The sequence below is a fragment of the Lichenostomus cassidix genome, chromosome 1Aa, assembly GCF_008360975.1.
Source record: "Lichenostomus cassidix isolate B80296 chromosome 1Aa, HeHo_3.0, whole genome shotgun sequence".
In the NCBI taxonomy this organism is placed as follows: domain Eukaryota; kingdom Metazoa; phylum Chordata; class Aves; order Passeriformes; family Meliphagidae; genus Lichenostomus; species Lichenostomus cassidix.
The window spans coordinates 38960636-39031968 of NC_139480.1; the positions used below are offsets into that span (position 1 = coordinate 38960636).

Below are 71333 nucleotides of genomic sequence, written 5' to 3' on the forward strand. Positions count from 1 at the left end.
CATAACAGCATAGCAGCAGCACAGCATTTGTATGGGTTGACCTTGGGGCACTGACTTGTCTCACAGTTGGGTCAATATTTGCCAAGACTCCACTTAGTAATTGCAATTCCTCTGGAGACTCTCTACAAGCATTTCCCAGGAACAAGGAGCACAGAATACGCATCTATAGATTACAAAATTACAAAGCCTGACCTTGTGGTACTTGTGCCTTCACTAACTAGAGCTGACTATGTGGATATTTGTCAAATCTCTAACTAGGTCTCATTTGACTTTGTTTTTCCTTCCCACACAGTTCTGTAGGAAAGGCTCTATACAAAGTTGCTCTGAGATACATCAACAGAGGAGCAGACAATGACAAATGTGACCATCACTACAGCTGGCAGATAGGGGTCCTGGTCTGAAACTGCGTCCAAGGCCCGGAAAAGCAGATTAGGCAGATTATCAAATCCCAGCATCTCACAGTGCTCCATTAACAATCCCTATATGTGTATGTAATGGATGTCAACAACCTGCTTTTGGCCTTTCACTCCCAGTTCTGTCTGCAAGGTCACTGGCCCTGCAGAAGTAGCTCCTGCAGCAGAACCACTGCAGGGGGATTCAGGCACATCCCCTGTGACATTTCAGATTGGCCCCCTGAAGCAAGGGCTCACAGGGCTAAACGTATTTGAGCTGCCTGTGACACTGGGGCCACCAGAATGCTCAGCCACAGCTGGCTGCACCTGCAGGAGAAAGCTGAGCCCAGGGAAGCTGTGGAATTGTGATTAGTTTCTGTTGCAAGAGTTGTTCACTGATAATATTACTGGGACAGCAAGTGAGAAATGAAGGATTGCGGCCAAGACTATTACTTAGGATTGGATAAGAGTATAATAAAGTAGAAAACAAGGTGCTGTGCAATGCACAACAGCTCATAGAACAGTTAGCCTTGCTCAGCTTCCATGCCCCTATTTAGAGACAAATGTTGATGAACCTGCAATTAGGTCTCAGAAGAGTCAAAAAATTACTAAAGCAGACTCTGTACTGCAAGACTTCAGAATTCCTTCTCAGTAGCTTCGGAAGGATAAATGCATATGCAACTGTTACAATGTTGTTTGTGTAAGTGGCAGGATATGGCCAAAACTGTAAGTGAGCAGCATAAAATTAAAAGTAGGGGATACATCTGAGCAATTCACAAAAGTTTTCCATTGATTCTTTAATGCAGAAATAATTCTAAATTATAATCAGGATGTTTTAAGGAAGATATGTACAATTTCAAATAGCAAGCAAGTCTTAAAGACTTCATTAAACAGGGCTGCTGGGTTTTGTTTTAATGTCCGCTCCTTTTTTTATATTTGTTACAAATTACTTTTTCCTGATGAAATTTAGCTCCATGCCTCCACCCAGTGGGCTTTTCTTAACCAAGCACAAAAAGAGCCCTTGAAAAGTGCACACATACACATACACACACACACACACACACACACACACAGACACACACACACAGTACCAGTGGAAGCATTGGTGTTGTGAATTACTTCTTTCCACCTTTTCTGTGGAGTTTCTCAGCTGAAATGTAGACGGTTATTTGATATTACCTTCTGCAGCTAGATAACCACAAAGGTGTGATCTTTAAAAATGTTTTAATGTTGCTTCCATAATATGTTTGCTGTTGCTATAGAAATGGTAATAGGGAAACATCCAGATCCAATTGGCACCAGACAAAAACTTAAATTTCATTGTGACTTTTTCTTAAATCTAAAAATCTGAAATTAATTTTTATTGTTAAAATAAATGCTAAACAGATTACAACACTGGGTTGTGATTATAAATAACCCTTTACTTTGTAGTAATTATTTTCCATACTTAAACTAAGGAATTTCTACCTTTATTTTCCTTTCCAATTGAGATTATTTATTGACTTGCAATGGCATCCCAGCTTTAAACTAGAAGAACTATCCTGGACATATACCCTAAAGAGCTTATAACAAAATTAATTCTGTAGATGTCAACTTCTCTGTTAAATTACATAAGGTATTTCAGATCTGTGCACCAGTTTTGTAAAACAGTGGTTCATATATGCTGAATATGGTGTACATTAAGAAACACATGGTTGTTACCAGTTCTCCAACTGTCTGCGCTTTCCATTCCTTTTATTTTCTGTCAGGCCCCCAACTTTACTGTGGTGTGTCACTATACACTAAGAAATATAAGCCTATGAGGAAGTGCACGTTTAATATATCAAAGAAGAAAACACAGTTTAGGGGAACACTTCTGAGCCAAGCCAGGAAGGAGAACAAGATCCCTTCCTCCATTCCAGAATGAGAAATAAAAAATACACTTTTCTGATCCCCCACCACTTTAATGATGACATCTTTCTTATATCTAATACCAAAATCACTCCAGAATAAACCTCTTTCACATAAAATAGCTCTGCTACTCCCTGCAAAGGTCTGGTTTAAGATTTATTATTACCATAGAACTGAAACGAAAAGACAATGAAATTAAAGGATAATGAAAAGCTTTTCAGCCTGTAATTAATTGGCAACTGTTAACAGATGCAAAAGTCTGCAGTCTTCAGTACAAATTAGATTTTGGTGGAGTTGGAATAATAGCCCAAGCATATTAGATAATAATTCATACTGCAAACAAGTCATACACTAATCTTCTGTTCTTACCTTATACCGCAGGTCTAAGAATCATTTCTCTATCAAGTTCATAATTTTCTAGGAGACTGCACTGTTTTGAGACATACCTAATACAAACTGACAGACAGAGATGCTTCTAGCTATTCCTGCTTTTTGGGTGGAGGGAGTTGTTGTTTTTTTGTTTCATAGTGCTGTGGCTTTTTTACAGCTGATAAAGGTCTGAGATAGCTTAATTTCATACTTGCCAAATGACATTCTAGGGAAATGACAAAGGGTCTTACCTACACGTTACAGTTTCAGGTTAAGATCACTTCAGATTTAGTTTTTCTCCCTTTTTTTGGTTTTTCAGTTACAAGTTTTCCTTCAATAGTAAATATCCAAACTTCACCATACCAGTGTTTTTGGTTTGTGAATCCAAGTCTAAGGAAGGTGATTACCTATTTTAAAAGAGTTTACAATACAACCCAAGAATCTTCAGAAAATTAAAAATACTAAAAAATTAGGGTCTTACTGTGAAAGTTGTGACTATATATTTCTTTTGTAGAATATCTGTACCTTCCATAATCAAGGAATTTGGCAAAAAATATTAATTTATATAATAGAGTATTAAATATAGGTCCATCTTCTTATCAAAATCCTTGTGATTTCTTCAGTTGTGGATGTCGAAAATATGAAAAATATCCAGAATTTACTTGGAATTTAAAGCCCACTCCTAGGTGTGCTTCTTCCAGAGATAGGAGGGGAGGACGTGGGCTGGAAGAGCTGCCCTGCCCTCACTCATGCAGCTGAAAATTGCATAACTCTCTCCAATACAAAGTATAATGCAGAAGTGAAAGGTGTTCCTGTGTATGGTGTAACTGTGTTTTGTCCCCTTTCTTTACTCCCAAAGAAAGTATTTGTTAAATACAAAATGTTTGTAAGTTTTGGCATGATTTATTGCTCCTAGTACAAAGGCAATTTATCAGCATACCTCCACTACCTTTGGAGCAGAGTACTGTAAGGATCGAAGAGCAGCAGCTCATACACTTGCAGGTTCAGAACCTGAAATTACCACAAAATGATATATATAATTGGTTTTAAAATAACATTGACAACAGTAATCACTACCACCTGGACAGAAAGACATTGTTTTAAATGAAAAAGTGACCATCTTAAGAAACTGCCTGAAAATCAGACCAGTGTTTACAGGTACCTATGGGTGTGCAAACTATATCCCTTTTGTTTTAATCTTGAGAACAGTGCATATTGGCTAGTTCTGTGTTTTAAGACCTGCACTGCAATTCAACATATCGACACCTATACAATAATTGCAAAAAACACACCCCAAATAAATTGATATTTTAATGTGTATTGGTTTATCAACCACTAAATGTATTTTAATGCATACTGGATTACTTTAAAAGGAGCCCTGTCTACCTCATTAAACACTATTTTCCTGAAGCTAACTGAACACTGAAGCTAACAGCTTTATTTATATAAGGAAAAAATATAAAATCCCACCAAAATTTAATAAGTTGGAGAAAAAAATCATGGATATCAGTAAAAATTTTGACATAGAATTAATTCATGCTTTATATAGCTGTAATTTTTACAGAACAGACCCTTTGGAGAAATCAAAAAGCATTTAAAAAAGCTTCAATTGCATTATCTTTGGACAATTAAATGTATGTGCTGTATCCACAAGCAAATATTTCAATATATTTCTCTGAGATGACAAAATCTCACATTAATGATTACAGTTGAATACAACATATCATGTATTATATCTTTATAGTGTGAGGACACACTCTGCCTCCAGCAGATTTATGCTCCGTGATTGTAAGTGCAGGATGCTGGAGGATTTTTAATTATCATCAGGAAGTAAGATGCAAACTGAAAAGGGACAATGAAGCAAAGGGAACTATTCTCATGAAAAATAAGGTTGGCTTTAATTTATTAATGAATTGGGTTATTAAATATTCGGTGTTAGTGGACTTTTAGTATCCAATGACATTGTCTGATGAAGTTTGATGACTGAATGTTTTCATGTAACTGTTGAATACCCAGTACTGTAGATGCAAACTTGGGTGTCATGTTGCCAACACGCAGGGATGCTGAGAAAGCTAATTTTGTTCCATGTATGTAAACATGCTGTAAAATTTCTAGAAGCTTCAAATGCTCAGTATCTGCGCAGATCAGCTGCAAAGCTTCTTGCCATAAATCTTTACATTCAGACCACTTTTGGACCTTTGGCAAGTTTATTTTTTTCTAGAAAATGATAAATAACACCATTCAAGTATTGTCTATGTGCTTTGTTTTCAGGTGCCAAACCTATCCAAGAGCACACAAAACATGCTCCTAGAATTGGCAGCTCCTGAGATATCAAATATGTCACATGCATCATTTCAGTCCTGCCAAGTAAGTAGAATTTTAGTAGTCACAATTGCAGGAAGTATTAGATTCATGTTCAGACGGTGCTACAGCCTACTATTTTGAATTCAGGATGTTTTACAGCTAATAGGATTTAAGTTTAGAAGTACAGACCATTTATTTTTAAGGCACCAGATCCCTTTCACTCTCAGCATAGAATATGTATTTTCAAGATAACTATACCATTACTGGACTGATGAGATAAATCAAGACAATAACAATTGTTAAGTAATATGGAAGCAAAAAGACAGTATTTATTAATATTAATTTAATAAAATGTCCGCAGGTAACTCAAATATATGCAGGGGTCATGTATTTTGCTGTATTTTCTGAAGAAGAAATTCTACTTGTAAATTTAGATTTGGCTGTCCTTTCTTTGTCTTCTTACTCAGTATTTTATAAGCTTCCATCTTCTTTTGCTTGTACAAACGTTGAGCTTCTTCTCTTTGTTGTTTTCTTTTTTCTGCTTCCTGAAATTAAATAAATATATAAGATTGTGAAAAGATTACAAACCTTCTGACTGTGAAGCTAACTATAAGCAATGAAATTTATTTTTTTTAGAGATACTGGCAATCAGATATTGTACTGACACTAGGAACACCATTTCTCTAAAGCTGAATCAGGATGCTCTTTCAGCACATACTGCAATCAAAACACATTATACAATCTCAAGCTTCACGAGAAGAGCCGAGTTTTCTTCAGTAGAACATCCTACAATAAGGTTTGTTGCTGCAGTGTACACTACTTCTGTGAAAATGTGCTCGACTATTCTCCTTAAATGACAAACTAGCAAAAAATTCCCCACTTTGTCCTCCTGAGTGCAAGAAAGAAAAAGGTGATGCAGCAGCTGCTATGGAAATATCTTGCCAATCCAGATCTGCTAGGATAGTGGACACCTCCGCACAGGATAGGCAGATAGAATATAGGACATATCTGGACCATGAGTCGGGCAGGTTTGTGGTATTAGGACAGCATTATCTGGGCAAAATGAATCCAGACCAAACTACAAGTGACCATTCCTCTTTGAAGCAACACAGAATGCTGTCTTTACTTTTAAGAGAGAGGGGGAAAAACCACAAACCCTAATAAAATTTTCACTCATAAAACCTTCCATGAAGCACACATGCAACCAAACCACTAACAGAATGTTAACAATATATGGATGGAGTGTTAACACTATATAGATAATCACCACAATATTATGTTCACATTTTATCAAACATCTCACACCCCCTTCTCTAGTGTTGCAATTTTACTCAGTAATTTGGGCAAACATCTACAACAAAAAAGACAACCAGCTTACTTCACTTCACGTCCTACCAAAATGTGCAAGACATCACGAATCAGACTGAGACTGCTTCAGTTAATTTGGATAATTTCTCCTCATAAAAGTTTATTCTTTGAAATGCAGTGCTATGCTGACCAAATAAGGAAGCATTTCTGCAGAATGACTGAAAAGATGATAATTTATCAATCATATTTTTGTTTTCCACTGCATAGATAGCTTCAGTGATGTACAAAAATTAGTAAGAATTTCTCTCTGACATGTAACATAAAATTATCCAGGTATAACTCAAAAGATTTCTAAACAGAAATCTAAGAGGCCTCAGAAAAAAAAATCAATTAAATAAACAAATACTTGTGAAAATATGCACAGATAATCCCTCTTCACTCAGAATCCCTGACTTATTTTACCATAATGACTAATGTAATATATTCCCCCTTTTTTAAAAAAATGGAGTAGCATCAGCTCTAACTTACCTGTAATTCACTTCTTAATAATTTTTTTGCTGTTGAGCACTCTTGTAAACAACATCCAGTTAAGCTACCAACCAAATGCTTACTTCAAAGCAAGAACATTCACCTTATTTAAACAGTTGCTACTTACATTCATATTTTTTCTGATCATTACTAAATCTTAGCTTTTTCAGGCCAAAAAAGGCCTTTGTGGAGGCCAAAATAGTGTCTTTAGGCTTATTTCTCTTCCCAAGATAAGTAACAGCAAATGCAGTGTTTCCTAACACGAGGGCAAAGTACATCCTCTATTTTTTCATCATGCCAGTACTCCGCTTAAATGATTACCATTATTGAGGCACTGAGCTACTGTTTTGCCTAATTATCTTGCATAAAACTAAAAATGCCAACACCTTCACTCAGGCAACTCCTATGTGCTGCTCAAAGAAAGCTTCCTGCAGTCTTGCTGGGATTTTGCTTGTTCCCATTTTGTCTAAATAAGCTGGTCATAAGATTAATTTCTTTTGACATGATCTGTAGCTAATATGCAAAAAAGCAGCCATCAGCTGAATAACCATGCAACTCACCCAGAATCACAGATCAGCTTGCATAAAACTAAATACAGCTAAACTGAAGAGATAGTGTGTTTTTCACAGCTATATATTTATGTAATATTTATACAGTAGCTACTGAAATTTAGTACGTCAGCAGAAAGTTACACAACTTCTACAGTGTTACACTGTCTGCCATTTTACAGTACAACAATGCCCTGGGAGAGAAAAAAACTAGTTAAATACGGATCTCTCAAATTAATAATTCAAGTGAGCCATCCAACAATGATAATATGAAGATATGTCCTGTAAAAATAATTCCAATTAAATTCAAATGAAGGGAATTACTAAAGATTTTGGCTGATGGATACTATTACATTTAATTGTTTCACTGTTGGTCAAAGTACATAAAAAGGTAAAATGAAGACTCCATTATGATAATGGCATAAGAAATAGGATGGGTATTTCATTTTTTGTCACAAGATTATGGTATTATTTCCCATTCCACAATATTTAAGAGCTCTACTATAACCCACTGGGGTATGCAGATCAATCTCTAAGCTTTTCTTGATGTACCAATGGACATAATGAAATCCTGCTAGCAACAACTGCAAGACAAAAATTGTAAAAACAAAGAGAATGATTCTTTGATCGTCCGTGTGCCTGAATACTACTGTCAAGTTGAAAAAGACTGAAAGAGTACCAATACTTCCTATGGTTCTCTCTGGGTTCAGATAGAAGACAGAAAGGTAGAAATTATCAATTAGTATTAATCTAGTTTTTGTCTAGCAAAGTCAAGAAAGAACGCTGTTTAAGATTTACCTCTTTCCTTCTAGCACGCTCAGCCTTTATTTTTTCATACTCTTCTTTTGCCTTCTGATTGGACGTTTTATTTTTGAACTTCCCTTGAGTCACAACTGACCTAGAAGAAAAAGTACATATTCTTCAGACACTGATTATCATCAAGCAGATATAACCACAGATACCACAGCCACTGCAGAATCACAGCATAGTCTTCCACTGCTTTATGCATATTCAGGGAAGTTAATTACAAATACAGGTTTCAGAAGACTCATCCTTCTACACTGAATGGATTGTTTGTACCACTCTTACATGATACCCAACACCATTCCAGGTCATGCATGAGCATGAAAACACAACAAACTAAACTCCTTCAGTACCAAATGTACTAAAGACAGGACAGCACACAAATTTTAGTAAGACATACATCTTATCCACTGTATGTTCACATGGATGATGTTTCATGAAGCTTAAAGAGTTCCTACAAGAATTTTTCCCATCGTGCAAGCTCTTCAGAGCTACAAAACCTGAATGTACTAGCTTAGAGCTGCATTACCTCTTTCCAGTTCCAACACATGGAAGCAACTTCAGAGAGATGAGGACAGCCAGCTGTTAGCAAACTGCCTGCCAGAGAAGCCAGGGTGACAGATCAAGGTGACAAAGCACAGTAGTGACAATGCCTTTCTAAAAGCTTCTTCTTGAATGAAATGGCATATCAATGTTCTGAAATTAGGTACTGAATAGGTACACTATTGTCTTTAATGGTGTGAAATAAGGAACTGAAATTATGTTCCTTCCACATTGCAATATAAGACACTGCCCATGTATCTTTTACCAAAGAAAACAGAAGAAGAAAACCATTTATCTGGCATTTACTGTCACACTACTTTGAATGGACTGTTCTCATTACTTCTAATTTTTTTTCTGATTTATAATAATGATGTTACATAAACAGTGTGCTAACAAAGACATTTCACACTTTAAAAATATAACCCTTGTAAGTTTTTGGTTACTCTATCACTCACACAATAAAAGGTCAAAAGTTGTCATCAGCATCAAGGAGATTTCAGACAGACAATCAAAAACAAAGAGAAGGTGTTTGCTCATAATTTCATTTAGAAATACCACTCTCTTCTGGAGGAAAAATGAAAAATTTTTGCTTTATTCTCATCTCCATCTGGTGGCAATACTGTGCAATGACACCTCATTGTGTCAAGGACAAAACCAGTTACATTGCCATTTATTTGTCTAACAACCAGGAAAAAATATTTAAAACATAATGGCATTTTCAGTAAAGCAAATCACCACAATGACGTCGATGTGAACTGCTAGGATCTAAAATATTTCTTAAGGGATGTAAATAATTACTTTTTTTTAAAGACATACTTTAAAAACTTACTCTGCTGCTTCTTTAAGCTTTTCTTCTGATGGCACTGAATCATCTGGAGTCCTGCGCCGCTTCTTAAGCTTTTCTTCCTCTGCGAGGTAAAGATGTTTCAAGTGCTCTGGATAGGTGTCAGTAAACTGATCATCCTGCTGTGAATGCACATGTCTTCTCTTTTTCAATAATTTCCTGTACTGTCGTTCAATCTTTTGTTTCCTCCGAAATGCAAATCCTCGTCCTGAAAACATAAAAAAAAGGGTGTTAAATACACCTGCACTAAACTAGTACCACACCAAATTCAATTGTTGTCAGGACCCTTTCAACCTGTTTTCTTTCCAAACTGGAAAAAAACATTAGGTGTAGCAATTTTAATAAGGACCAGTTGTAAGTTCAAGGAAAAAACCACTATTATTAATGTGTTCCCTACTGCAGCATTGTAGCTTGTATAGATTTACTGAAAATTATTGCCTAAACCCCTGAGAGAACATTGCAAACATTGCTACTTAATGCCCACCCAACATTCCCCACCTTTGCCAATGCTTTATGAATCCAGTGAAAAGACGTGTTAACATTTCACTTCACTCCTACTTTTGACAGCTTCATAAGCAACATCAAATGATATTCCAAAATAAGCTCCCAAAGGCAGCCTCAAGATGGCACTGATAAGAAAACTGGCAGCAGCACCAGAAGCCTGCAGCTACTGAGACACTGAGAAAAAAGTCATTAAATCACAGTATCACTCTATATTAATGACCCATTATATCTTTTCACTTAAATAGTATTTCATTGATACTACTTTCTTTCTACACATGTCCAGGAAGATCTTTTCTACAGCAATGTCATAGAATCATTTATGCTTAAAGGAAAGCATAGATATTGGCTGTTTCAGTCTCGCCCATTATAGAAAACTTATGAAAGTTGAAGCTAAACATACTTTTCTCCTACTATATTACTTTTATAGTACTAGTCTTAAAGCCTACTGACTTTCACAATATTCACTAAGAAACAGTTTCTAAAGGGAAATCAAATTAATTCCAACCTTTTCTTTTATTCTTTTTCCAAAGCTGCAACTTCAGCGAAGCGCTGCTGAAGCCGATGCTCTTTTACCTATTCATTTTTACATCTGCATTACTACCTGTCAATAGTCTGAACCTTTTTTCAACCATGCTTCCTTTCTAAGGAGAAACCTAGAGGCGAGTCCTAAACCCGAGAGCCATGGCTGCGCGGCCCAGGGGCTGCAATGCCCTGCGAGCCCCGGCAGCTCCAGCTCCCACGGGCCGCCCCAGCAGCGCTGCAGCCCCGGCGCCGAGCCCCGGCCATGAGCACCCCCCGGGCGGCGGGCGAGGCGGGGCTGCGCGCTCCGCCGCACCAAACGCCTCGCTGAGCTGGCAGGGCTGGCCGCAGCCGGGACGCGCGGGCAGAGCCAGCTCCAAGCTGGGCCAGGCAGTCGGGCCTCCTTCGGCGCCAACTCAGACCCGACTCACCCTCCTGGATGCTGCCGACGACACCGCGCAGCAGGACGGGCCTCCACCGCCGCTTTCGGCCGGGCCCGCCAGCCGCCTTGGCCGCCGCCGGCCCGGACCCGCCGCTCCGCGCCGCCATCGCGCTCCCGCCGCCGCGCACAGGGACTACGTCACCGAGCCGCGCCGCGGTGCGACGGGCCGCGCGCTGGGCCATGTCGCGGGCGCCCCGCGCGCTCCCGCCCCAGCTGCCCCCGGCGGAGGCCGCGCGGGCCCTGCGGCGCGCGGCGCGGTTCGTGCGGCGCGCGCTGCCGCTGTGCCGCGCGCACACGGTGGAGTTCTTCACGCGCGGGCTCTGGCAGCGGCTCGTGGCGCCCAGCCCCGCCGCCGTGCTCCAGGCGCTGCGCGCGGCCGGGCCGCTCGCGCGCCCCCTGCTGGCGGGCTCGGGCGCCGCGGCGCCGTGCGGTGAGTGGGGCGGGGCGGCGGCGGGAGCGGGGCGGGAGCGGGGCGGCGGCGGGAGCGGCTGCGGGAGCGGGGCGGCTGCGGGAGCGGCTGCGGGAGCGGGGCGGCTGCGGGAGCGGCTGCGGGAGCGGGGAGGCGGCGCTCGGCTCTGCCGGGGAACCGGGAGGCGTTCGGAGCTCGGGGCGACCCGGGCCGGCCTGGGAATTGAGATGTCGGGTCTCGCGGTAGTGGCGGCTGTGACAGTGGTCTCATTGCGTTAATTTCATCCTGTTCGTATGGAAACGAAATGAAACTCCAAACTGTCAGACTCCTTCACTCTGATTTCTGAAAAACACAACTAAAACGAAAGAAAGACCCAAACACAAACCTAACAGACAAAACCCCTCCACGAGTGGAAAGATGTAACAGTTAAAGTACTCCGAGTGTTAAAACTGGAGATGCGGAGCACAGCTGGGAAAGGCTTGAGCACAGCTTTCCGGTGTATCTGTAATAGTCAGTGTGTCTGGCAAAGGAAGACAGCTGTTTTATTTCTGACAAGATCTATTTAAGGAGCACTTCATATTTTAAGTAATTGTCACATAACTGAAGAGGAAGCCAGCTGGGAAAGCGTGTTCCTGAATGTGCTGCAGTCCAAGTAGGAGGGGAACAGCAGTAAGGCTCCTTCAGGCAGGGCATTTTCCTTCAGAAATGAAGATAAAGCATCTGAAAGCTGTGGTACTTGGGGGGACTGAGCCCGAGCAAAGAGATCATTTTCAAACCCAAGGTAAAATCTCTGACAAAGCACTTAGCTGAGAAAAGCCTGCATCGTGCCAAAGCATATGGAGTGTAGATAGCTGTCACATTGCGTTAGCTCTGAAATCCTCTGGTAAATGGCAAGTGAGGCAGGAAAGCATGTGGGATGTAGGAGAAGCTCCACAGAAAGTGGTGTGTGGAGCTGTGCACTTTTTGGCATAGAAGACAAGCTAAGATAATGATTTGGACTCAGAAAGAGATTGAAGAACTGTGAATTGCTACATCATTAGCAACGTTTCTCTGTTGGATCCAAAGACCTCTCAAAATATTAACTGTAAGACTCATTTTTAAAGGGTTGAGTTATTTGGGAAAAATCCCTCAAAGTTTATTTGTGCATGGAAGAGATAGTGGATTATGAATAAAGTTCAAGAGCCAGATGGAAACAAGACAGTGGTCTGGTCAGCAAGCAAAAGTGTTGGGAAGCAGCAAGGACAGGCTTAATGTTCTTGACAGGTAGTGTCGAAGTCAACACTGATTCAGAGCAACGGGACATAAAATTGAATGTAAATAGAGGCTGGAACAAAACTAATTATTAGATGAAATCATCATAAAGAAAACTTTAAAGGCAAATTACTCTGATCTAACCTGTTTCTATGGGAAGGCCCACTGAATGATTTAAACACTGAAGTGCTGGAAGTGTGTAGAATTTGACTGTATGGTGTCTGTCCATCCAGTCATATGATGACAATACTCTGTAGTAGAATATGAGTTTTTCAGTGAAGATACCTGCAAACATCTACTTATATTTGCAAATTAATGCACTGCTAGCCTGTGTTAAAATTAGGAGAGAAAAATGTAGTATCATAGCTTACTTGAGTGCAACTCAATAACATTAAGGATCAGAAACTAATTATTAGAGATCTTGAAACCCAATATAATGAGAAATTGCTCTTCCTTGTTGAAAATCGTTTCATTGCAATGACCATATGAAGAATGGAACCCTTGTTTCCACTTGTACCCTGCAGAAAAATTTAAGATCCATTCTTAGATTCAGAAACTGGTTTATATACATCAAAAAGCTGACACTTGCCATATTGCGTTTGGTTTATCACATAATTGCTGTAAACGGGATACAGGCACAGACAAATCTGTGTTTAAGTATTTTCATATTTTACTGTAAATTACTGTTTGTACTATGTTTCAGACTGTGGGGCGTATGTTTCTTTCCCCTGAAGATTTGTTTGCAAATGTATAGACTGATTGGTTAAAAGACATATTAGATTTTCTCTTGTGAGCATCCAGAGTAGAAACATCATAAGAAAACAAACATTTTTAATATTCATAAATAATGCATAGTTCATCAACTACCATTCCGTAGCTTGAAGTTAGGCTTCAGATGCCTTCATTGAATTGGTTCCTTTCTTTTAGTTTAGGACAAGAATTTAATTTTGGTGGGAATGTTATTGCAGGTGATCCACTGGCAATCTTGTATAAGATCCTGCTATTTCTATCATGTTCTTCCACCAGACAACCAAGTTCAGGGATGTTATGGGTATTGCTGAATTTAATTTCAATTAAGTCAGATTTATAAGAACAGTAAATATATTTTATGTCAGCTGCTGAAAAAGTGAAAGCACATCTAACTTATTATCTTTCTGTAATAAATCTTACAGGAGAAACATTGGAAAGCAAAGTTGCCCCTTCTCCCTAAAAGCTGCTGTCTTTATTTCTGGTCTCAAATATCATGTTACAATCTTATCCTTCATGAAGGATACACTAACTAAAATTTGCTAGATGTTCATACAAAAAAGTTTTTTATAGAGAAAGGTGGCTTTCTTTTTTTATTTTGTAGCGGAGAGGAGTAAGAACTGCAGTGCAGACACTGAAACGTTAATTCTGGTCATAGCTGAGACAGTATTTATTTTTTCTTAGATGGAAAATTTATTTGCTACACTCATGCCTTTGTAGTGTCATATCATGAAAATTAACATGTTGACATGGTTGGGACTTTTTTCAGTGGATTGTTATATATATGTGTGACCTTGAATTGTGGTCATGCAAGAAAATTAAGAGCATTAGAGCTGAAGTCAATAAAAACAGCTTCATCCATTGTCATGCCAGACTTAGGAAAACTACTGGGCTAGGTATGCACTTACTCAAAATCTACCCGTGACACAAAAGACAAGCCAGGAGACTTTTTCCAAATCTTTGTAACAGTATATTTTCTGGACTGTTTACCTTTTATATATTTAAAAGAATTACAAATATGTAAAAATTTTAAGCAAAATTTCGTAGAATTCACAAATACTTTTAGCTAAAATAGGTGGTTTTTGTTGTTACAAAAGAATCTCAGAATTAATAAGTTATTCATACTAATATGTTTCACTTAACAATAAATGCATATTTTTGAAACTCAATATGAAGAAATAACAGATTATGTATTTCATCGTGAATCTAACAAAATATTCTTTGGAACCTAACTTTGTCCTACATCTGATTGGAAATCGAAGTTAATTCAATTCTCCCAGTATTCGCCAGTTACAAAGCAGCTTGGAAAGTACATGAATCGAGTGATTGTGAATCAAAACATTTCATATAGTGAGCAGCTGCATTCCTTAACACAAATGTAGTAGTGCACATATATTGGCAGATGGGTCTGACATATATAATGAGCAAGTATAACGAGCAAGTTTGTAAACACAAGAGAAGTGATAACGTTGACTGAACTAGCTTGTCAATTATACTAAAGCAGGTCTGCTGAAACAGATTTACACAAGTTCAGCTAAGAGCAAAATTTGACCTTGGTTCTGAAGGGGGAATACAGCTGAAGAAATATAATGAGTTTTCCAACTTAGTGAAGTAAGATAAATGACCAGTTGTGTCTGATACTAAGTATTTATTGCCAGTAGTTCTCTGTCAGCGCTATTAGAGAGCTTGTAAGCACTGTTTACAAATACCTTTTCCTTTTATGTGCAGATGATGACCTCTTTTCCAGTGCGTTTTGTGAAAACTCTGAGAAGCTTGTCAATGTACATTTGTTTGCCCTGGCTGCTAAGTATTATTCTTTGTCCAACCTTGGAGTGTGTACCCCATTAGAAGATGTGCTTGAAGCACTGAAAGGAGACAAGGAAGGAGCAACAGGTATATCTGCATTTGTATTTAAATGTTTACTTATTCACCATAGGATTATAAGAGAGTTTTGGTTTTGGAGGGTGGTTTGTTATTTGGGGTTTTTTCCCTGCATGATCCTCACTTCCATTTTCATTTGTTCCTAGATGGTTTCTTCATTGTCTTTGTTTACAAAATGTATTTTCATTCTAAAATTTGAGCATTTGGTATCTATCGAGCCATCATGGGATTCAATTTTAAAAGGGGTGGTGTTGCTGTTGAGCCGCTAGCAGAGAAAAAGACCCGGATTCTCAGTGTGGCATAAAAAAGAGCCCTTTTATTATTTGATTCCAACTTATATAGATTTTTCAGAGGTCACCCGGATTGGTCAGTCAGAAACCTCCCCCTAGGCCTGATTGGCCAGGCCTGAACTGTCCAAATCTCGAGACACTGTTTTTAATAACATCCAAACTTTATCTTTGTTTATAAAACACAGGAAAAAATTCTCATGGGAAACACCTGTGCTAGCCACAGGGTGGGACAGAGAAGCAGGTACATCACTGTTCGAGATACATTGTTAATTCTCTTTGTTTTTCTTGCTCCCCGAGTGGTAAGAATCATAGTTACTACACATGCTTTTCTTGGAAGTATCACTTTCTAATATCATAAATGTTTGATGTCTTAGACAAAAAAGATTTTATTAATTCTGTATTTTTGGGACTAATACTAATTATATGCTATAAAACTACAGTAATTCAGTTTTTTGTAGTTAAAGAAATACAAGTAAAATGCTCTTAAGTTGGCATAAAGTTGGACACTGGGAGTCTTACCCCAGTTCTGTTTTTTAAATCAGATGATAAACTGACATTTATCCTTACTTGGACTGCTGTAATTTTCACTGCAAATATGCTGTTCGTGGAGTCCTCAGCCTCTTGAGATTTGTTACTGTCTTCAAGATTTCTCATTAGTTTTTAAGAAACAGAGTGAGCAGCTCTCTGTCTTTGCCTTCTAGTGCCTTTTATCTCTAGGATACATTAAAATTCCTGATGTTTCTTATCCTAAGTGATAGCACTGTTATATAAATGTTGTGCATCTCTCCCATTTTCTCTTTTCAATTTTGCCATTTTTCATCGTTGGCTCCCCAGGTTTTTTTAGAAGTACTAGAATGCCATTTCTAAGATTTTGTTAATGATTTGTTGTGCATTCCTCTTACTTTCTGGCTTCTTTCCTTATGCTCTTAGTTCATCGGAAGCCCTTTCTTCTTGACAATTGTATGCTGCTTTTCTTTTCCACTTGCTTTTTAGCAATTTTCATTTTTATTCTATCTCATTCCCCATGTTCCTCTTAATTTTCTGTAATTCTCTAGTTCTACCTTGCTATACTTGTACTTGAGTTCATACCTGGATTAACTTTCTTAGACAAAACTTTGAGGATTCTTTCATCTTCTTGTCATGCAGAATGGAGCATCAGTGTCCTAGGTTGCAATATTGATGTAGTTAAGTATTCTATTACCACCAGCTGTGGGCCATTAGCTGCTATCACCCACTCCGGATGACAGGCAATGGGCCATCCGTTAGCTATTATCACTTGCTAATGACCCACCCCGAATGACAGGCAATGGGCCATCAGGGACCCACCGTGTGACTCATGGACTTATCTCATCCCACTGTGAGATGCTCTGCCGAGGAGGGAGGAGCCAGGTGTTCCCACCTGGATATAACCTGGCCTTGGAACTGCCTGAGCTAGCCCTGTCTACTGGGTTCCCAGAGGACCAGAGCTACTACTGAATCTTCAGCTGGAGACTAGACCTTCACAGGATCACCGCTTCAACTGGACTACTTCAGTTGGACTGCTACTACCACCCTAACAGGGTGCTAGGTTGTATCTGACTTTGTCAGTGCTTTTCCTTGTATTATTTCACTTATTTTTAATTTCAATCTTGACTTGTGATCTCCCATTGGTTTGTTTTCAAACCAAGACAATCAGGAATAAGGCAATTGCTGAATGTTTTTTTCTCTATGTGGCAGGAGTGGTGCTTGGTTGGGTAACTGAGGCCTGGGTTTGTGTTTTTGTAGTACTTCTAAGTTGTTCTTGGGAAAAATAAAATGTGTTCCAAATGTATACAATAGAATTATAATTCAAAACCTTTGTGCTGAATTGGCAGTAAATATCAGTTAAATTAACTTAATTGAAGTTCCTGGTAATCATTTGGCAGAGGCAAAATACCAGCTTATGGATTCATAATGTGCAAGTTGCCAAATGAAAGCTGTGATCTTTAAACTATTTTAGCTATTTTGGACTTATTTATGTGTTTCAGAAGATATGTTTGTTCCCTGCCATGCTAAAGCTTGCAAGTCAAGAGAAATGTAAGTCTGAGAAAACTGGCAACTTTGTGATGGTGTTGATTATATTCTGAAAAATATGCATCAGCATAATTTCATTTAGGTTTCAGATGTTTTTAATACAATTTCTTCTTCTAAGACAAACAGACTTTTGAGCCTATTCCCACAGTTTGTGTACTCACATAGTTCTTAGCTTCTTTGCAAACTTAATGTCGATATATTGGTGTCCTTCCTGGGAATAATTGGTAAGCACAAACATTTGAAGCATGTTGTGGACACAGCTACTCAGAATGGAGTTCCAAATCTAAAGGGTGTTCTGCTTTGCCTCCTAACCACCCAGAAGTGAGGGTTGGATTAAGAGTAGTCTACCTTTGCAGTGTGTTTATGGCCAAGGTAATAACCATGCCAATCAGTGACTATTAATGAATCCATCTTTAAATTCCATATGCTAGAATATCACTCTGCCTCAGAGGAGTTTTTTTGAGTGTATGGTTATTCCAGTTCCTCACTCTGGATCATGGAGTTAAATCACAGTAGTAAACTTCTATATCAATGGTGTTGTATGGTGTGAACTATGAATTTCTTCTTTTTTATCTGGTGTATCTGAATTTCCATGGGCAGCTGGGGTATAAAACCCCTGCACCCTACCACAGGAGATCTTAAAAGCATCTGTGTCAGCCCTATGTAAAAATCAGTCTCTCCTCAATTTGTTCAGCTTCACAACTAAACATGTAGCTGTAAATGGCACTAAAGAGTTAAGGCAGTTCTTCAAATGGAATATGGGTATCCATGCTAGGAATTCACAATGGAAATGAGCAACATTTCAGTACCAACTAAAACTAGTAACATTAAGCTTTTTGTTACTCTATCACATCCGAGCCGCTTCTGTTAAGTATTTGAATCACAATTTTTTTTTCATCACAAAGGGAGATGGTTCTCTAAATTTCGGATGGTTTTTGAAATCAGTATTTGTGCTGCCTGCATCAGTTGTTCACATAATAAGGAAATGTAGATGTGTAATTATTTGTTTCAAGAAAGTAATTTTGTGGTAGAAAGAATTTACACTAAGAATTTAATGTGTCAAACTAGTATAATTTTTTTTAGTTCAAATTTTTAGTTGTCTGGGCGCTATAAACCAGTCCCCTGATACGTTTGTTTTTAATTAGTTTGCCATTTGCATTAGTTTCTAATACGTCTACTTGTTTTTCAGAATAATGTAAAAAAACCATCAGAATTTTGCATAACATGCAGGAAAAATAATATTTATTTTAAAAACCCATCATTTTCTCCAAAAAGTATCATTTTCCCTGAGCTGAAATATAAGCAATGTGTTATGCTGCAGAAAGCAGGAAAAGAAGTCAAAAAATACTTAAGAGACTTGTAGCTAAGGTGACAAGTCAGTTATATATGTAGATGTAAACAAATTGTGCTTTTTCTGTCTGGATCCTCAGCTTTTTTAAGTAGGTAACTGTTCTGGATTTCTACTGTGTTTGAAATACTTGATTTGGATTAAGTATTCTCTGACATAGTATTTCACCTAGCCTTACCCCATTCATTCTTTTGAGTTCATAATATAGAAGAGAGTAAAGGTGCAGTATGTGGTCATCATCCAAAGTGACAGTGCTGCCTTGGAGAAAAAACAACTTTTATTTCTGTCAAGAAGTTAAATGTCTGTTTCTTCTTCTTCCAAATCTGCCTCTTCTTCTAATGAGCCTATGCAGACCCAAAAATGTTCAAATATAAACAAAAAGAGAGATCTTTTTTCTTTCTAAATTTTTTTCCTGTCTGTTTTTCTTTAATTTGATATGCTTACAAATGAGGAACCTTTTAGGATGCTGTGTAGATCTTTACAATTTTAAAATTAAGGAGATTCTTCAATGAAATGACAAACACTTGTTTCTGCTATTTGTATTACTTAAGTCTTTTAGTCGGTTTTTTCTTTGTCAGTTCATAGAATCTATATTAGATTTTAAGCATTGTCATAACAGTTTATTATAAAAACCCCAGATGTTTAAGAAATAGACAGACCCCTTGGGGTTTGGGAAAAACAGAGAAAACACTGGGTTTCTTGTGAGCTCAGTTTGATTCCCTACTCTCTTTTAAAGAAGGAGCACACTTGGCTGTGCTCCCAGCATGATCTGATCAAGAAATGAACATAGTTTTTGTCTAATGATCAGTTTTGGGACAGATGAACACATACGGAGCATAAAGCAGAAAATGGGAAAGTATATTAATCTGGCTAGTCATGTAGAAAAGTCCTGTTTTCTAGGACCATGCTCATCAGTAATGATCCAGTTTCTTCTGCCATCACTCAGACTTACCATCAATTTGACTAGATCCAAGTGTACTGCAGCATTGGACCCCGAAGAGAAATATGTGGGTTTCTCCAAAGGGAGTGACTTATGATCTCCTGCTTTGGATGGGTGGCATAGGGATTTGCGAGTGGATGCTTGGTGTTCTCTGCAAGCAGTAAACCCATGGTGGAGGCTGACTCCATCTCATTAACACATTCTCCAACAACACTGAAATTAGTGATCTTCTACCATAAAGGTGTTCTATAACCAATCCATATGGTAAATAAAGTTCATTTTTCTTTGCATTTTCCCAGTATTGCTCATAACTTTTATTAGAGATATCTCCCTCTTGATACTGTCAGCAAATTTGCAGCATTAACAAGCTGTACAATGTGGTTATTAATTGTCCTCACCCTTACATTTCATTTATGGGAAGGTAAACTTGATAAATAAGACAAAAATAAATACTTTTCAATGAACAGTAATGAAGAAATAGTACAGTTTTATAGTAGTAGCTGTTGTCTAATATCTGATCAGTGTTAGATTTGCTATGTCTTAAGAAACCTGAGTTTTAGTGTGTTGAATGTTGCTAATTCATCCATAATTCGAAAGTTTAATCTTGTAATAATTTAGTGAGCTTTTAATTAAAAATTACTCTCTTGAAAATATATAAACACTGTAGCATATATTAGCTATTTTTTTTCTGATTGATCACAAATCCTTGTTATTACAGGTTGTGTTAATGTGTATTTATTTTCCTAATGTGATACAGGTATCAAACCAGATGAGTTTATGAATAATAAGAAATCACATGAAGTGCAGGTGATGTCAGAGCTGGTAGACAACATAGCAAATTATTGTGGGATAAAGCAGGTAAGAAAGCATTTCTTACTGTATGTTACCAGTTACCTCCCAAGTTGTTCTCCTTATTGTGTGCAAATACATCACTTTGATATTCTGTGACTGCTGTTCTAATTTTTCCTGCACATAATTGGAGCTAAGGAAGAGCTGTTGGGCCCAAGCTGAAGGACAGTTTTGTTTACAAATGTATTGTTCCAAAGGAGCTGCCTTTCAGTGACTCATAATCACTCATGAGTAATTTTAAGAAGTTATAATCATCCTCTATATGTTGGGCAGCTGAAAACTCTGCTGCTTTTTGGACAGGTACTGCCTTGTTTGTCACTATTATATTGCTGGCAGTTTTGCATATGTGTCAGTAGAAGAGCTGCCTTCTGTTATGCACAGAAGAGTGTTACATAAAGACCAAAGCAGAATATCTTGAGAAATTGTGGAAACTCATTCTGGCACAAGATTTAAATTATTTCCTATTGTTTAGTACTGTTTGCCTTTATTTAATATGGATTGAGATCTATAAATTAGGAATTTAGTTATGATGTTTTTAGTTTGAAGAGAGACCAAATTAAGCAGAGATTTATGTAAGAGTGTGTATGAAAATCATTTGGTAGAACATGTGTGGGGCCTGGACACCCAACACCATTATCACCTAGCAATTACTGCATGAGTTGGCTGTTTCATATATCAGATGGTGGGTTTGTGCTTGGATGGTGAAGAATTGCAAGATTCTTTTCTCAAACTTGATTGTAACTTAAACATTTTTTATATATACATGTAATTATGACTGCACAGTGCACTAGACCACTGTTTCATTAAAACCTTGTAGAGGTTTATTTATGGATATGTTGGCAAAACACAGGCACCCCAGCAATACCTGACTTTTTTGTGTAGTGTGTTTCACATCCTATTAGACAAAATGCACCAATACCATTTCCTCAGTTTACATACATATACTTTTTCTGTAAGCTTTTTCAATGTTGAACTTTCTGTTAGATTCCACATCTTAGGCCTGTGTTGTGCACAGTAAGGCTAAATTTTTCAGTATCTGGGTGAGCTGAGTTTGTTTATTCATTTTAATCTCTCTAATGCTGGTAACTGGCCAGTGTAGCTTCATCCTTGCTTTAAACTAAAGGTGACTAGTGGCTCTCAACACTACATTTGATTCTGTTACATTTGAGCTGCTCTTGCTTTTTTTGGAACGGGCTGTAACTGTAAATGGAGACTTGTTTACTCAAGGCTAATATTCATTCCCACAAAGATTTGTGGAGATCAAACTATATTTGTTTAAAACCAAAAATTAATAAGGTATCTGCATAGATTTTATGATGAGAATATTTTCTCTGAGCGTTCGTTTTTGTAAGTAAAAATGTATGAGTACAGTTTAAAATTAATGTACCTGCAGCATCCCAAATTGTTGTTGCTACCACTGTAAGGAAGGCCTCAAAACTTGGATTCAGCTTTTACTTGCTGAAGCTGAACTTTGGTTAGGAGGTTATTTGGCTCAGATGGAGTTTAATTTAGATAAGTAAGTGATGCAGTGCTCTTGATAGGTTTGGGTCAGGCCTGTGGCATCTTTGGAAAACAGAGATCAAAATTCCCAATCATGACCATCTGTTTTGTGAGAAACAGCTGGCGAGGACAAAGTTTTAGGCAGTGTTCTTATGACTGGGATTGTCTAGTAAATAGAGAGCTTTAATTAAGGCCAAATATTACTGGATGGGACATAATCAGTTTGTGAGCATCTGCAATTGCTTACAGCAATGGAAGGTGATCTCTCCACATCCCTTTAAGAGCCAGCCATGGTGACAAGCGTGGGTGCCCTCCACAGCCCTAAAGTGGGTGTGCTCTGTGGAGAACAGAAATACACTGACAGCACGTTTGTGAAAGTCTTTTATTCTGTCATGAGCATGTTTTTTGCCTTGCTTACCTTTCATTTCAGGCAAGTATTAGTTGTTCAAGTGTTGAAGACTTTCATGTACTGAAAAAGCTGTAGGAGAGTATAGTTTGCTTACAATGCAGTAGTAAGTGGTCCCTGCATTTGCTGGAAAGTGGTGTTTCATATAACATTTTCATTTAGATTTAAATAGTTCCTGTGAGATTCGGGAATGAATGGAAAGCACAACTCCTGCTTAGAAAGTAAAAAAGTAAAGCCATCTTAATAACTTAACCAAAGTTTCAATGTCGCTGGATACTAGTAAAATCTCAAACCAATCATTATTATGCATCTGTCAATATGCTGCAATTTCATCCAGTGATTACGTGCTTTTATCAGATAGCTTGGAGTATCTTTATACTTAGGATTATTTTCTGTTTACTTTAAAAAAAATTATAACATTTAATGAAAAATATTATTGCAGTATATAACTGAATGTGAAATGCCAACTGCTCTATATTGACTTTTTTCCATTTTAGTCATACACTATAACAATATTTATTTGTGCAAAGTTACAAATCCCTAATATATGAAAAGAGCTTTCCTGTTCTTTTGGAAAATAAAAAAGAAGAAAGCCTCCTTCTCAGTCTTTTAAAAGCAACTCCTTTTGTTTTCTTTAAATGTAAAAAAAAGTAGCAATTACAATGTTTTAGGAATTTTTCCTTACTGATTTTTTTCCGTCCTTCTTGCAGAACAAAATATATGTGGCATTTAATTAAAAAATCTAGAGCCATGAAAACACAGCACATGTTTTACGACAGCACATGTCCTCAGGGTGTTTCTTTCAGATATTACAGATCACTGACAGCTTGAAGAATGCCCTCCATTTCACCTCCATACCCACGTTGTTTAACGGGTGATCGAGGATATTACTCTCTGTTGGTATTTTATAATGTACTATAATAAACAGTAAAATAAGAATAAAAGCAAAAACTTTATTAGCAGTATAATCACTTCTAGGTTAATGATTTGAATTTAAACATTAAAGCAAAATAACTAAAGGGCTTCTTTTTTCAGTTGTTTGCTGCCCCTTTTAAGCACTGCTCCTATCATACATGTGGAATGTGATTTTTTAAAGTTCTTGATTAAACTCTGAAAAGAAGCCAGTGTTGATTCCTCTTTGCTTAAGTGCACATTTGTTTTATTTAGAGTATTGTCAAAGTTTTCCTTGGAAATTGCAGCATGTGCAGCAAGACTTGCAGTGTGTAATGTAAGGATGATATAATTCTGCATTCAGCATCCATTACATTTGTGATTTGGTGCTGGGAGATGTTGGAATGCTTGATTGTGCTGTGCCAGAAACTGTGTTTAAACATAGGACCCAGCTCACTGTGGACAAGACCTTTAGAGTTTATTATATCATAGAAATTTCATTTTAAAAGTTCATGCTTGACAGATATGCTGTGGATTGCTGATTACCTTTCCCTATATAATCAGGGGAAGGTAAAGCAGGGAATAATTTAATGCAGTTTATTTGTTTAGTACAAGATCATTGCCTGCTATTTTTAGTCAATTTTTCCTTTCATTTTTAAACTGTTCTCCCAGTGCTAATTTAACAATGTATTTACTGTTTTTTAACCCGAGACTTTCCCCAAGCTGCAGCTAGTCTCTACAGCCACTAGGGGTCACACTTAGGAATAATTCACTACCCCTCTCTAATGTCCAAATGCTGCTTTTTACTGAAATAATTAAAAACTTGAAGTGGAGGTGTGCATATTCTACATAATTACAATATTTGTTAAGTCAAAGAGTGGGTAAAATTATGCCTTCAATACCTTCCTTTCCTTTCAAATGACAGAACCACAGAATGGGTCAGGTTGGAAGGGACCACAGTGGGTCATCTGGTCCAACCTCCCTGCTCAAGCAGGGACATCCCAGAGCACATGGCACAGGATTGCATCCAGATTCTTCTTTAATATCTCCTGCAAGGAAGACTCCACAACCTTTCTGGGCAATCTGTTCCAGTGCTCAGTCACCTGCACAGTAAAGAAGTTCTTCCTCATATTCAGGTGGAACTTTCTGTGCATCAGTTTCTGCCCATTGCCTCCTGTCCTGTTGCTTGGCACCACCAAGAAGTGCCTGAACACATCCTCTGACACTCTCCCTTCACATACTTGTACTCTCAGTCATCCCCTTTTGAGGCTGAACAGGCCCAGCTCCCTCAGCCTTTCCTCATAAGAGAGATGTTCCAGTCCCTTCATGATCTTCGTTGCCCTCTGCTTGATTTGCTTCAGGAGCTCCATGTCTCTCCTGTGCTGAGGTGCATAGAACAGGGCATAGCCCTCCAGATGTGGCCTCACTAGGGCTCAGTAGAGGAGAATATTAGTGATAAACGTGACAAATAAATGACATTTTCAAAAGTGCTTAAGTTATGTAAATTCCATTTAACTAAATTCACTCCTGTATGGATTTATTTCAAAAAATGTTATGGTTGTTGCATGTCTAGGTTGCAAATACACATCAATATTTATTGAAAGCTGTGTGCTACCTGGGTAAACAATTTTTACCTAATATTATGTACACTCCGCTGTTCTGCATAGTCTTTAGTGAAGTTGGCTCAAATTTTTCTTTGTAATTCCATGGCTGCCCAAATCTTTTTTATTAGAATAAGGAATAAATATTTCTTTCTCATTGAGTAAGAATATTGCTGTATTGAATTCTTACCTGGTAAAATACTATGCAGTTGGGTTTAAGATGGACCAATGTGGTGTATGCTGCAATTTGGATTTAGCAGTATCAGTGTAAGCTTTCTTATGAATGTGTGACAGCCCAAGAACAAAACACTGATGTTCTTTAATCAAACACTTTCAGGAGCTTCTACAAAGAAGTCATTATATCTAGTCAATATTATTTTTGGTAGATACTTGGACAGAAGTGAACATTATAATTTTCTTTTCTTAGAGAAATGTCACTGCCAATTCTCAAAAATATGTTATATATTTATTACATATTAAAACATACATTATATAAAACTTAAATGCCGTGGTTATAAAGCTTATATTCAGTGGTTATGTACTGAAAGGTCTCAGGTTACTCTTGTTTCTGCTAATACTTTGTATGGAGTTTTCCTTCCTGTGTGACATCAATCACAGACCTAGCACATGGTATCAGCTGTGAGACAAACTAAACTGTCACCCATCTCTCCTTCCTCCAGAACGGGCAGTGGAAAGTACATGCAGCTTATGAACACCTTTGTTTTATTAGAAAAGCATCCTCATGTTAAACAAAGCTGTATGGGTTGTTTTCACAGAATGGGGAAGCATAATAAACAAGCATTCTGACATTAAAGGGTGTCAGTATAACCCATCTTTAGGTCACATCTGAAGGGATTAAATTAGGCACTGAATCTGAAGATGCTTTTTGCTGTATACCCAGTGGTAGTAGGATCCTCAATATGGGAATTAGGTGCCTAAAGCTGAATACTGTGAGCTGTTTATTTGCTAACTCTGACCCACTTTAGCAAGGGCAGGTGGAGTTGCTGGTGGTTTATGGTTATTTTCTTTAGCAGAAGAAAGGTCTGTGTCAAAAAATATACTGAATATCTTGATGAGAAGAGGCAGGGCATGTGCATTGCATAAACATTGCAGTGTCTGTTTTCTGGAGCACATGAGTTAAGACTTATTTCTGTATCTTAAAGTCAGAAGGTGGAGCAACAAAGCAAATGAACTAAGTGCATTGAGAAGGATGATACTGCTAAGGTAGCTATTCAATCCATGCTTAAATTTTTAGGGAATAATTTTGCATTTGAAGTGTGCCGTGTTGCTCATTAATACAGCAAATTTTCCTTTTTTTTCTCCATTATCTAGGTGATTGACATAGGTTCTGGAAAAGGCTACCTGAGTTCATTTTTGTCCATGCAATATAACTTAAAAGTTTATGGCATTGACTCCTCAAGTTCCAACACAAATGGTGCTCATGAAAGAAATAGAAAATTGAAGAAACACTGGAGAGCATATCAGAGTCGAGGAAGAAAAAACCTGAAAAGCCAGAGTTTGGAAAAGGCAAATGACAGGCCAGTGGAAAGTGAAATTGAATGTAAAACAACCAATGGAGGGCTCTCAAATAACGTCAACAGTCTTCAAAATCAGGACCAAGTAATTATCCAAGATTTAGTTCCTTGTGATTTCACAGAAATGGCTACGCCTGAAACCAGCACAGAAACTGAAGCTGATTTATTGACTGGGACACAATCTCATGAGACCAAACTTTCTGAAGAGGTTCTTGCTATTCTAAATGTCCTTCCTGCTGATGCTGTAGAAGACTTTTCTTCATCTCATTATAACAGTGGGGAACTCTGTGAAGAGGAAAAAAGGCAAAGAAAAATGACATCTCTCAAGACTAAAGCAAGAAAGTCAAGCGAATCGAACCTCTATTTTCCATTGACCTCTTGCATCACTGCAGAAACAGAACTCAGTGACATCATAACAGATCTGGAGGTTATTTTACTCTAAATATTTACTATATTTAGATCGTCCGTTGTCTTTATATTGCCATTTTGATATGAACATGTTTGCTGTGTGTACATAGGATGCTATCTCTGGTATAAACAAATATTCTGGCCCAATAATGGTTTTTAACCAGGTAGCAGAAGCATGTCTACCAGATAAAGATTTTTTTTCTATTTTAATGTATATGTTGGTATTATTTTGAATAAGTCTTTAGAATTTATGAAGTAGATAATAATCAGCTGTCAGAGTTAACAGCATACATATTAGCACATTCAGTAATTTTGCAACTGTCATTATAGATAAAATCTAATTATTATGGATTTATTATTATTTACCAGGTAGATGCATGTATTAAGCAGTGGAGTTTCAATTTTCCTGAAAGTTCTTATTTTTGAAGTTATGTATTTTTGTAATTTCAATCATACTAGGGAGGCATAGGAGATTTTATTGTGTATAGTACTCAAGATGAAGGGTTTGTAAAGAATAATTTTGTTTTGACTTTACAGAATTACTGTAAGTCCATTTAGTAATTTACTAGCTGTCAGGGTTTGTGTCTACGCAAACAAGCCTAAGTTCAGCTGGCCAGTAATGGTGACACAAGTCTAGGAACTGCATGGTTGAGTAGATGCATTCAGTCTTTTATGGAATGATAAAAACTTCTCTGTGTTCAGTAGTAACCAAACTATTTTATTCCAGGGTGTAATTAATCTCTGATTCAAGACCATAGGTTTGTGCTGATGGCCCTATAACTTGGGCTATAAATGCAGCTGAGTATCTGAGAACATGAGGAGCAAGCTCATGTCTGTCTGCAGAGGACACCCTGAGCAGCAGGGTTTGTTGATGAAGCATGTGCCTTTATATTTGCACAGCTGGATTTTGTGTCCTCTTAGTGTGTGACTTGTATGATGTTAAAGGTGGAAGAAATCCTGTATCACTGCTTTTCTTGATATAAATAAATATTGTCAGAGAAGATGAAAGAGGAAAGCAGAGGTTTTACTGTTTGGCACACGCATGCACTGTGTAATACAGATAGGTGAGAAAATCAGATAAACTCTGAATTATTATAGAAAGGTATCCCAATTGAATGACTCTGGCCTAATTTCTTGTTGATAACCTGGAGAGGTGAAGGCTTTGGGGAGACTTTACAGCACCTTCCAGTACCTAAACAGGACCTTACAAGAACTCTGGAGAGAGAATTTTTAAAAGAGCATGTAATGATAGGACAAGGGCGAATGGCTTTAAGATGAAAGAGGGTAGATTTAGATTAGATAGTTATTAAAAATAAATTCTTTACTGTGGAGGTGATGAGACATTGGAACAAATTGCCCAAAGAAGTTTTGGATGTCCCATCCCTGGAAGTGTTCAAGGGCAGGTTGGATGGATGGGGCATCCAACCTCGTCTAGTGGGGCAGGGGGGTTTGGAACAGGATGATCTTTGAGGTCCTTTCCAACCCAAACAATTCCATGACTTTTTTATTCTGTGATTAATAAATATGTCTGGAATTCAAAGCAACACCGTGTTTGTCATGTGGATCACAGCTAATAATGTCAGAGGGGAAATATCTGGTTACAAATGGTGACAAGTGAGAGAATTTTAATGGAGAAATGGAGGGAAAGGGAAGTTGACAAAAAATGAAAGTAGGAAATAGAATAGACAGAAGAACAGACCATCTGAAACTAAAGTTCTTACTTTGTGCTGTGAAGGAAAATGCCCCTTTGTTGTTGAATAGTAGCGGGCATACTGCGAAACTGGCAGTACTGCTGTTTGGGAAATAACAAAGCCTGCTCTTCAGCTTGCACCTGTATTTAGGAAATTGTTTTGATTTCAGCAACTTAAACTAGCAGCAATGCCATACATAGGTCAAGCCAGATTTACAGCAAGAAATCTTTAGTAAGAAAAGGAAGTAGCAGTGATACTAATAATAAGAAAAGTAAACCTAGGAAGGACAGAGAAAATGGCCTGTGTCCAGTAAACATGTAGATGTTCCCTTCCATGCTGCTGTTGCTCGTAGTCTTGAACTTCTGCTTCATGGCTGGTTTTCACCATATTTTCTTAACACTGAAGACCTTTGATTAGGATTGAAAAATTCTAGAACAGACCAGTGGGAATTCTCATGGAGTTGGATATTTCTGCCTTACAGCTCACTATCTGCATCATGTTTGGGTTTTGGCGTTTGTTATTATTTGTGCTCTTCCAGTTGAGGAAAGAGATGATTTATTGTTGCCTTTTTTTTCTTTTTCTTCTTAGGACTGTATGATGGTGGGTCTGCATACGTGTGGAGATCTGGCTGCAAATACACTACGAATTTTTACTGCCAAGCCTGAAATCAAAGCCATTTGCAGTGTGGGCTGCTGCTACCATCTGTTGTCAGAACAGTTTGAAAACCAAGAAGGTAATTCTTCTGTGCTTAACTTGTGCCTGCCAGTTTGCATATTGAGAGTATTATATCTTTTAATTAATAACTTCCTTGTGTTTGTTTCCTTCCAATGGCTTATTTAATACTGGTTTTAATTACATTATATGGGTTGTTCACTCCCAGATGCCTTGTTGCTTTTCTGTTATGCCAGTATTCCTAATATTCTTACTGAGATTAGGGACATTATTGCATAATCTTTTTATGTGGTTATGAATACAGCTGGTTTTATTCCATTAATTCACTTATAAATGTATAGGCTCTTTTAGTTCAGTATGCTGCCATTCTTTTGAAATATTTTGTACCAGATTTTGTCCTTGGCTGTCTGCATGCAACATCCAATTATGTTGAATTGTACATATACAACAATGAGCGGAATTAAGTTTCTGTAATATAAGGTAATACTAAAAAAACCACTCCTCTGGGTGCTGTGCTGGTCATTGCCTATTCAGACCATCATGGAACAAACAGTACATATATAATAGCTTCTCTTGGGGAGACAACCTGAAAATTTTTTGGGGATTCAGAATATAGGAAAATTTTTCTACAAATCTGGGGGGGGTTTCATTTTTGAGAGAAAGTTCGTATTTTTACTTGAAATTCTGCATAATGAAAAACATTTAACCATCTGGCTTTCCTGAGACAAGTGGTACATAGCTGAGCTGTCTAAATGACCAGCTGCCAAAGTCCTAGGACCTGACCATCATATCAATCGAATCTGAGAGAAGGGTGGCATGCAAGGTTTGCTTCAGCTCTTTCTGGGAACTTTGCAGACACAAAGGCAGGTGGGACCCAGGTATTGCTCTTTAACAGTTAGCTGCTTAGGCAGCTATGGCACAGCTCCAGACTGACCATGACACGTGCTAGCTCTTGCTTGCTTTAATAAGCTTTTCATGCTGCTTTTAATTGGCTCTGCTACTATTTTAAGAGTTTTTTCAGTGTATTAGTAATTTCAAAGCACTTCAGATCACTCCAAGAACAAAGAAAAAGAAAATACAATCAAAATTTCTAAGTTACAGAAATGCAATTAGACAAAAAACATAAAATTACTTTTACATCAGGGTTTTAAGAAGTTAAGAACTTTTCAGGTACTTGTCATTAAGTCTGAATGCCTGAAACATTTGGTTGTTTCTTATTATTGCAAAGAGGACACAACTTCCTCTTGTAGCTATAGGATAACTTTTTCCAGACATAAACTCAGTGCATAAAGTCAGACACCACTAACGAATTAGGTGTGATCAAAAAAAAGTTTTCAAAAAAGGTTTTCAAAGTTCAAACAAACAGATACACATGCACAGTAATAAGAGATACTGCACTTCATAGCTGTATGGAAATGAAGTCAAATTGCATGTTGGAATTTCTAGCTGTTTGATTTTTGTCTACTTGAAGGATAAAAATTATTCTCAAAGAAGAACATTTGGACAGAAGAAAAGGAAATTACAGTATTCTTTTCTTGGGAAAGAACACATAGATTGTCCCAGTAATGCTCAAAAAATTATTATTTTTTTACTGTTACTATGAGGGTGCATATTCTAAAATATATAATGCTGTTGTATTCCCCTACCAAGTCATCTACTGTATGGCTTGTTCTTAAATGTGCAGTGGAGGGCTAAGAGAACAAGGACTGACAGTATCTAAGATTTGTTCAGAGGGAAAATGAGAAAGAATTAGGACTGTATCTTGTATCTGCACTTCCTGTGCATGGACTTCAAACTGACAAAGCATTCTAGAAGATGGTAAAGAACTCTGTAACTAATCAGATTATATTGCTCCAACAATTCACTGGTACAAGCAGTAAATTAATTCCCCTTGCAGATGTCAGAAGCAAGTGAATTTTAATACTGCTTCCAAAATGGACCAAGTCATAGCATTTAACTAGCAAGTAGCTTCTGGAGGTCATCTGAAGCACATCATGGCACAAGGCAGGGCCAGCTTAGATCATGTTGTTCAGGGCCTTGTCCATTCATGTTTTGAATATCTCCAAGGGCAACGATTCAGCAGCCCAATTCAATGTTTGTCCTCACCATGAAGTTTTCCTCCTATCTATTCAGAATTTGCAGCTAGTGTGCATTATCTACTGTCTTTCTCATTTTACACTGCTGAGAATAGTCCAGCTTAGTCTTTTTTGTTTCCATTCCTTCAGGTAGTTGAAAGCAGCAGCTAGATCCCTTCTTGACCTTTTCTGCAGCCCTTTAGTCCTCTTGCCACTAATAAATTTGTTTCAGTCAGTGTGGTGGGCTGAAGAACCCAAAGAAGTACTCCAGATACTCTCACAAGTGCTAAATCGGGGAGATAATCACATCCCTTAATCTGCAGGCTTCACTGTCAAGATTCAGATTACTGTCAATTTTCTACCTGTTTCAGAGTCCACCTGTCTGAGTAATACCTTTTCATTTTGTCTTTAAATTACTAAGGAAACCTTGCTGAAAGACTTTGTAAAATCAAGGTAAACTATGACTCTGCTGTCCCCTAGTCCATGGAGCCAGTCACTGCATCACAGAAGGCAGAAGTTTGTCAGTGCCTGATGCATTCCTGCCAGCTGTTCTCAACCTCCTTCTTGTTCTTTGTGGCCTGGGCATGGTTTCCAGAAAAAATTGCTCCATAAACTTGTTGAGACTAACTGAGCATATTGAGGTGAAGGTGAGTGTGGTGTTTGCCTTATTCCTGTCGTCAGGAACTTCCCTTGACAGATATGACCTGTCAAAGATGACACAGTATGGTCTTCATGTGACTCCAGTCAGTTGTCACATCCTGAAACACATCCCATCTGGCCACGTACAGTTGTGTATTTCCAGTTTGCTTGTGGGGTACTGGAGCCAATGTGATCTCTGCTGTAGGTAATCCCTCGCTTGCCCAGGCTCTAACACTTAGCTCAGGAAAGCTACTGGCATCAATCAGAGATTGCAGAGACATGGAGAAGCTTTATGTGGAGAGACTAGTTTGGGAAGCAGGTTTAGAGCTACATCTCTGCAGTGATGGATAGATCTTCCTAAGAAGCAAAGAGAATTGGGCAGAATTTGCTGCAACACAGGAAATGATTTCTTCATTTGAAATCAGTCCAGTAAGCAAGAGCTTGCCTGCAAGGACACAGTGGGAAGTTCTGTTATAAAAGCATTCTGTAGTTATTTTACCTGGACTCAGTAGCCTCAAAGTTTTTAAAAATCTGTTTTAAAAAATGTCATTTGTCCTCTTTAAAAGCTTTTTTTTTTTCCCTTGAGGTGCACACCGTTAAAGTCAAGGTTTTGGCAAGTCCACCTCAAAGCTCTTGCCCCCAGGGTAGCACATTTTCCATCTTTGCTGTTTCTTTAATGTAAACTCAGAGGGTTGTTCTCACAAGCATGGTTGAAGCAGATGAGCTAGCTCACAGAGGAGCTACAGTAGACTTCTGGTTGCCAGAAGTGTGGCTGGGCTAGTATGTTCTTTGGCACTTAAGATTTAATATCAACATCCGTTTAATATCAAGTCTTTTTTGAGGCCAGTGAAAAATGGCTTTTTCACTTCATATTAACTGGAATTAACTGATATTCATAAGAACAAAAATTACCTGTTATGATGCCTAGCATAGTGTTTGTAAGTCTGAGGTGTTTAGCTGACAAAATATCAACAAAATGTTACTATAGTAGTTTTTTTGGGCTACTGAATTACCTTGGTTATCACAAGTTTGGGGGGGGTTGTTTCTGAAATGACTTCGGGGAATAATGTATTACATTTCCCACATACCCTAAAAATAGTACAGATATTGCAAGATTGCATGATTCAGTTTGCCATTGGACCTGCTGTGAATACTTTGGGAGCATTTCTGATGAAAGTAGGTGTCAGCAGTTATAATCCTGAATAATAATGCAATCAGTATACAGTGTCCTTCTATGTGTCTATAAACAAGCTGAATTCATCTGGAAATTTTTGTAATGGGACCATATTTCCAATATGCTGGGAATAATTTTGAACTGTTAAGATCATGAAAGGCTTTGCTTTGATTTATTAGTAGCTGAAACAACCAAGAGGTGCTGTGTAATGTCAAATTTCAGCCCAATTTAAAAAAGTTGAAGCCAATGTCTTTTAACACCTGTCTTTAAATTTCACTGCTGTTATAAGCAGTACAAAATTCTAAGTTTCAGTTAATAAGGAATAATATGACAGCTCTTGGAAAATTCTAAGTAGTTTTACTTTGGCTCTCTCTAAGGAGAATTGTCTGTTTATGTAGAGATTCTTGTATGGATAAAATATCCGTAGCCATTAGTATAATTGATTCCTTTGGGTGTTTTGTTCCCTGTTGCTGCACTGGATAGTCAATTACATCAGAGTAGAAAAGATTTTACTATTTATTAGGGACATTTTACATATACCTATTTACATAGTGAGCCATTATGTCAGTTTTTCCGGAAAAAAAATCAGTTCGCTAATGATTTTTAGGTTAAAACAAACTCTGTACTTTTGTTCAGGAGATATTTGTAAGATTTCTGGGAGCTGGTTTATCTTACATTCAGCTAATGCATTTTTGAGGCAACTTTCCAGCTGGATTATCCCTTAACAGACAGGAACTGCAAATTTAAGGTATTTTAAAAAATATTTTACTTCCCTTGAAAAGGAATTTGGGTTTCTATATTCTGATTCTGTTCTTTCCATCCTCCATACCACCAAACACATCAGTACCAGTCTAGAAACCAGTGAAATTCTTCAATAGTATATCCTCTGTTTTGAGGAAAAAACACATGAATGTTGCTGTCCTTACACTGCCCCATGGCTTAAGTGCTGTCCTCATGGGACTTTTCCTCAGTTCAGTTTGTCCACATGGGTGATGCATACCTAGTGGTTAGTAGGAGAAAAGCCAGAAAAAAAGAGAGAAGAAAGACCAAGAAGGGAGATAAAATTATTCGTTGTCCAATACCACACAATTATCAGAATGAAAAATAAAAAAGTAAGCATTAGGAAAATAACCACTGGCTAAGATTAGATTGTAACAAATGGTGGGCTAAATCAGGATCTGAATAGTTATTATGTGCAAGTATTTGTAGAATAAGGGCGATGAAGATGGTGGTGGGTCTTGAGGAGAAGCCATATGAGCAGCAGCTGAGGTCACTTGGTCAGTGCATCCTGGAGGAGACTGAGGACAGACCTCATTGCACTTAGAACTTCCTCATGAGGGGAAGAGGAGTGGCAGGCACTGATCTTTTCTCTGTGGTGACAATGACAGGACCTGAAGCAATGGCCTGACATTGTGTCAGGGAGGTTTAGGTTGGAAATCAGGAGAAGATTCCTCACCCAGAGGGTGGTTGGGCACTGGAAAAGGCTCGCCAGGGAAGTGGTCACAGCATCAAGCCTGACAGAGTTCAAGGAGTGTTTGGACAATGCTCTAGGGCACGTGGTGTGATTCTTGGTGATGTCCTGTGCAAGGCTAAGAGGTGATCTTGATGATCTTTTGGGGCCCTTCCAACTCAGCATATTCTGTGATTCTGCCACTTGAAATAACACATAGGTGGAGTTGTATAGATACTTTCAGTGATAGCTGTCTGATAGAAGCTCATTTTGAGGTTGGCTTGAGTACTACAAATCATAAACTCCAGATTTTGTAAGGATTTCCAAAGTCAGGTCACTGCTGGTCAGAGGAGTTTTAGAGCTCTCCAGGAAGCTATGGAAAGTAGCTTCTCAATAAGGCATTCTGGAAGAAATCAGCAAAGCTTTTGCAGAATAAACGTTGACTATTAAAAGCTATTGAACATAATTAAGGGAACCAAAAGGGTTGCAAAGGATAGTCAAAATTCACATGAAGAATTCTATGAGATTTTAAAACCTGGAAAAGCCTTGAGTAAAGTGGATTCAGAGGACAAAAGCTTGAAACTAAATTTTCTAAAGGATTCTTTACACAAATGTAATGGCTTCATATCACTCCATTCCACTGTAATATGAAAGATTACTCACTGTTTCAGGGTATTAGAGTACACATGATTTATGTGTTGCCTAGGTATATTTTCAAAGATATTCCAGAGCCAATGTCTTAAAATAGCTACCACTGATACCATGGCAACACAGGAAAACACTTCCAAGCAACAGATCAAAAAGCTTAATTTCCTTCCCAAGGCATCTTTAGATATTGCTGCATAGGGAACATTTCCATGAATCTGTGACACAGCTAACTAGTCACTAAACCCCATATGTTTCCTATAAAATTTGATTCTGAAAAAAATATGAAACCTGAAAAAATATTAACTAGGTAAGTTTTACAGATGTTAAATGAAAGTGTTACCTATAGAAGTTATTAAGGTATTTTTCATTAATAAATGTAGCAAGAATATATTAAAATCTGGAACCATCTTACATTTATATTTTTTTCATTGTGTACAAAGTACGAGTTCAGAATTGAGAATGCCAGAGTTTTAATGTACAGTAATTAAAACATACTCTAGGTTTGGGTTTTGGAAGTTGTTTTGGTGACAACTGTTTGTATATCCTGGAATTAGAGAACATTTTTCTTTACCACTGCCCCCTGCTTCCCCCACCAAAGTCCTGCTTAGTCAGGGGACTTTTTTTGAAAAATACAAATTCAAGGAACAGAGAATTATATGGCCAAGGAAGATTTAGTCTTCCCCATAAAGGAAAAACGCAGTTAAGTAGTTTATCTATTTTGTTTGGAGTAACAGAAGTAGACTGAAAATCTACAATATTGTGGAAGATAGAAGCTATGGAGGACCTGAAAAAGGTTATTTGTTTTTTAGTGCTACTTTGATGAAGTTGACAATATATACAAAGAGACAAAGTAGGATTTTACGTTTATCTTACTTGTACTGCCATATATTTTTTCTGAGTACCCTGTCAGTTAAAAAATGCTGTTTTGTTTCAATATTTGCAGCATTTTATTGAATGTGTGATTCAGTCCTTTTTAGAAGTTAGCTCAGAAGTAAAGTCCTTGCTATTTAACTAATATATTCTGATATTAAACACCCCTATAGCTTCAGTTCAGCTCATCAAATGATTACCTAAAATTCCCCATTTTTTTAACTGTTCATAGAAGGAATTCTGTCTAATGGGCTACTCTATACTGAATTACAATGTAATTGTGTCATGCACTGCTAAACACTTGAGCTGCTTACTGTGAAATGTTCCATGGAATACCTGTACCGAAAATGTTTCTTGAATATTTTTTGAGATTTATACAGTTTAGAACAGCCATTGTGTTGTTAGCTAGAAGCACAATACGGTATTTAGTGAGCTATATAATATTAAGTATATCTGGAAATAGTTGCAGGCACTAAAAGAATTTCTAGTCTTTTTAATTGTAGCTTATAAATACATGAACTTCATAGCAATATATTAATCCTAAAATTTTTATAAGTGTGCTTCAGAGAGGACTAGGTGTAAAAAACTAAATAAAAATTAAAGCAATATGGTAGATGTGTGGTCAACTTTTGATATACACAAAAAAGTTCTTTCTATCTAAAAGTACTAGTTTCCCTTTCTTTTTCTCTTACTTTACAGTGTCAATAATTTAAATGAAGACGGTGCTTTGCTTGATAATCTTTTTCAAAGTTGTCATAAATTCCTCAGAATTATGTATGCATACAGTGCACTGATATTGAGATTGTAGCTGACAGGGTAGCAGCTTTAACTTGAATGAATGATTAGTTTGCCTAGAGGACAGGGTATAAATTAGAAGGGATTTGCTTGAAAAGATCAAGGACTTCGCCTTTCTAACTCAGTTTGAAAATTTTTGCTTTGAAATATTTTAACATATGTATTAGAAAGACATATTTCTAAGAATCATACAGTAGGAACCACATCATTGTTTTCTTTGCAAAATAAATATATTTAATAAGTTCTTATTGCCATCCCTGCAGTAGAAATACCCATGTATTCCATGTACTCCATAATTAGAGTTGAAGTTAATTAATATTTTAGAGCTTGTCATGAGGCACTTACAAATTCTTAGTACATTCCTAGTGCTGAAATCAATTGCCATCTCTTTCGTCAAATTTAATCTTTATTTCTAAAGAATTTTCTTTCTTCCTCTGCAAATGATCCATAATTAAAGTCCTGTTCTTAAATCACGGTCCTCAAACCAGTATTCAGGCCCTAAGAGCCTCTGGCATTCCTCAGAGCTAAAAGGAGAGCAAAGTGAGAGGTTGCCTGCAGGAAATTCTTGCCTGCTTGCTGTTATTCTCTAGTGATCAGCTGAGATTGGGCACTACTGCCAGAAAGCCAAAGGCTGTCACAGGAAGGGAGGAGTGTTCTTTATAGTTTTTTTTCTTTTACTTTGCTTAGTTTTTATGAGGTTAATTCTATTTACATGCATATATCTCAGACTGTTGGTAAATTTTCTGCTATCCCCTCTTTTTAACCCCACTGCATGATTTATTCTGAAATATGCTCCAGTCACCTTCCTGTGCTAAAAAGCCAGGATCTCAGCCAATTTGTGGGTTTTTTTTAAGAGAGTAGTAATTCTTATTCACCATTCTAAAAAATCAGCTGACAAATGTGCTAATGAAAACTCCAAACATTTAGAGTCTGTGTACATTTAGAACTGAATATTAAGAACGTCTATAAAGTAATCTCTGTACTTCAGTTTCCCCACATTTGCATTAGTGTTAAACGTGAAGAATTGTGTTGTTATTCAAAATATAAAAGATACTGAAATAAACTGAGCACAGATTGTGATGCAAATGCTTCTTGGTGTTTTGAAGAAACAGCAAGAGCCTTTGCAGCTGCTCTTTTCTGGAAAACAAACATTCTGCCTCACAGCAGAATGGTCTTCCAGAAAGGAAATAAACAAATACACATTGTTCTGTGTGATGTTTAAAAGATGTTTTTGGTGGAATAAGAAGACAATGTGAAGTGGTACTGAAGTCCTGCTGCATGGAATGACTGCCTGGCCTACATCTCGTGATCTGTGGCATGGCATAGGTTGCCATGAGAATTTGCAAACTTTTCTCTTGTCCCTTTGACTGTTTTTTCAGTGGATTTATGTAAAGGGCACTCATTTCAAATTGTTTTGGAAAATGTGAAATTATCATAAATTCAGCATAAGTCAAAATAATCTGTTATAAGGAAAACATGGTTTTTTTAGCATCACCACAGGTTTTGCGAAAAACCTGATGAGAACAGTTGAGTGTTTCTGCTACATTACCTACTGTTCATTTTGCTCAATCCATTGTGTATTCTGTAAGATAGAGGAAAAGCTGTGCCTTTTTTTCCCTCCATATTGCAGAATGCCAGGACCGAGTGTGGGGATTTCCCATGTGTCAGTACTTGAAGGACAAAGGCTGGTGCTGTGGTCGAAATGCTAGGATGTCAGCATGCTTGGTATGATTCCCCTTCCTTTCTTTTTCCTACTGAGAGCTTTGTCCAGATGTTACAGGATTCATTGTTTTTGGCTTCTAATCCTGAAGCCATGACTTTAATCCAAGAATCTACAGAATAGCATCATTAATGTTGTAAGCATGATGAATTATATCTAAAAAAATAGTATTGACCTTCCACCTTTATATATTTTATACTTGCTGAAGGCATGAAAAAATGAGTATTGACAGAAATATATTTTAAGAGTGGGCAGAAGGGCCAAAACTTTGCTGAAACCTAAACAAGGTAACCCCTCAGGATAATAGTTCTTGGCCAAGGACTTAGGGGGAAACAAGGTAATTGTAGAAGGATTGCAATCAGGAACTCCCCCAATGCCTTCGTGATTCATAATATTGAATGTTCTGGCTGTTTAAAACCTGAACAAACCTCCCTATTCCAGAAACTAGAGGAGCTCTAAAATGCATGTGGCTTAAGAGTCTGGAAATATCTTTTTAACATTGTACTAAGAGATGAAGTACTTTTAAAGACTTAGCCTCATCAAGATAGGATAATGAGCTGTTGTCTAATCTGAAAAAACAGGAAGGTACTGAAAATTTTGACCACTTTTTCAATTAAAAGATCACTATTCCTTCCCTCTGTTAATTATTAATTTATAGTATCAAGATGAATCACATTAGTTTCTGGCTAGGCTCTGTTGCTGGCTCTGTACCTCCATTACGGAGAAGAGTGTAGACTAAAGATTCAGTGTAGACAAATGTATTGAGGTTATGTAAACTTGAACTACCCATGATAATTAAGTGCTATCAGGAGAAAATATAGGAGGACAGTTATTTAGTATTCATAAGGCTTAAATGTTTTACCCTTGGCAAAGTAAAAGAAAAGAATTGTTCATTTTAGAGATGTAGCTGTAAAACTTAGCACAAGAAAAGTGCTTTCTAAAGGGATTTACCTTTTCTCTTTTTCTTGTCAGTGTCATACAATACCAGTCCTTCCTCAGCTGACACATTAGCTGTTTCCTCTCCTTTTCCATTTCTTTTGGAAAGAAAAAGGTTGGGCTGTTTTTCAACAATGGTAGGAAGATAAATTACGTAAGCAAATGACCCCCAAGAGAGTACTGATCATACCATATATATCTATTTTAGACTTCTCAGAAATCACAGAAATTTGGCAATTAAAAACATTTTTTTTTTGAATATTCACAAAAGGCGAACAGTTCTCCTGTGTAACTAGATAATTCTACTGTTATGTTTGTAATTCTGTATATACATTTTTCATGACTAGGATTTTCCTTGCCATGTAGGAGGTACAAGGGAACCAGCGCAGAGCCACTAAGCACCCACATTTCTGGGGCTAACGGCTGGTTAGCAGAAAGTCTGCTGAGCAGTGACACTCAGAATTCAAATTCATTGAAGTGCCATGGGCCAAAGGTGTTGGGCAAGAGTTCTGGTTTCAGACCCTTGCAATACATGTTAGAACCCATGTCCATCTCCTCAGCAGCAGCAGATAGATGCTGCTATGAGAGCTTACACAGCAAAAGGCAATCCTGATAATTGGCCAAAGCCATGAATGGAGGAACTGCAACTACGTGGACAGTTTGAAATACAAGATTGGTTCTGTTACAAGAAGGAGGAGTGGATGATTGTGTAACAAGGAGTCTTGTTTACTGTAGTGAAGTTTGGGGACTAAAGGTGACAATGATCCATAAGTGGCAAGGCATTTTTGGTTTGCTACCTAATTTGATGTAGTATCAGATAATCAGATAACCAGATACTGAGGTTTTTTTCATTTCTACTCTGATCTTTAAAACTCTGTTGAAATTTTTATAGGCACACTATCTTTTCAACTGTGAAAGAATATTCCATGCTTATTTGTTATTCTTTGTCACTATGGATCATAAAACTCAAGCAGTCTCATGCCTACATCAGCATTTATAATATGAAGAGTCTGGTGAAAAATAATACACAGTACTTTAAACAGCAGTCTCTCTGAAGTTATTTTATTTGACTCTGTATCAGCAGTTCAGTTTATCTGAGTACTAGTGATTAAAACTAATATTGTACATTGAACTAGTATTTACTTTTAAATAGTTAAATATGCAAAGTGAATTATTTGTATTTCAGTAGGAACAGATTCAAGAAAAATGCATTTGTCTTTAGCACTTTCACAGAAAGTAATCATCTAAAATTCTTATACAGTACAAAGAAAAACAAGCAAATTTTCCAAGTATCTATTTCTACCCAGTTGGATGTCATTGCTTCTCCTATAAAGAAACCAAAATAACAGGAGTAGCTGCTTATGAGTGCCTAAAGGTATTAACACTTTAAAGTGTGCAAGCTCATGTTATGTCACACCATTAATCTTTTAAAATGTCATCTCCTCTGACTTTTATACAATGTGTTTATAAAATGTTATGATAAAGAATAAACATATCAGCAATTTAATTCCTTGACTCTTAAAGGCTTTGGAGCGAGTTGCAGTTGGCCAAATGGTAAGTAATATTGTTTGTTTTAGCCATTCTAAGATAAAATGTGTTTTCCCCCCTTGAACATTCTTAATCCATGGCCTTTTATTGAACTTCTGCATATCTGGAATCTGAAATACTGGCCTACACTATGTCATATCCTGACAGATAACATGTGTCATCATGAAATCACATTTTTACTGCTGTGGTTTTGCTTAGTGAATCTGTTTTCTTTTGACAATTAAGAGTCTGAGGAAAAAAAAAGCACAGCCTAAAATTTAAGGCATTAAACTACCCTTCCTAACTTCCTTTGCTATCTTTCAGCTAATACATAAATTCAGTTCAAATGTCCTTCTGATATCCCTGGCTTGGATCACTCTATCCCAGTGTTTTATCAACTAATGTAGAAATAGACATTGTTATGACAAAATCTTGAACCTGTTAGAAACATCATGATTCTCATTTTTAATCCCTCTATATTTTTTCCCTGTGAATATTTTGAACTATTGTTGTGCAAGTTGTCCTTAAGGCATGGTGGACACCAACTGTGCAAGTATTTAAAAGGCAAAGCTGAGAGACTTCTTTCCATATTCAGTAAGCCCACTGAGCCCACTAGTCTTTTTCTGTGAATTTTTAATTGGCAATCATTGACTGTTTTTATGCAAACAGATTTTCCATAGACAAATACATGAAATCTTCAGGATATATATATGTATATATATTTAGCATAGTACTTTCTGTATGGTTCAGACTACGGTCTGAAAACAGATTAATCAGCTAGGGAATTGCTCCTTTTGTCTTCAAAACAACTTAGATAATTGTTATTTATTCTGCATGTTAGAATTTCAGATCATGGACAGTGTGTAGTCTGGGTTTCTTTTTTTTTTGTTTTTCCTTGCATTTATGGTTATGTTAGAATTTGACTCAAAAACAACTTTAAGTGTATGCAAGAACATTAGTAAATTGTCCTCTTAAATCTGATGTGGTTGATCATAAAGCATACAACTCAATAAATAGTTAAGGAAGCCAATAATGATTTTGTTACTCTGATCATAATTCCAGTGCCAATTTTAAATCCTTACTGTTGTAAAATTTTTTGCAGCTGCCTACAGAATCACTGTTTTATCGAGCTGTTCTTCAGGTTATTGTAGAAGAAATTTATGGTGTCGCCAAAAGGTAGGAAGCTCTGAATCCATAGAATATCAAAGAATATCAAAGATTGATCTGATTTGCTTCTATCTCTGTGTTGTGTAGAAAGTACATTTTAGAAAGCAGAAGGATGTAAGAATCAGTCTCATCAGGTTGTATATACACATCACTATTAAAATGCAAGATAGATTTGCTGATTCTAAATCCACATCCCAAATGTACTGCCCTTCCTTTACCTATAGCTGAAATAGGCCCACTTTGGTACTGGGTACAGGGGTAAAGCACATCTTCACCTGAGAATACTCAGCAAATGCACTAAAAAGTCAATGCAATCCTGGGTTACCCTGTCATGCAGAGATCCTGGCAGCTTTGATATTGTTGAAGGAAAAACACGTTTCAATTTGTCCTGAGGAAAACTGCTGATGGCTAGATGGCCATCATGGATGTAAAGAGCTACTCACTGCCTGTGCATACACTGGCCAGTGCTGCTTCCTTGTAGGAATGGGATTTGGAGAGCTGCTGCTCAGGATCTGACATCTGCATTATACTCTTTGGTGGTTGCAGTTGGATTAGATTGTATCTTATTCCGTGGGATGTATGCCTGTTAGCACTTGGAGCACAACCAGGAGCACACCTTCCAGTTGAATTTAGTTTGAAAATAGCACACTTTCTGAGTTCTGATACATTCCACAGTGTGAACCAAGGCATGAGAGGTGGGGAAAACCAGAAAATTCTCTTAAGTATACTCCTAGTCTAAAATAAGTGCTAATGCAGACACCCTCAAAACGTTTGCTAGATGTAGAGTCAGACAGCTTACACTTCAGAAGGTCAAATTCCTGAAAGAAGAAATGCTTCTTTATTTTAAAACTACAAAAAATATCACACAAAAAGTCATGGATGTTAATTTGTAAAGAAAAAAAGTGTTAGATTTTTTGTTTGTTGAAGGAAGTATAATTTGGAGGAAGTAATTAAATTTATACTTTTGAAATGAAAGCAATGGCTATCTTGGAAAGACCTCTCCCACCCCCTTTTTTTTTTTTTTTTTCTGGGCAAATGTTAAATGACTGTCCTCCTAAGAATGGCATAATAGCATAATCATTAACTGCTTTCAGACTGTAGCAGCCTAAATGTTGAGGTGCATCTGAATATTAAATATGACAGCAGAAATTATTCTCAATAATTGAGGGTCCTTGACAGCTGAACAGCATTGGAACTACCATGGAGTGAAATCTTTCTGTTGACCTCAGATGTTAGTTCTGAGTTTTAGGTAAGGGGAGAGGTCTTTACTAAGAATAAAGAGGGGGGAAAAGTTTTAAATTAAGATACTTCTATCTACTTTTTCACTGGGAGGGTGGGGGGAAAGTGTATTTTTTGTTGAGTAATTCAGTAGCTGAAAATTCTGTACCTGAAAATTCAACTCCTACACTGCACATATGGAAGAGGAATAGTGTTGGACTCAGTCAAGAAAGTGAATCCAAACTAAAAAAACCTTTGTATATTGTTTCTCCAAGATATTTTAAACACAGAGAAGAGAACAAATATGAGTGGTCTGCTAGGATTCATTCTTCCTATATGTTTTATTTAGTTGTTCTGCATTATTTTAACATGTTTTCTGAAACAACCCACGTTTTTGGCTGGCTTCAAATGCAAGCTATTGAGTTGTGAACAGGACAAAATTCTGGCATCATTTAGTGAAATAAAAATTGCAGGGATAAGAACACAAGGTAGCAAGCAAAAATGGCTTTTGCTCAATTCAATTGTTGCTGGTAAATTACAGCAGCATTTTAGTAGATTATGGAAGTATTATAGAAGTATAGAAGGAAATGTCTGTCATCGAAAATAAATTTTGTCATTCATATAGGGAAATAAAAATGTTAGGGAAGAAATTAAAAAGAATTTTCAACTAACTCTCAGATTTTTAGGTAAAATAATAACCTTACTTTAACCATAACACAATTATGCAGTTGCTATGTCTAGAAGTTACTTCAAGTATTAGCTAGATTGTTTTAAGTGGAAGAAGAAAAAGGAGGATTGTTACTAACTTGGCAGCAGTAGCCTTCCAACTGATTTATTTCTTCTATTGAAAATACCTGCATTTCTGTTGTTGGGTGTATAAAAGCCTACACTTCAGTGCTGTATTTGCAGTGATCGACATGTTGGAAAAACCTTCTCCAAATCGTCCTCCTTCATAGATTATGTCAGAAGGTCTCTGAAGAAGATGGAACTGGATGATTCAAAGGTGAGTTACTAATTAGAGACTACATGAAATTGTTATATCCATATAAGTTCTTGAAGTCAGCACCGCAATGCAATGTTTATGCCATCAAGTTGATTTATGTCCTATATTGCTGTGGGAATATAAAATATTATCATCTTTATTGATATTAATAGAGCAAGTTTGTATTTGTTTATATGTTAAAAAAAACCACATCAAAGTTGAGGCTTTTTTCTTTTTTTTTTTTTGAAACAGACTTCCATGTTTAAATTCTTTAAAATATTCTGGTTTAAAATTACTTTATTCTAATGACTTTGTATAAACCAAATCCTTTTTTATACATGGTCCCCCTGATCAGAATTTTTTTAAGGCTTTGTATTATGTCTGAAGTTAATCCTACAAATCTCCTTTGAGGCTAAAAATGTAATATTTTGGTTTTATACATGTCATTTAGAGGTAAATATACTTTTCAGATGCTGAGTGAAGCAGGCATAAGGAGCATCTTCGCTGTGATGATACTATACATCCCAGCAAAAGTAACTCATGCACCCTTTTAAATCCAGCTGAAATACTATCCTGTACAAGCATGTTGCTTTTTTCTCTGTATTAGAGTTTAAACTGAAGGAGATCAGAAAAAACTATTAATAATGAATCACATAGTAAATGCTTTGACTCCTTGTTATTTTCTTTTTTCTTCTGCAGCAGTATTTTCTTGATCCCTTTGGACACCTTTTGAAACTGAAAAATGTAATTGTAGCAAGATAGGCATTTCCGTATGTGCAGTATGTTTCTCTTACAATTTAGTTTCCGATGTATTTCCAATTTATTTTAACCTTTAGACAGTCTCCTTTGCCTTTGAAGATATTTGAAAACCTAATGCTGTCTTTTTCCTTCAAATTAATAAATGTTGAGGAAAAATGTGAAGATTTTAAAATACCTTTCTTGGAGAAAAAGAATTAGAGACAAAGTAGAGGTTTAAACTTACAAAATCTTTTGGAGATTTTATTTATGTTCTTGAGTGTCTTGTGTTAGTCTTAGTCCTACAACTGCTCAGTTGGTCAACAGATGGCAACATAGCATTAGGCATGGAATGTGACTGTGTGAAGATCATGACCATGTTGTGAGAAGTTGAGAAAAGGAGACACTAGAGAGTACTTGACAGATTGTTAACAAATTAAGTATAATCAAAGGAAAAGTGGGAGTGGCAAGTATGTAAAATATTTAAGATAAATATTGTTGTAGTCTTTGGTAAAGCAGTGTTTAAGATCTGTAGTCAAAATGTCAAATCACTTAAAATCTGCCAGGTGCATCAAAGCATGAACTAGGAGAAATAGGCAAAACCAAATAAGCATGTAAATTTAAATGACATTGGAATCATGCTGACAGCATTGAGAAAAAGACTTATGCCTGAAGTTTGCTGTATTTTGAAAGTATTATGTTTAATTCTGTTTCCAAATGTAGTTACTTGTTTGCTTGTCTGTATAAATAGGCATTAACAACATGCATTCATCCCAGCTAAAAGTAAAGTGGTGTCTTTCTCATGTGTACAGTCACCCAAAAGCAATAGGGGATTGTTTGTGCAATAATCAGTTTACAAGATCATTGATTAAATTCTGCTGGTGCAGGTTTGTTCACTGTTTCCTTTAACACCAGTAAGCATACAAAGTTTGTGTCAAGAGGTCTGATTTTGGATATGTTGCCTTTTGCTAGAAAGGGTCTGGACGAATTCAAGTTGCCCTGAGACAAAGATGTCTGTCAACACTACTTCAAGCTGCACATTTGTGTGGTTGCTAAAGACCAGATTCAAGTAAATGCTCACTTTTGCTTATGTTTCTCGTCATTTTATGCGCAGCTGGCTGCATACTGAAGACTGGATTTTATGCTGATATAAACAATATTATTTTTTATTTCCCAGCTATATTGAAATCTGCAGCAGCACAAAACCAGTGCTATTTTGATACTACTGAGAGGAAAGTTGTTATTGCTCCCTCAACAGTGGTTCTGACCCTGCAGTTTTCATGGTGAAGTCAGCACTATATCTACATAATATTGGAGAATGTGATAAATTCCTCTCTTCAGAAAAAAAAAAAAACTTACATAGCTAGAAATGTGATGAAGCCTAAACATTTGCTCTGAAAGACAACAAAAATCAAAGAGAAATTTATGCAGAATTTGTTTTCTAGCTCTATTTAGAAATGAACAAAAGAGCAGCTGTTCTGCATAGACCAAATGTCTACTTTGTCTCTGGCAGTGGACAAAAACTGATGCCTTGGGAAGAATATAAGGTGGGAATAAGAATATATGAAGCATATTTCCAGACGAATCCAAAATGTCCTTGTCATTCACAAAAAAAAAAAGGAGACTCAATCATTGTCTTAATGCATAAATTTATTTAGGTTATATTTTAAAAGCAGCTAAAACTTAGTGACACTGTAATACAACCAGAGAACTATGAGAAAAAATTGTTTCCATGTGAGTCTCTGTTTTACGGTGCAATATGTGCAAGGATATTTTCTAAAAAACAGAAGTTGAGAAACTGCAAGTCTCCAGTCTTTTACTAGGATTATCAGAATATTAAAAAGAATTTCATCTCTGTATGGTAATAAAAGTACTGGAAAGGAAAATAGAGGAGTAGAGTCACTGTTTTTCGGAGTCCCTGCCAGGGTTTGGTAGCTTGTCATGTATGGTAAAATCTTGGATGGTTTTGATTGCTGTACCTGAATCTGTACTGTGGGATGTAAACATTCTTCCAAACTTAATGGTTCATGATAAGCATCACAGCTGCTTCCTTTATACATACCAATACCTCTGTTTCTGATCAAAAGGTAGCCCTGGTGCAATCCAGTCATTTTCCAGTCTGGATAATTGTGGAGGCAGGTGAAAGAGTGCAAGTATATAAAACACCTAACCTGCCTTGGTACTCAGTTTTGTAAGTGTGTGCCTTTTGCTAAATATTACACTGATGAAGACTCATCAGGAATGATTATCCAAATACTAAGGATTTTTTGGCTACTGGTTTTAAGTAAAGTTAAGTTCCTGAATCCTGCCAGTAGTTCATGTGAAGAAACCCCTCTGCTTCTTTCCTTTCTGAAACAGATAAGTTCTTTGCTTATGTGAAGCAAGAACCAGGCTCTTTGTAAAAAGTCTAAATCAGAAATGAGAAATTAGAGTGAGACAACACAGTAAAATAGTTTTTCTACCAAAAAAAAAAAAGCAAGCATTTATCAATAACCTAGGACCATTCATTGTTAAGAATTACTGTTCAAGGACTGAAGTTTCCTATTAGGTGAGCCAAAATAATTTCCTCGTGGTGTTTCTTTTCAGTGTGGAAGGGCCTGTCAAGTTCTGATTAAACACTTAGATGCAAATGGAATTTTTTTTCTCCCTTTTGGTGTAGGACCATTGCCTTCACACATCTCTTCACCTCAGTAGTAAAACTGAGATACAAACCATGACTACTGAATTTCTGACAAAATATTCTCATTTTGTGAGGACAGAGGGAGGTCTTTTAGTGTGAGCATGCTGCTTCACAGTTATGGTTATATTGCTCATAGCTTCAGAATTAATGGAATTACTTTGTGGGCCATGAATCATAAAATCATAGAAGGGACGTTAATGACTATCCAGTTCCAGCCCCTCTGCCCTGGGCAGGGACACCTTTTACTAGACCAGGTTGCTGAAAACATCATCCAGCCTGGCTTTGAATGCTGCCAGGGATGGGGAATTCACAGCTTCTCTGGGCAACCTGTGCCAGTCTCTCACCACTCCCATAGTGAAGAATTTTTTCCTTATGTAATCTAAACCTATCCTCATTCATTTTAAAGGCATTCCCCCCTTGTCCTGTCACTACATGCTCTTGTGGAAAGTCCCTGTCCAGCTCTTTTGTAGTCCCCTTTAGATACTGGAAGGTGCTCTAAGGTCTCCTCAGAGCTTTCACTTCTCCAGGCTGTGCAACCCCAACACTCTCAGCCTGTTGGCCAGAACTCTTTAAGTGCAACCATTCAGCAATTCTCCAGTTCAGAGACAAGGATGCCATATGGGATAGTGTGAAATGTTTTGCACAAGTCCAGATAAGGGTATAGGTTGTTCTTTCCTTATCTACCAATGCTGTAACCCCATCAAAAAAGGCCATCAGATCTGAAGGCACAATTTGCCATTAATGAAACCATTTTGGCTGCCACCAATCACCTCTTTATTTTCTATGTGCTTTAGCATCATTTCCAGGAGGATCTTACCCATGATCTTGTCAGACATTGAGGTGAGACTGACTGACATGTAGTTCCCCAGGCCTTCATTTTTTCCCCTTGTTGAAAATGGGTTATGTTCCCTCTTTTCCATGGGTATGTCAGTATTGTAAGTGTAAGCACATAATTCTGTTTTTAAGCATAACTGTTTTTCAGATAGACAAAATACTATCCCAGTTATGATACTGTAGCATTTTACTTTGACAAAGAGTCTTAAGAGATGTGTATTGTATCTCAGTTAGGTATTATTATAAGTAATACAGATTGCATTAATTGGAAATGCATTTTAAACAAAGTTCTAAATAAGCTTAAGTCACTCAGTAATTTATCTGTTTTACATTATTTTACACTACATTACATTACATTATTTTTAACTACCTTAGACATAGCAAGGTTGTAAAATTTTATGTAAGGTATGTTCTCCCAAGTGTTTTGAACTGATCTAAGACACTGCTCTGCTAGAAGTATTGCCTTGCAGCTTTCTTGTACTCTCGTTAGTGTTCCTGATACCTCTGGTACAAGAAGAAAGAGGAATTGTGCAGTCAGTGCAGGAAAGAGCAATCCCTTTGAGGTAGCAAAGAGGAATTGCATCTAACAGGCTGTGGAATAGCATCCTTAGGCTGTCTCGTCTCTGGAGGGCATGTGCAGCATTGGACAGTAAAAGAGACTTTCCTTCAGTCAAAATACTTTAAAGTCTAGTGAAGGATACAGCTCTGACAGAATGCTTTCTGAAGAAATGTGAAGTGTGGTATCACTAATTATATAGTCCCACTAATTATATAGGTCCCACACCTTGTGCATGAATACTTTCTGCTCAGCCTGTGCTCAGTCAGCATGTCTGTGGCACTGCAGTCCAAGCTGGCTGTGCTCAGGGCATGGTATCTCTCGTGCTCCCGGGGCTCTGTGACAGTCTCACAGTGTTCACAACTGGCTGGTGAGTCAGTCCTGTGGCTCATCTTTAGTGCCACCTCCAGCATATGGGATATGAGGTATATATGGTATAGTTACAACTAGGTCACTGCAGACCTTGCTAGGTCCTCCTAGTTGTTTCAGCTATTTAAGTGATCACATCAATCCACAAAGCAATCAGTTTAAAAGAAAGTTTGCACCACCCTCACAATGCAGAGATGAGGTCCTTCTGTTCACAGCCTGATAAAGAAGAGGAAACGTTGTAGCTGTATCAGGGAAGAAATACTGGCCAAAATAAAATGAAGGTCACTTGGGTGTCAGTAACACAAGATAGATCTTTGAGTGCAATCATTATTAAGACAAATGCATGATTCATGTATTTGAGTTTCTTCATGTTCGTGCTATCAACATAGTATCAACATACATAAGTTCAATGCGTATATTTGAAAAATTTTTTTTTGGATACACAAGTGGGTGACAACCCAGAGAACAGCTGCATGGACAACTTCAGTGGCTGAATGGGGCTTGCATTGCATATGGAAGTACAATTCTTCTTCAAAAATGCAAACAATAAACAACTACTCCTTCACCTTGGAAGGAGAGCTGAAGGTTGTGTTGGGTACTGAAGGCAGGTAGAAAGCTGTTGCAGTTTCAGACAAAGCCTGGGTTTTAGTTATCTTCCAATAGACTACATGGCTAACTACCAGTTACCCTTTTCATGCCTTTCTCTACCAATGCTTTTTGATGGACACTTTTTCTCTTTTCCAGCTGAGCTGTTGCACTGAATTGGTTCACTTACCAAACTTTCATCTGGAATTTGGAATAGTACTTAGTCTGTCCATGACAGCAGGGTGCATTCAGTCAGAATGTGTAATAGGCAAGGAGGGAGTGAAAAAGTACATAGTTGAGTATGGCAATGTCCAAGAGACATTTTTGACCCATTTTTTATTTGCCAAACATTTCACAGCTTGTTTGCCTTTAATATGAATGCTTTATCTTGAAAAATGGAGAACATAAAGGAAGCAAAAGCAGAAAGGTTTCAAGATCACATTTTTACAAATATAGATCTTTGTATTTTAATTCCAAATAGCCTGTAATTTCAAAAATCCATTATACTAAAACCCTATTAATACTCAGTTGAAATGAAAAGCTTATAGGGCAGAGGTTAAGTAAACTCTTTTGTTTATTTCATGACTGATATATTTTAGTTGGTTTGACTGTTTAGAGGAGAAGAGAAAAACAAAAAGAACTCTAAAATATTTGCACAGCTTTTAGAAAATAAAATAGCAGTAACACCAAAATATTCTTGTTAGTCCACATTAGTACTGCCAGATCAGCTGCTCAGCCTTGCCTTTGCAGTTTGGAAAACGTACTTTCTAAATTAAAAAAATATGACTGAAATACTACAAAAGTTTTTCTAATCTCCTCTTGTTTTAAATCAGAGTTAGAATTATGCATCATTCCTGAAAATAATATATGTCAGTCTTTTAAAAGCTTCCTGTGATGGGGACTGACAACCTTGCCAGTCCTTAATTAACCTCTAAGAGAAAATGTTTCTTCAAGTTTGTTTAGGGTTTTTTGCTGCAATTCAAGCCCATTAATTCTTGCTCTGTCTACTGCAGACACAGTGACAGTTGTTCCCTACTTCTTGGTGATAGCCTTGTAAAAACTGTTATTATCCCCACTCTCAATTTTGTCTCATTTAGCCTGATCAGTTCCAGTTCTCTGAGTTTTTCTTCATAGGTCATGTTTTCTAGATCTCTGATCTCTTTTCTCTCTCAGGGCTTTTTCAGACAGTTCATTTCTTTCTTTGAAATCTGATGCCCAAAAATGGATGCAGTATTCCAGCTAGAGCTTTTCCACTGCCAGAGTTGAAGGATTACTTCCTGCACTTTGCAGGCTGCTCTCCCATACGTGTCACAGCATGGTGATTGCTTTTTTTTGCAGTAGCACAACTGTGACTCTCACTCAGCTTATGATCTGCTCTATCTTCCAGATTGTCATTTGGTGCTCCCCATCCCTGAACAGCTGATTATTTCTGCCTGAGCCTAGTCCCTTCTGCTTTTCTGTACAGCGTTTCAAACTACTTCTCTAAGCAATGCTCCAGTTTCTGAAAGTTATTTTAAGTTCTGGCAATGCCTTCCTGTTGCACATTTGCAGACTTAGCTAATGTGGTTTTTGTTCTATTGTCTGAGTTCTTAATGAAAATACTGCATTGTGTAATGGACCTACAGTCAGCAGGTCTTTCCAATTGCTCAAAGATTCATTAGGAACTACTCTCTGGTTATGGTCATTCAAACAATTTTCACTCACTTTATAGGACTTTAATCTGAAGCTTGTTTCCTAAATTTGCTTATAAAATTATGTGAAATGTTATCCAAAATCTTTTTGAAATCAAAATATGTGAGAACCAGTTGTTTTTCTGTGTCATTAATCCTTTTACCCAACTTACAAGTGAAGTAGACTAACTTGTGATTTATTCTTGATGAATTTATGTTGATTATCACTCATATGCTTATCTTTTAGTGGTTTCAAATTCTTTATTTGTTCCATTTTTTTCAGTGCATTGAATCTGAACTGTCTGCTCCATAATAAAAGACATATATCTGCTATCTGTCTGACATACTCTCTTTGAAAACTTCTCAGTGACAATGAGTAATAGTTCTGAGGTCACTTCAGTCCCTTCTTGGCTGTCCCAGGATAAAGTTTATAATACACACCTGATTGGAAAACTTTCATATTTCTTAAATGTTTCATGGTTTATTTCCCTATTTTAGGCAGAGATTTTATGTCTTTGTAACTTGATTAGCCACACGCTCTCAGATGATTCTTCTAATAAAATGTGCAAAAGTTTATTAAGCACTTCAGCTTTCCCAGTCTTTTGTCATAGAGTCATAGAACTGAAAAAGGCTGAAAAAGGCTGAAAAACACTTTTAAAAGCAGCATTTCCAACTGTTAACTCAGCACTGCAAGTCCACCACTAACCCGTGTCCCTCAGTGCCACATCTGCACATCTGTCAGAGCTGTTACTTTTCTGCTAAGTTTGGACTCGCACATTCCATAGCCACGACAGAAAAGCCATACTGCAAAACTCCCTGTACTGCAGAAGTACATCAGGCTCTTCCAGCTCTGCTCTTCACAGCAGCCTACATCACCAATAATGCTGCAAACCTCCTTCTCACTTCTTTGGCATGTTCCTAATGTGGCCAGCTCAAGTGTCTTGTTTAGTGTCCAGGACTGTGGTCAGCAGAGCAGACACTTCATGACCTTCAAAAGCTGGGAGATGTGGTGGTCTGGCTGCCTTATAGAGAACATGCTTTGTGAAGAGCAGTCCTGGTCAAAGCTGCAGCCCCTGCTGTGCTGCACTGCAAGGGCCAAAAAGGCTTAGTCAAGTTCATGAACTGCCTTTGTATCAAATTCAGCCCAAATCACAGCATTTACAGTCCTGGTGGCAGTGCTGCCAATCTCACATCAGGTGATTGGGAAGAGAGGGAACATGTGCTAGTTCAAAGTAAGTAGAGAAAGTTTTATTTTAAAGATGGGTAATTTTAGGCACAGAGAAACAAAGCATTATTTCCATAATCTGATAGTAGGTTTTGTAATGTGAAATATTATCCATGTTACTTTCACACCAGAGTTTAATTCTCAGCTATTTAAATAAATCTCTTGGGCGTGGGAGTGAGGAGAAGATAAGATACATGGAAAGGAAATGAGAGTGTTATCTCCACTTTACTGTGTAATTCTCATTTAAGAATGGCTGGAGCTTTCTGAATAATGGATATATCTCAGTATTTCATGTCAGTGGAAAATGCTGTCTGAAGAACAGTTTTTGTAAATTAGAACCAAGAAACTGCTATTGGAAAATTATCATAAATACTAGCAAAGTGCCAATTTCAAAAACAAAACACGGATTTCATTTTGTAGTGTGACAATATTTCATTCTAAAGTTTTCTTGAAAAAGTAACTAGAATAACTCTGATATGTTTTTTTTTAATCCCTTGCAGCTCCCAGACAGCTGTATAATGGATTACTATGAAAAGTACAAGCACAGAATGAATGAGCTCGAAGCATTTAATATGGTAAAAGTTATAGGATTAATACTATTACCTTGTATATATGTGCTGGTCTAGAACAAAGCCCTGTTAAGTTTTATGTGGAGGTGGACTGTCTTACACTGTGGTATGCAATCTCAAAAAACAAAGCAGTTCCCCCCTCCATACTTTGGAGCGTATCCTATTCCAAAACTATATTAGGTGTAAGTAAAGTAATAAAGTGAACACATGGAAGATTCTTTTTCAAGAGGGACTATTGCACTGGAAAATGGAATGTCAGTCTCCTTTTAAACCTAGACTGGTCTCCATGCAGTTATTTCATAAAAAACTCTTTTTATTAAAATTCATTATTTCCCTCTTTAAAATTGTTCTGCTACATTTAATATTATTTTTGGGTTGGACAATGTCTGAAAACCAACTAAATAACATTGTTCCCTGACTTTATGGCATTCCATGTATTTTTGATCTTTAATATAATCTGTTTTGAAGATGTCAATCCCACAGGGAAAATTAGAAAGGTGACATTTGTACAACAAAACCCCTAAAAAATGATTGACCTTCCTGGAATTGTTCTGAGGAAATGTAGCCATTTGGAAGTGTATTGCCTGTCTTTCCCAAAAGGATTATAGCATCTAATTTTTCTTTCAGTTGAAGGTTGTTCTGGCTCCTTGCATAGAAGTTTTGATACTTCTGGATCGTCTTTGCTACCTCAAGGAGCAGGTATTTTGCATTCTCTTTTATGATACCTAAAGGCTACATCAATGAAATGAGGCTATTTCAGTCAATTTATTACTGTGCAGATGAAAAGTCTCTGTTGCAGAATTATTATTCTCATCATATTTGCAAAAGTATAAGCATTCATTCCATTTAGTATAAACATATGCCCAGCAGATGTTTTTATTTTCAACAAAGCATCAACAGTAAAGTTTATGCTCTTTTAATTGTATGGTAATTACTAGTCAATAGACAGTAAAAAAATAAATTAATCAAATGTGCAGCAAATCTCATACAACACAATGAGATATTTAATAATTTTAAAAAGTTCTGGAAGTGCTAAACAAACATTGTTCTGTTAATATTCAAACTTCCAATTAATGTGCTTTGGAACATATAATTCAAGAAATTTTGAATTAGATCCAAAATGTTTATGATTTTCTTTTACTGTTTCTTAATTGAGATCGATGATGAGAGAGGGTACACTTTTTCCAACTGTATGGGTCAGTTGAGGTACATTTGACTAACATACAGCTTGGATATATTTTACAAGTATAGATCTGGGATTTAATAAGCAAATGCTACTACATTTACTCCATGATGACTTCCATTACACTCTTTCTTCTAACACTAATTTTGAGCTTGGCCTGGTTAACTTGAAAGCAGTGGTAATACTTCTTCTGCACCAGTAAACATTTTTCACACAAGTAATAATTTGCTAGGAAGAAATGGTAGCATCATCCAGCTGCTGCTCTGGGCCATGGTCAGAACAAAATTCTAAAATAAAGTTGAAACTTATTCATATAAATATCTGTGTTGTTCCACCGTAAACCTTTCATTTTAACAGCTCCATTTTATCATAAGTGACTTTATTCTCCATCACAGTGCACTTGGAACAACTGGATTGTAGTAAATGTGTGCTTTTGTTCTAACTGGTATTTTAACAGAGGGGAACTTTGAAATATTTAAATAATTATCTATTTTCCCAAATGCCAACCAGTTAAAAATTACGTAGAAATCTGCATGATATCCAAGATGGGAGATCAAACTTACTGCATATAGAACTAATTCACCTTTTCTAAATGTAATATATGCATGAATTTAATCTTGTACTGATTGATTCCCAAAATGTGTTTAGGAAGAAAAACAGAAATTATGAAAGCCAAATGCAACATGATGACCAGATCCAGCTGGCCTGATTCATTTGAAAAGTCAGTCAATTAGCTGCAGTAGTAGAATGTGTTACATAAAATGAGTATGACATGATTCTTAATTTCTTTGCTGTGGTTCAACCAAAAAGCAAAGCTTTATTGATGAAGGGGGTGGGAAGCTATCATTTGATAGCACCAGAAATAATTCAATGACTTTAAAGTACATCCTGTTATAGGTCTCCTTTTTTTCCCACAACAAATGTTCCCTGCTTTTCTTATAAGTGGTTTTCCTGCTTTGCGTTAGGATAATTATTTTTATTTTCAATTTTGTATTTCAAAATGTGGACCTGTTACTATATCTTAGCTTATAAGTCAAACACATTTTTATGCACTTCAATCATATATCATTTTAAGGAAAACATTGCCTGGTCTGGACTTGTGAAGTTATTTGATCCTGTGAAGTCCCCTAGATGCTATGCAGTTGTTGCTCTGAAGAACCAGTCATGTTATTAAGTGAAAGCAAATTGCAGAGAGGTTGGAAATTCTGAACTGATATTGCTGTTTCCTCCTTTTACTATGTTATTTTTAACTGAGTCCTGAAGTACAATGCTTGCTTTTCAGATGCAAAAGAAAAATGTGCAATGCCTCTTTGAATCTTCTTCAGAAATAAATATCTCCTTTATTAATATGATTGCTTCCTTATGTCAGTTATTAAACAATGTTGAATATCTGACTTCATTATAAATGTCATGGCCCAACATAATATGTGATTATTTAACGTAACATTTATGTTTCTTCTTTTTAAGGTATTATGCTTATGTATCAGTATCCTTTCTCTTGATACTTCTAATCTTGAGATAACCTTCTCAGTTTTTACCAGCAGCTGGTATCAGCAGTCTCAGACTAGGCTCAGCTTTTTTCTTTTCTGTATTCAGATGTGCAGAGTATAAACAGAAAAATAACCTGCACTGTAAACAAGAGGCCCGTAGACTAAATAGGATCTTTGTACTTCCTCTTCTTCAGGTCATCAGGACCAGCTTGTATATTGAGCAGTGTAGAAGAGCCTAAGTAGTGACTACCTGCAAAGGACAGCTTTGTAGTAACCCCTTCTTCCTTCAGGCACTTTTCTGGCATGCACTTGTTTGTATGTCATTCTAAGGGAAAAATATGTGTGCTCTAATCCAGTGGGAGATTTCCCAGTGCTTAAGAATCAGCTGCCCTGCTGGGGTTCACTCTGTAATCCTTGGGTTGTATTGGAAAGCTATTATCTGGCCCAAATCTGTTGGGTATAAATACTTGGGTACCCAAATGAATTGAAACTTCCTAGGCAGTTTCTTGTTAGCTGTGCTGCATTCATGAGTGGGAAAGTTATTTGTTGATGCATTTATCTCAATGGGTTCCCTAATTAAACCTGCAGATTTTCCATCAATTAAAAAAAGAAAAGTTTCTTTTCTAAGTCCTAGTGCTTTTATTAGAATTTTCCAGCATATATAAAATCTAATTAACTACTAGTGCACAGAAAAACAGGACAACAAATAAATAATAGAATACAGCATTAAAGAAGAAGAAAAGGGGGAGAAAGAAAAGGGGAGAATACACATGGAAGATGAGAATAACAAAACATATATTTATATTAATTGTATAATGACAGTAATAAGACTGAAACTAAGATGTGAGTAGGAATGGATCTTACTCCATTGCATTTTGCAAAATATAATGAGAGCTTGTGAACATGGCCACTCAAGAAAAGAGAAGTAAGGTATTTTTGTAATAAGTCACATCTTTCTTGATGTATTCACTTGGAAGAAATATTTTGGTTTTATGTCTTCTAAGTTCACTGCTATCTATATTAGAACCCCCTGTCCTAATTAGCTCCTTATTAGCTTATTGGTTCCAGTATATGAGCTTCTGATATTGGTTTGGCCCCAGTATATTCAATCTGCAGAGCTGCTGAACGTCTTCAGTGCCCAAGGAATTTAACAGAAGTGTGGAGCAGAAGAGCTCAGAGAAAAATGAGGCTTTCCATATATATGCCACCTTTTGTTATATAGAGAGTACTGAGGAAACTAACAAGCTGCTGAATTCTTTTCCCTGGAGGGGAATCAAAAGAAAGAAAATCCTTTCCTAACCTCTAAGCATCTGGAACAAAAAAACCAGTAACATCTGATAAAAAAAGGCAATCTAAAGTGGATGATGTTAAAAAGAAAAAAGGTGAACAAAAATCCTAGAAAATAGGTATTATTGTATTATGCTCTACTAAGACATGGTGATTAATTGTTAGTTAAGTGTTCGAGAGTTGTCATCCCTATCTTATGTGCTGTTGAAAAAATGTACTTGGGAAAGAAATTGCCTTTTTTTCTGTTATGAATTGGTTCTGCTTTTTCAGACCTAAAAACTCTGCATATATCATGTCTAAACAAAGAAAGCACAGTTTCCCACTGAAAACAAGGGCTTAAAAGTACCTTGTTATGGCCCAAAAATATTCATTTGAGCAAGCCCTGTCTGGTTCAATCTGAACACAGTCAAAATGGCAGAGGGTATGGAGGCTATTGTTAATTTTATGTGATATGTGTGTAATGCTAGATAAATTCAAAGTTAAATTTTTATTAACATCTTAAGAGAACATTTGCAACAGTTTAGAAAAACAAGCACATCTCTAGGATTAGCACAAGTGCTTTTCTACTGTTTTAAAAAGGTCTGAATAAATTTGCATTCCCTCCCCCAGCAACTTCTCAAGCTCTTTCAGTACTTTTCATGCACTTTGTAGTCTGTGCAGGCAAAAACAGAGGCGATGTGCTTCTCAGAATAATAACTATCAAGAAGGTTATATGATGAGTTTGGATTCAAGTAAAGTCAGTTGCTGTCTGCTCTCAAAGCTGTTTCAAAGCTTTGGATGCGTGAATACCTATGAGTTATTGCTTACACAATGGAAAAATCCCTGCCAGTAATCAAGATGAATAAAACCATTTTTCTTCGTGGTTATTGCCAGAAGTTCTCCCGTAAAGTAAACTGTTTCCTAAATATGATGAGGTATTTTGATAGGAAAGAATCTCCATTTTCTTTCAGTGTGACAGACCACTATCTATCTTGCTGTGGTCCCTAAGGAACAGAGGATATACCTACTTTCCATCAGGTGTTTCCCTGATTCTGTTTGTGGCACAGGTATGCATTCTCTAACAGATTTAGAGTGTTTTATTTATCTTTATTTGGGTTGAAACCTGTTCTTAGTTGTAGGAACAGGAATATATGCAGGGTATGTGTGCAACATTAATATTCAAGGGAATATTGTAGCCCTAAAATCTCCAAGCCTGTTTTTGTGACAAAGTTTAATTCTGCAGGTCAAGTGGAGTTCCTCAGGGCTTGGTATTGTTGCTGGTGCTGTTTAACATCTTTGTTGGAAACATGGGCAGTGGGATCGAGTGCACCCTCAGCAAATTTACAGATCACACCAAACTGTGTGATGTGGTCAGTCTGCTGGAGGGAAGGGATGCCATACAGAGGGATCTTGACGGGCTTGAGAGATGGGCACATAAGAACATCATGAAATTCAACAAGGTAAAGTGCAAGGTTCTGTGCCTGGTTTGGGGCAATCCCAAGCACAAACACAGGCTGGGCAGAGAATGGATTGAGATGAGCCCTGGGGAGAAGGACAAGGGGGAATGGTCTCAAGCTGAAGGAGAGTAGGTTTAGATTAGATGTTAGGAAAAAATGGTGAGGCACTGGAACAGATTGCCAGAGAGGTTGTGGACTCCTTATCCCAGGGAGTGCTCAAGCCCAGGTTGGATAGAGCTCAAAGATCTGGTCTAGTGGAAGGTGTCCTTGCCCATGGCAGGTGGGGTGGAACTAGGTGATCTTTAAGGTCCTTTCCAGCCCACACCGTTCTATGATTCTGTGATTCTAGGTCTGATTCCTGATTTTGTGTGCTGTTTTAGTTTCTGGGATTTTAGTTTCAAAGGTTTTTTCTGATTAAATATTAGGTATATTTTATGGTAAATTATCTTCTTCATTGACATTATTCATTACTATTAAATTGCTTAATATCTACTCAGAGTTAACATGCTTTTTCTATGTCTTGATGGAGTTAGAATCTTGGGACTCTATGTCTTATGATGGCATAAAATGTGCACAGGGGAAGCATGCTGAATGTATTTGGCTTTGTGGCAGCTGTATGTCTTTTTAATGACTGCAGTAATTACTGGCTTGTATTTACTTTTTTCCCTAAAGACTATCTTTAGTGTGTCATTATATTGACAGAGATCACTGGTACTAAGGGCAAGTGGTAAAACAGGACAGCACCAAGAAAATCCTCCCTGCTTATGTGTGAACTAGCGAGCTTAGTGTGGCACTTCAGACTTTCCTTTCCCTGGGAAGTAACTGAATACCAATCTTTGTTAGGATCTTTAAATATTTTTATCACATGCATCTTGTCATTCTCACTGATACCTGTTCTCCTTCTTGCTGATGTATATTCTAGTGCACTGAAAGGACAGGAATTCATGCTAGGCTGTGGGTCATGAAGAATTTTCAGTATTCATAACCAAATCAGAACTGAGGTATAGTTGTCCAGACACTTAAACTGGCCACCTGACCCTGGAACAGTGACTTTGGCTTCCTTAGTTTCTGAAGTCCATTAAGATTTTGGATTCCAAAGTCCTGCCAGATGGGAATATGGCCTAATTCTCAGGGAATCCAGCTACAGTTCTCTCACCATCTGAAATAACCAACTCAGATTGGTGGGTCTGTATTCTGAATCTCCAGGCAACTGCTGGATAAGTTGGTTTCTTGAATTTGCTTATCCCTGCTTGTTATCTCTGTCAATATTGTATTTCAGTGTACTCTGAGATAAAGAGTAAAATCCTTCTGAGATTTAGGATGCCTCAGAGAAGCTACACCACAGTTAGGTTTCTTGTTGCTTCCTCCCTTAAATTAATTCCGGATGATCAGAAAGATTAGTAAGCACCAGACATCCTGAGAGGCATAGGCTATTAAAAATTACTGTGTGCAATATCTTTTCTTCATGAGTCTCTTCCAGTTCAAGAGCTCTGAGGCATTTTCTTCCCAGGAATTCCAGAGCACATTATCATTAAACACAGACATCTAAGGAAACCCACCAACATAATGAAGATTGGCCTCAAACTGTTAAAACATGCTGTTGTACACCAATGTTCCCAGTATAAACCTGCATTCTCTTCAAGGCTGTCTGCAATGTCTGTATCAAACTGGAGAGAAATAGACACTTGTCTTATATTCACAGTGATGCCATTCATTAAATCATTAATGAAATCCTTTTAACAGATTTCTTCAGTCAGTTAAGTCTGTTACTTACTTCAGTCTCTACTTCATATCATCAATAGGTTACAATGTCCTGTGATTTAAGTTCTCATAATACACTTGTCCAAACAAGTACAAAAAGTAAATGACTTCAACTAATTGCTAGGAGTGGTAGCTACTCCTAGATTATTTATGTATTTTATAGTAAGTTTTTTATCCAAGTGGAATCCTGCTATATACCATAATTTTCTCAGAAATGTTCATTTGAAGTACATAAGAAAATGGTTTCTAGATTACCAATTAAATGTAAAAGAAATTGAAATTCTACTGTGTAAGTGTGGTTTTGGGAAGGAAAGCACAGTATATATACAGGTTAGATAATGAGGTGCACTGTTGGCCAGAATTTGTTAAATCCTCAAATACAAAACACATAGACAAGATTACATGGAGAAAATACATCAAAGATTTGCAGTTACTGTAAAGTGTATTGCTGTTCTTTATAAACCATAGGAAGAAATGTAATTATGTTATTTAATTGAAATACGGGAAAGTTGGAACTTTCAGTAAGTAAACAGGAGAGTCGCATTTCAAACTTGCCTTACAATTCAGGAACTAGCTTCAAAGGTGACAATTTTTTTTAGGGCAACCTAAAACCTGATATACTGTTCATCCCAGGAAATCAAGCTGTTTTCTACAACACATTTATTTTGTATTGGTTCTATAATCCAAGTCTATGCTTAGTTTTGGGTTCTTTTGTGTACTAGTTGATTATTAAATTATCTCTTTTCTTTTTTTTTTTTTTTTTTGCAGTTACAGCCACAGTGGTATTGTGTTATAAGCAAGGACTTTTGATTTCTTCTTGTATGTAACACATGCTAACAACAATATACAGTTACTTAATATCTTTGTTTAAGATTAACAAAGACTGTCCAAAAGCAAAATATTGCTTCTAAATTTAGCTACTCTTTATCTATGGATTATAAAATTCTGTGTGTGAGACCTGTGAAACTCTTATGTTTTCATTACAAAATGCTCAGATTTATATAAGTCTCTTTCTCTTTGCATCTGGACCAATATGAACATATTCATGTAGATAAAGATGTTGTCAGGGCAGCTGGTATTGGGTTTCACATGGAATTTATCAAGAAAATCAAGATGCAGTAAATCTACTGAGCCAATAAATCAGATTGTTAGACTGAAGCTGAGATGGCCTTAACACACTGTCAGTGCTTTCATGACTCACTGATGAAAAGAGCAAAGCTGTCTGCTTACTGAATAACTTGGTAGTGTCTGGCACTGAGGGGAAAATTCCAAAGCAGAAAGGAGCAGTGATCACCTCTCCCGATTATACAAACCTTCAGAAACAATAATTAAAATGTACAGTTGTAAATCGATGTTGTTTATTACACCTCCTATTATTAGAGTAATGAATAAAGACTGACAGCAGAAGCAACCATGCTGTTTCTCAACTATAAATCCTAAATTCCCTTGTTAGTCTTAGAAAGGCTAAAGGCATCAAGAGGACACACAGATGTTAAAAAGTGCAAAAAGAGCTGTACATTTCTTGAATAAATGTGCCATTTGCTGAGCTTTTTATACTCTGAGCCATGGGCATTAATTCAAAGAACACAACTCACAAAATATTCAATGAGCAGCATATAAAGCAAGTTTTATCAATTTTAAGCTCTCTGGTGTCTATTGACATTATTACTAGCTAATAAAAAATACAAACAGTTCATTTCACAGAAATTTTAGTTTTCATTTGAGAATATAAATAATGGTAGGAAGTCACCTAGTAAAAATGCATATCATTAAGATTGCCCCTAGACAAATTCTTTATTTAAGTAAAAGATGTCTGTCCAACAATGTAGTGAAGACCTGCATTGTCTTTGGAGTCACTGGCTAATTTCTGTTGATTTCCATGGGAGCAGCCTTGGATACAAAAGCATCTGCTGAAGACAAGCAGTGTGGATGATCAAATATCTTTTGTACAAGGACAGTTCCAAATTTACATTTCTGAAAGTGAAAAGATCATGTACGCTTCCTTTATCCATATATATTGAAGTTGAACAGTATAGAAGTAATTGTGAGTGCTGGTTCTTCATTGAAATCTTCCTGACATATAGTAAGAGAAGGTTTAAATAGCTTTTTGTTCTTTTTTTTTTTTTTTCAGACAGAATGTTTGAATGCATCAAAACTCTCAGGATTTTCTACTCTCATTAGTCCTTAACAATGAGGGCACTGACTACAGTAACAGAGTTAAATGGCACTTATTGTTCCTAAGAATAACTGAAGTGTCACAGCCTGTACTTTCACTGAATCCAATGATATAATTCTCACGAACACCATTATAACTGGTTTTATGAAGAAGGAAAGTAGGATTTAGCCTTAATTTTTTAAAAAAGCTACACTTGTCACATTACTTTAACAGAGTACTTTCATAGAAATATTTAACTTTTTCTTCACTTTTCATTTTCACCTGTATTTCCCTTCCTGTCTTTCTTCTGTGCAGAAATTGTATGAAACACTCGGAAACAAAAAATTGAATTTATGTAACTGGTATGTTTCCCCAGTTAGCCACCTCTACCAGCACTTTGTAGGCAGCATATCCCTTATTCATGAACCATGTGTTAAAGTAAGGAATGTTAATTAACAACTCTTTCTACACAGCCCATGAATTCAATAGAACCTAAAAATGTTGACTGTCAGACAAAAATTTTGATTGAGTTTTGTAATTCCTTTTAGGGTGTATTTTAAGAATGGTTTTCTGTAGAAAACATTTTTTAAAGGTGATTTTATTGAAAATAAAAATTTACAGCAGGACTTGAAAATTATGTAACTGGAGGTAACATTTTAGTGGAGAATTAAATAATCTCAGGTTGTCACTGGGGATAATTTAATTAAAATCCTGTTTGTTATGATTTAGCAGCAACATAAAGTGTAAGAGGTATCACAATTATTCTTCACTTCTAGTTTATTGAAATATTGCAACCTCATATGTTACTAATTTACTTTTCTTTGGTGAACTGCACCTAAGATTTTGGAAGAGCAAATATAGGAATATTTGTGTTTTTACACATTAGTGTTTACAGTTCCATTGAATGAAATAGAAGTGCATGATATGGTAAGTAATGTTTCTCCATTAAAAAAGCTGCCAAAACAAATCTGAATACATGCAAGAGAAGATTACAGTTCCCAGTAAGCACTTAGTTTATCAGCTTGTCATCAGAAGTTAATGTCAACTTGATTCACTGTTTTTTAGTCAGTTAGGGTTTGAGACCAGCTTCACATTTTGATTTTCCGTCTCAGGAAAGGAAAGGTAGATCACTTTACACCATGTAAAACTGCTATGTTATTATCTTGTGTCCCAGAGGCCATGTAAGCCTGTTAGTCTGGGATTACCCCAAAGCAATTCTGTGCTCTGCAGCATCACCAGTTGATTGTGGTGCAGTGCTGCCCTGATATGATTCTACTCCTGCAGAGCCCAGGGGAGAAGCACATGCATGCTCTGAGCATCATCTGAGTTTTTGAGAATGGCTAAACAAGGAAGAAGGAAAAGTTTTATTCCTTCGGTTCTCCCACCTGCTCATTCTGTTGTGCCTTCAAGTACTGTGGGCTGAGTTTTCTGTTACTAAGGGTAGCAGTGAACAGCTCACACAGTGCTTGAGGGTCAGGCATTGCTCCTGCATATCTCTTCCATGTAGTTGGTGCCTGGGACTTGCTGCCACCAAAGGCTGGATAATTCCCTTTGGGGAGGTCAGCCTGGTTTGTACCTGTTACATGCAGTCCTCACAGAGAGTAGCCTTGTTAATGGAATTGTGTGGTCATTTAGGGAGCTCTTCTTCAGGAAACTTGCAGGATTTACTTTCTCTTCTAGAAGTGACACTGTGCTTTGCAGTATGGTGGGGCATTCTGTTCCAGGTTGTTGTGAGCAATTTTTATTGAACTGGAGCGCTTCCCTTGAACAGTGAAATCACAGGCTTGCCCTTGAACATTGCAATACATCTTATTATTCCCAGGTTGCCTAGAGGACATTGTTAAAAAGAAACAAAAGAAAAGAAAAACAGTTTCTGTTCAGACAGGTGAGTATTTTTATGTGTAATAAACCGTAAATATCCCCCTTTGCTGGCAGAAGAGCACATACACTATGTACATTATCACTGCATTTGCATTCTGACAAACCTCTTAACAACAAAATTCTCTTCAAAGTGCTTTTCAAAAAGTGACCTTCACTTTTGAAACATCTCCTCAGGGCAAATATCTTTTTGTATTATAAATGTAATTTTAATTTCCATGGAGCTTTCACCTGTTCTTTTTGGGCTTTTTCTTCTGCTGAGTGATAATGGAGTGTTGGAGAGAAGTAAAAATTTGCAACAAATATTTTGGAATAATTTGAATAAGATTTCATATAAAGAAGAAAACTGGCTTTTGTTTTGTAGATGCTGAAAAGGTCTGTACCCATTACAAAGTTTTGAATTTACAAAAGTATAATGTCCATATACCAGTCAGTTCCTTCAGTTTGTATGGCTTTTGAAAAAAAAAAACAGTGATGTACTGTGCAACATGAATTCCAGTGCTCTCCTCTCCCAAAAAATGAAGCAAATTATTCTAGACAGGCAGTTTTATGTAACAATGAAAATCTTAAATCCCTAATGTTTGTTATGAAATCTAGCTACAGACTTATTAATATTTTAAAGTTCTTGTTCTTTTTCTTTTTTTCTTTCTTTGTCTAATCAATGTATCTTCTGTTGAAAGTGACCTTAGAAGTGTTTACACTCAGTTTCTGAAAAATTGTGTATTTGTTTGTTGGCTTAAAATGCCAGGTTTTTTTACCTCTGTAATTTGTTGCTAAGTTGCCCTAAAAAGCAGACAGGTAATAAATTACTTCCCATACAAAACAAGGATGCTTCGGTAAACACTACCAGAAGAACACTACAAAGCATTCTCATTTTTTTAACTGAATGTCACCTTTCCTTGTAAAAAGAATATTTTTCATCAAGTTTCTATTTCCTGCATAGAAGAACAGGTATACATTGCAACAGACTGATTGATTAATTTAACTTTTCACTTGGTTTATCTGAATTCTGGTCCTAGGTGTAAAATGCATTATCTACTTATATATAATTTAAAGCCTGTTTGAAGAGCTAAAATCAGCCTGCAAGATTCCTACCTGATTCTGACTCTGTTTGCTGTGATTCCCCCCTTATGTGAATTGTACTAGCCGATCCTATTTATCTCTCATGCCTCTTGTCTTGAAGGACACATTAATTTCTTCAGGGAATAACTGTTGGCCTGCAGATGCTTCACAAATGACATGGAATGATTATTTTCCACTGCTTTGTTTTCTGACTGGCTAATTTTTGCAGTAAAGCAAGATCTGTTTGTGCAGACATTGGTTCATCTGCTTAGCCTCACTACTTTAGTCCTGTCTAGGTCATGAGGCACTGCATTGTAGTACAGATAAGTGGGAGATAGCCTAGAGAATCATAAGCTAGAACAGCATGAATGGCAAATTGAACAGGGGATTAATGATGGTATATGAATTATGAACTGTATTTCCTGCAACTATGAGAGCATCTGATCAAAATTAGCAGTTTTAACTACTCACTTAATGAAGAGCATTTACGAAAGTATTTGTGGAACATGTACAGCAAACAGGCACAAACAAAGCCAAAGAAATATGTTTTTAAAATGAATTAGGTAGTTAAAGAAAGTAAACATTTCTGAAACATATTTACCCAAGACTTTTCTGCAAGATTAATATGTTATGTGTAATACACACATTTAATATTTGTGTTTGTATCATGGTCAAATTAAGTATGCTGTGAACCAATAAGAGAGAGGCTAGGAAGGAAATTCAGACATTTGATGCCAGAAGGAACTTTGCATGATATGCAGACTGAACATTGAAAGAAAGTGTACAAAAAATAGCCAAATATGTAGTGAATCGGACATACCACAGGATGTTTTGGAAACACAGCAACAGCAACAATGGAAACTTTTTAGACTTTGTTTAGCTAAAACAGAAAACAAAAGCAAGACTGATTGAATTAATTAATGAAAAAAAATATGTTGACCATTTGGAACACAGCAAATGTAAACCAAAATAGTTGAACAGAATATAAATTAGAATTGTTTCCAGTTAGTGTATCTATTTTTACACATTGTATGCTCAACAGACACAAAGTTTTATAAATAATTATCTCTAATGGGAATACTCCAAGCCAGCTTGGTGAACATTAAAGATGTGAGGCTACATGTTTGACTCAAATATGCTTGAATATAACTATTTGATGTACAAAAATTGTCATGTGTGTACTGTCATGGTGTATAAATACACACCTTGCAGCATCGTGCTTTGAATGGCACAGAGTGATGAATTTCTGTTATTGATTTTACTGTCTCTAGATCTATGTTTCACAGCTTTTACAAATATGTCAAGATTTGATGAAAGTTGCAGATTAGACAAAGCCATAATAATATTTCCATTAAGTTTTACCTTGTTTCTCTATTTTCATTTTCAATTTAATTTTTTCAGTTCTGGACAAGAAAGTCACCTTACCTTTTTGTATTGTTTTAGTAAATATTAACACTGCTCTCGGTTCAATATGACATGAGGCAATACTGCCATGCAAGGAACATCTTCCCAATTTCGATCTGTTATGCCAATCATTAATACAAATCTAAACATTACATAGTAACCTCATCAGCTTTTCCTTCCCATTTCCCATTCCCTTATGCCAGCCTGTTTTATTGTAGCAATAAGCAGGGGAAAAAAAGTAGAAAATGAACCAATTTACACAATATCTTTTTCACCATGTAAACCAAATTTTGAATGTCATTATCAAACCTTCAAGGCATGAACTTTTAAAGTCACCAACCCACATTAACTAAGGAGTGTTACAGTTATCTTAAAAGGAAAATCCTTACATACAGCAATAAGCTTACATTTTGTCTGCTAGTTTTCCCTTCTTTCAGATTTCACTTTTGTGTCTGTGTACACATAAATGTGTGTCATATGCTTATACATTTTTGAAGTCCTACTGGACTTCGAGAGTCTTACTGGAAAAGAAAACTGTGAATTCAAAGTGTTGAACTATAGGTTACTCTTCGTCGACTGGAATTTGTTCGTGTATGGTTTCAGGTTCCATGGACCTCTCTGTTAGCCTTGTGACTTACTCCAGTTCAAAGCACTGTCTACACTGTAGCTTCCTGAAAATAGAAGGGCTTGACAGAGGCTTATTGTACAAACTCAGTATGGATTGTTTTCCCTTCAAGAAAACTTAGGTTATGTTATACCACAGTAATTGCAGAAGGATGACGATGTCACCTTGCCAGGCTTCTGGCAATTTTCCAGTCTTCTAAGTTTGCAGACCTCAGAAATCCATTTAGCTCCCCACAGAATATAAATTTTAGTATTTGCACATGGATTTAGCTCACAAGTGAATGTTTCCTGTTCAAAATCCACAATTTTTTCCTCCAAACCCGGGCAGAATACCTGCGAAGACTCAGAGAAAATCTGCAGAGCTCTCCTCTGAGGGCAAGGAAGAGAGATGCTACAGGGCCATGTAACAAGGGATGGAAAGAATGATTTTTATACTGATGCATGCAGTAAATCACTGACTGTCACAGATAATCAGTTTTTCTATGCTACCACCCCTGGCCTCCTGTGTCTCTGTGTAGGACTGGCTCCAAAGGCTCAGAGTTCCACACCTCCCATCCCATCTTTTGTAAGGTTGTCTTCCAGCCCTGTTCACAGTAACTCGCAGCATAGAGCCTTTCAATGAACACAGTAATGAGTGCAGAGCTGGCAGGAAGATGAGCATTAACATGGGATGAATGCTCACTTCAGCCTTTCCAGTTCAGCATTGTGTCTGTATCCTGCTTGCCACTTTACCTCCACTCATCTACATCCTCATCTCTCACTGAGTCCATTGCTTATGCATCTGAGGGCACTCAGGCTTCACTGCATTAGGATGTTTTTATGTAAAAATGATGACACAGAAGCCAACTCGGCTCTGGGGAAGCTTAATATCCAACCTAATTCATAGGTGAGCTCTACCCACTGGAATCCAAAGGGCTACATGATCCCTTGAGAGCCCTTCCAGACCCATATCTTTATGTCTTTCTCCCAGTATATTATCTTCCAAATGTTTTGCTTTCCTTATCAAAGCTAGAAACAGCAATTTACACATCAGGTTTCAAATCATCCCAGTCCTCTAGTAAGCCATTGAGGCCTATTGTAAATTATGAAATAAGGTTAGTACTGGCACTCATAGTGACATAAAGAATATGTTCATAGGTGCTTCTTCCTAGTTTTTACCCTAAAAATATTGAAATCTATTTCCATGCCTATTTTGTAAATGAGAGAATGAAGACAAATATAATAAACTGTGATCTGCAGAAGAGACAAAGAGGAAATAGATGCTCTCCTTCTACATGTCAGCTTGCTCTCTTTTAGGACAATTACGTTCACCTTTTCATGACAAGATTTCTGAAGTAAAATATTCTTTGGTTAACCTACGACTTTCTCCCTGTCTAAAACAGTGACTTCATACACTGAAACTACAATATAAGTTAAAGGCGTATCTCACAGGAATAAAAAAATCAGTAGTATTTAAAGAACACTTTAACACTTGAGTTTGAAAATCAATTTAAATCTATAGTGACATTCATCAAATGTACATTTAATTTTGCATTCAGACCTAAAGCTCTTGTGATGATGCAATTCAGGACTCTGAAATATGTGGGCAGGGAAAAAATTTACAGACCAATGACAGACTTATTAGAAACTGCAAAAAGAGAATTTAAAAGTTTGTGTTAAGTATCAAGAACTCCTATATCATTGTGTATCAAGAAAAATACACTGCTACACATCTTCATCTTTGACCAAGGTTCCTTTGTGTAAGTTCCTAGACTAGCAGGGAGCTACAGATTTCCCAAACCCTTGCAAAAGCTGCAGGGAATGCATTGCACTGTGCTGAGGCTCACATTCTGCGTGTGCTGCCAGCTTACAGCTCAGACATTGAGCTCATGCTCTGCACACTGGAATCAGGTTTAGAGTCTATAGTGCAAGATCAAAATTCTCACACAGTGTAAAGGCAGTATTAACACACTGTTATGTACTCTTAATTTTACAAAACAGCGTTTGTATGACTACACCTGATCCGGATCAAAAATATATTACCAGGTGATCTGGAAATGCATCGATCCACTGGTAATGGCTGGGAGATTAAAACCTAAAGCAGACATTTGTCAAGCACTTTGATACTTATGTTTCCTAATGCATGCAGGATGCCAGCTTGAGTAATAAACTGAATTATTTAAAAATATGTGAAATCTTAAAGAAATGTGGAGTACTTTGAGCAGGACTTGACTGTCTTCACAAACACCAGGACAGAAAAGTCATGCTCTGAAACTCAGAGCTAAGTGGAGGAATGCTCTGCTCCATGTTCCATGAAATGGGAGAGAGGTGCTCTTAATCACAGAATGAAAAGAGAAGATACAAGACTTTTCGACTTGCAGAGAGTTGAAACACCTCAAATTTTGGAGGCTAGGTTTCTGTACAGCAAATCACATTGGAAGTCTGAAAGAGAACACACTAATTAATTTGGGATCCAGTTTCAACTCCTTAAAAATTTACTTGGATCTTCACTTTGAAGAAGTGAAGGCAATTTTTACCCAGAAGATACAAAACAAGATGAACTAGTGCAATAAGGAAGAAATAAAGCACGTGGAGATGAAAATCAGCATACATGAAACAGTTTCACACATTGCAATAAACAACATAATGCCTGGCCTTCAGAAGAGAATGCAGACACTGTAAGCAATTACACCAGGTTAAAAGAGTTTACTGGTGTCAGGGGAGAATGAAGAAACAGGACTTTTTAGTCGTCATTGCATCAGAAGATGAATTAACCACCAGTCCAAAACAGAAGAAATATTCATTCATTTTAAGTGGGACACAGGTGCACAAGCCTGTATGCTGCCAGCAACCATGTAATTATCACTGAAAGAAAAGCCAGAGTTAGTAGAAGGTAACAGTTAGATTTAGGGTTAAATAGGAGTGATCTTCCACCTATTAAGAAAGAAATTATGTAAGCAAAAATAACTTGAAAACCTTACAATTTCTGGAAAAGAAGCCCCAAAAAGGTGTTTGTTTTTGTTAATTATCTTCTTGAGAAGATGCACTGTTAAAAAAAACAAAGTACTGAGGCAGAGTTTAAGGACACTTTCCAGTAGATAACATATTTCTCAAAGGAGTACCTGCCAGGTCTGACAGAACTGGCAGTTCACACTGCCAGCAAAGTTCTGCTTACTGTTAGGGA

At 37.0% G+C, this 71333-nt stretch overlaps 1 protein-coding gene across 6 annotated transcripts; it reads left to right on the top strand.

Annotated features, from left to right (window-relative positions):
* The first annotated feature begins 10989 nt into the window (after positions 1 to 10989).
* On the top strand, positions 10990 to 56422 carry METTL25 (methyltransferase like 25). 6 transcript variants are annotated; one of them, XM_085045922.1, is made up of 12 exons: positions 10990 to 11425; positions 15131 to 15295; positions 20671 to 20771; positions 26493 to 27122; positions 29383 to 29527; positions 38748 to 38842; positions 41298 to 41327; positions 42403 to 42476; positions 44595 to 44688; positions 53822 to 53896; positions 54518 to 54589; positions 56149 to 56422. In XM_085045922.1, the coding sequence occupies exons 1-12, from the start codon at positions 10993 to 10995 to the stop codon at positions 56245 to 56247; spliced, it is 2013 nt and encodes a 670-aa protein (XP_084902048.1). In that variant the 5' UTR covers positions 10990 to 10992; the 3' UTR covers positions 56248 to 56422. The 6 variants fall into 6 exon arrangements, 4 of the variants coding, with proteins under 4 accessions (XP_084902048.1, XP_084902060.1, XP_084902056.1 ...); XM_085045951.1 differs by lacking the exon at positions 10990 to 11425 and adding an exon at positions 11582 to 12185; XR_014847922.1 differs by lacking the exon at positions 53822 to 53896 and having other exon boundaries at positions 44569 to 44688; positions 56149 to 56207.
* The last annotated feature ends 14911 nt before the right edge of the window (positions 56423 to 71333 follow it).

Bases quoted from the DNA above. Each gene is read 5' to 3' on its own strand.
- METTL25 (XM_085045922.1), top strand. From the start codon at position 10,993: ATGCTGCCGACGACACCGCGCAGCAGGACGGGCCTCCACCGCCGCTTT. The intron at 38,843-41,297 runs GTATGATTCCCC...TGACTCTTAAAG, and splicing joins CTAGGATGTCAGCATGCTTG to GCTTTGGAGCGAGTTGCAGT. The intron at 44,689-53,821 runs GTGAGTTACTAA...AATCCCTTGCAG, and splicing joins TGGAACTGGATGATTCAAAG to CTCCCAGACAGCTGTATAAT.